Source organism: Schistocerca americana, chromosome 7 (assembly GCF_021461395.2).
Source record: "Schistocerca americana isolate TAMUIC-IGC-003095 chromosome 7, iqSchAmer2.1, whole genome shotgun sequence".
NCBI classification, from domain to species: domain Eukaryota; kingdom Metazoa; phylum Arthropoda; class Insecta; order Orthoptera; family Acrididae; genus Schistocerca; species Schistocerca americana.
This window is the reverse complement of record NC_060125.1, coordinates 592137778-592209866: the sequence shown is the minus strand read 5'-3', so window position 1 is coordinate 592209866 and position 72089 is coordinate 592137778. Positions and strand designations below refer to the sequence as shown.

General features: G+C 42.6%; 2 protein-coding genes and 2 non-coding genes across 4 annotated transcripts; 2 read left to right on the top strand and 2 right to left on the bottom strand.

Moving 5' to 3' along the window:
* Positions 1-10225: 10225 nt before the first annotated feature.
* Trnas-uga lies at positions 10226-10300 on the bottom strand. The gene has a single exon. It is a non-coding gene; the product is annotated as a tRNA-Ser (tRNA).
* Positions 10301-10483: 183 nt separating this feature from the next.
* Trnal-uaa lies at positions 10484-10558 on the top strand. Its single transcript has one exon. It is a non-coding gene; the product is annotated as a tRNA-Leu (tRNA).
* A 10995-nt stretch (positions 10559-21553) lies between these two features.
* On the bottom strand, positions 21554-34230 carry LOC124623122 (prostaglandin reductase 1-like). The gene is made up of 3 exons (XM_047148912.1): positions 34189-34230; positions 29850-30170; positions 21554-21790 (listed from the first exon to the last, which is right to left on the bottom strand). Exons 1-3 carry the CDS (start codon positions 34228-34230, stop codon positions 21554-21556), a joined length of 600 nt encoding a protein of 199 aa, XP_047004868.1.
* A 3416-nt stretch (positions 34231-37646) lies between these two features.
* On the top strand, positions 37647-60304 carry LOC124623121 (prostaglandin reductase 1-like). Its single transcript, XM_047148911.1, has 3 exons — positions 37647-37748; positions 52497-52847; positions 59870-60304. Exons 1-3 carry the CDS (start codon positions 37647-37649, stop codon positions 60302-60304), a joined length of 888 nt encoding a protein of 295 aa, XP_047004867.1.
* Positions 60305-72089: the final 11785 nt, after the last annotated feature.

The following is a 72089-nucleotide window of genomic DNA, read 5'->3' as shown; positions in this document are numbered from 1 at the left end:
AACGGCATACGATGATACTTGTATACTACTGTTGCTATTACAAATGAAGTGCTTTATTGATCATCTGGATGCAATGTTAACTGGTGATAACCACTTGTTAAATCACATACCGAAAAAATTCGACATTTTCCCAAGTAATCCAAGGTTTCCCCTAAACTTGATGAGTGGTAAATGTCGGGTGTGTTCACAGCTTTCGAATATCGGTACTCAACACAAAAACGGAACTGTGGTTCTCCAGAAATTGATTTCTTCTTTACAACAGGTGAACACCACGATGGGTCTGAAGGATTTCTTGGTTTTATAATGCCGGCTTCTAATTGTTCTTTAACCATGTCTTCTACCAACTCTCTTTGACTGAATGGTATTCGGTAAGGTTTCTGTGTGATTGGGGCTGCATTCCCTGTATGAATACGATGCTGAACTAAATGAGTGATACGTAAATTTGCACGTTCTCGGAATAAATCTGCATACTCCAGCTAAACAGGCGCTAAAATCTTATGTTCATCAGCTGTCAAATGTTCTATCTTCTTCCAAATCTTGCGCTTCAGTTCATTATTGACTTCGTCTCCTCGTTGCAATTTTGCGATACTGTTACAAAAATCCGTGTTTATAACTGCAGCACTTGTTACCTCATCTGGAATCTGTATTACGTCACTGTTACTTACGCTCGACACTTCAGGAACTTTCAGTCCTCGTGGCAAAACAACATCCTCATTGCTCATATTCGTTATTGTAACCGAGTCTTCTGCGACATTCTGTCTCACCATTGTAGCGACACCTACATCCAGATGATCAATAAAGCACTTCATTTGTAACAGCAACAGGAGTATACAAGTATCATCATATGCCGTTTGGACTTCGTAATGCTCCAGCTACATTTCAACGCCTGATGGATTCAGTTTTACGAGGGTTCCCCCCAACACAAGCACTTGTCTACCTTGATGATATAATAATTTTTTGTTATATCCAGTAACTCACTTTTCTCGGATCGCTTAGTTAATAACAAACTTCCTTCCTTGCAAACTTAATTTCAATTAGATTGTCTTTCCTGCTCCCTTGGGAATTTGCTGAGGCTGATCAATTTGAACATCGACTCGGATGCATCGTTTGGGCGGTCCATTCCCACGACGTCAGTAATGCTGCTCCTTTGAGTACGATCTGAAGAACGATTACCTATGTTGTAGTTGCTACGGCCTAGTCTGATCTTTCTTTCTGCGAAAAATATCTCTGCCTCGTTAGCAGACAAGAAATCAAATCCAAGTACACCGCCGTAACGCGTTTCGTTATTTGAAACTACTTGCACCCTTGCTGTGTATTTATCTTTATTTTCACCTTCGTCTTGGCCTTGGCCAAGAATTAATTCTACGTCAACTTCTCCACAGTTACGTAGCTTCCCTCCGTTTAATCCTCGCACTTTTAATAGCGGCGGTTTCAGTTTATCCCGATTATCTATGCCACACCACATTAATGAGAATGAGATTTTCACTCTGCAGCGGAGTGTGCGCTGATATGAAACTTCCTGGCAGTATAAAACTGTGTGCCGGGCCGAGACTCGAACTCGGAACCTTTGCCTTTCGCGTGCAAGTGCTCTACCATTTGAGCTACCCAAGCACGACTCACGGCCCGTCCTCACAGCTTTACTTCTGCCAGTACCTCGCCTCCTACCTTCCAAACTTTACAGGAGCTCTCCTGCGAACATTGCAGAACTAGCACTCCTGAAAGAAAGGATATTGCGGAGACATGGCTTAGCCACAGCCTGCGGGATGTTTCCAGAATGAGATTTTCACTCTGCAGCGGAGTGTGCGCTGATATGAAACTTCCTGGCAGTTTAAAACTGTGAGCCGGATTCAAATGGCTCTGAGAACTATGCGACTCAACTTCTGAGGTCATCAGTCGCTTAGAACTTAGAACTAATTAAACCTAAGGGCATCACACACATCCATGCCCGAGGCAGGATTCGAACCTGCGACCGTAGCGGTCGCTCGGTTCCAGACTGTAGCGCCTAGAACCGCACGGCCACTACGGCCGGCTCACTGTGTGCCGGGCCGAGACTCGAACTCGGGACCTTTGCCTTTCGCGGGCAAGTGGTAGAGCACTTGCCCGCGAAAGGCAAAGGTCCCGAGTTCGAGTCTCGGCCCGTCACACAGTTTTAAACTTCCAGGAAGTTTCACATTAATGAGGTCTGTGCTCCTGTGACAATAAGTAGTTTGATGTTTCTCCCACGATACACAGCATCTATCACGAAGTCATTTTCGGTCTGATTTTGACTGGAACTAACAGGAATCACTGTCTCTGGAAAGGGGCGGAGGGAGTGGTGGCCCGTACGTCCCCGTACTCGTTTAAAGATCTGGCAGAATGTCTGATGTTCGCATTACCATTCTTCTTGTTGCAACAATCTCTCAAAACATGACCCTGCACCCACAGTGATAGATTCGATTCTCTTTACAATCCTTACGCTGGTGACCCAGCTTATTGAATCTGTAGCATTGTACTGTTGTGTTGAAAACTCTGCGTTCTTGTTTTTGCATCTCATTCGGTCGTCTTAGTGCTTCAAGGAAACCAACAGCTGATGCTACTACTTCCTGAAACGTTTTACATCGCGCCAATCGAACAGCTTTGCTTACTTCCTCTCCGTGCAACCCATGAACGAATGTGTCCAAGGGTCTCTGGTCGGCTTCGAACAACTGAATGCGATTTTCATTTTCATCTTCTAATAACTCCGTACGTTTGAGCGTTGATGTTTCGAATTCTGTCGGCAAACTGCTCGATAGATTCGTTTCGTCGCATTCGCAAACTGTGAAGCTGCTCTCTGTAAAATCGGATCGTGTTTTTACGTTTAAATCTCTGAACAACAATCGTTCTAAGCTCATTGTAATCTTCTGTTTTCATGCAAGTAGGCTCAGCGCTAATGAAATCTTGTGCTGCTCCCTGAATTCTTAATTTGTCAAACACTAGCTTATCGGAATCTCTCCATGATCCTAGCAGGCCGGCACCTTCAAGTTTACGGAAAAACACTTTCACGTCATCTTCGGGTTTCCCACTAAACACTGGTACTGATGGCAATAATGAAAAATTCTTTATTGTAGTTGTAGTGCATGAACTATTATTTGACAAATCTTTCGGAATGTTACGCTCGCTTCTTTCTGCTTTTAACTGCCGAATCTCTTCTTGCAGTTCATTAATAACAGTTTGTAGATCGACATCGTTACTCTGACTGGATTGCGATATTTCGTCTAATTTAACGCCAATGAGTCACTCAAATGTAAAATAAAAATCCATCACTGCCTTTCATAATCTAGCCAAACTGGAGTAGACGAACCTGAATTCCAGTGTTGGATGTCCCCGCGTAGTCGGAAGATGTTCATGCTGCTGCTGCTCGAAGTTCACGTTGTACTGCTCCTCTTCGGGACTGAAGATTTTCCGTAATTATCCCCATGCTGACATGACTTCCATAACGGGGTAGTTTGTGTTACTGCCCAGGATGATAATTAGGCAAAATATTTGCCAGTATTTGTTAGAGGTGGGTCCTTGAGGTACAGCAATACACGAACATGAGAAGTAAGTTTAAACAGTTTTATTAACAAAGGCGGATTATAAAATACGCACGCTACGCGTACCCACCATCACTGTGTCTGACATCCTAATCACGGTCGTGTCGAAAGGCTCCATGGTGAGGTAACAAGGGAATCTCCCCATCGCACCCCACTCAGATTTAGTTATAAGTTGGCACAGTGGATAGGCCTTGAAAAACTGAATCCAGATCAATCGAGAAAACAGGAAGAAGTTTTGTGGAACTATGAAAAAATAAGCAAAATATACAAACTGAGTAGTCAATGCGCAACATAGCCAACATCAAGGACAACGTGCCCTCTAGAGCGCCGTGGTCCCGTGGTTAGCGTGAGCGGCTGCGGAACGCGAGGTCCTTGGTTCAAGTCGTCCATCGACTGAAAAGTTTAATTTTTTTATTTTCAGACAATTATTATCTGTCAGTCCATCCGATGCGAGGTAACTGCGCCGTAGTATGGGGACGCCACACCTAAACAAACATTGAAACAGACGACGTCAGTCGACTACAGCGCACGGAAGAGAGAGTATTCCTGCTAACGAGGCTCCCTGGCTGGCAGTTGACTGTTCGCTACTTTGGACGAGAGTGCATTAAATACGTGAGATGTATTCCGTGGGCAATATGAATCCAGCAAATATAGCTCGCGACTTCAATAACAATCGCACGGTTTTGCGGTGCGGTCGCAAAACACAGGCACTAAACTTATTACAGTGAACAGAGACGTCAGTGAACGAACGGACAGATCATAACTTTGCGAAAATAAAGAAAGTAAGAGTTTCACTCGAGGGAAGACTTGAACCAAGGACCTCTAGCTCCACAGCGGCTCACGCTAATCACGGGACCACGGCGCTCCTACGCTGACAGTGTCTTTATGTTGCCTGTCTTCCACGTGGACTACTCAGTTTGTATATTTTGCTTACTTTTTTCATAGTTCCACACAACTTCTTCCTGTTTTCTCGATTGATCTGTGTTCAGTTTTTCAAGGCCTATCCACTGTGCCAACTTATAACTAATTCTGAGGGGGGGTGCGATGGGGAGGTTCCCTTGTAAGAAAAGAGACATATTCGCGCCCGAGGCCACGCTAGTTAATACTGCCCGCTGCGGACGGCGGCCAGTCGCGTACTCTGCGCCGCAGTGCGGCTGGACGCTCATCTACTGACGAAGCAAATTGTCAGCATTCCAGACAGGTCGGCTGGCGAGCGCGTGTTACGTACCGTATGGCTGCGCGTAACCCGTAGATCCTTACAATATTATGTATTTTGTATTTTCTACTATGTCCACCATTTCACTCAGCCATCAAAGTATACACTTGAGTTTGTAGTTTTCATAAAAGCAGCCCGTTCTGAAAGCTGTACTTGTAGAACCATACAAGAATAAGACGACGTATAGGAGTGTTTGATTAAAGTGTGACTTGTGTGTGGTTATCAATCAGGACTGACGTGGTACTTGTGTATAGTGTTATACCATAATCTTCCAACGAGAACTGTGTTTCAACAAAGCAGTTGCTTCTACCATAAAGCTATTAACAATTCTGTTCATTCTGCAGATTCAGTAATGTAACTGTGTCGATTTTTCTACCAATTAGAACCTCTTCCTTTTACTTCAAATGCTAAAATAAACACACATATTACAAATTGTTTCATTACAACCAGCATTAAATAGAAAAAAAATGTCTGTTCTACATAAATAAGGAACAGACAGGGTACTCAAGGGTAGAAGAGAAAATGTAATCATTTGCATTGGCTTAAATAAAAGATAAAATCAATCTATTAGAATCATAAAACAGTTGGTCCTATGTTTCTTAGCCAATGTGTGTGAAAGATAATGTTGGAAACTCACATGTTGGTCACGATTTCAGTAATCCTACTTGCGACCAAGATAGTATATGAAAATAAAATCTCAGTAATTTTTTCCTGTGTTCACATAAGGTCGCAAACATTTTTGCGGCTACTTAAAAGGATGTTGTAAATTCCTTGAAAGCAGTCAGCAATTAATTATTACAGCACTGTCACCATGACTTTAACAACAGAACACAAAAGCAGGACAATGCTGATGTCATTCAAATAGAATTACGATGGGTACACGTGCATAAAACGACGCAAAACGCTAGTTTTATGAAATTGTTGTGAAAATTTTAGTACAGGAAGCAATTAACTGTTGATGGTGCACTATAAATGATAACTTCAATTAACGTTTCGAATCCACACGAACCACAATAATTGACATAAATCGAAGATTAGTACACTATTATTGCAGATAAAATTCAATTGCTGAAATCCTTTCATGCATATTTTATGTCTTTGAAAAGTCTTTGTACTCATTACAATAATTTTTAAACTTAATTAAGTTACTGATAGTGATAAAAACAGCATTTAACTGTATGTTTCGTGTCAACGTAAGCCACAGCCCTCCACTGACTCATTTGTCCTAATAGTGCTATTCCGACATACCCTGTCGGACAGAACCTCTGGTAGTGGTGTTCGAAAATCGTTCGTGGAAACGTTAGTGTCAATGAAATTTTGGACCAGGCATGGAGGTGTGCTTAGATAATGTAATGAGTAAACCACCCGCTAACGATAAGTAGGAATTTGCGTTCGAGTCTGTGGCTTTAGATTCACCTGGGATCGATAAAAATGATTTTCAGTGAAATTCGCCAACAGCCATTCAATGTGACATGGCACAAATCCGCTTTGTGGATTTTATCAACGTAATGTGATAATGAATTTAATGGCTGAAGTCGGTTTCAGGTCTCTGGTCCCGAAGATCACTTGTGCTATCACGTTTCTGTAACCATATGCAATGTAAATATTGATAAATCAAAACATGTCTTTACAGCTCAGTATTTATTTCATAAACAACTGCTGCCAACATCCATTTAGTTGGTATCCACAGAACTAGGAAGTATTACAGGTTTGCATGATGTACCACAGCTTGGTTTCTCTCAATAATTCATTTAACGAGAGGGAAGTGAGGTCATAAAAACTAAATATAAAAATATATTTAACAATAGAATTAAGTTGCTTGAAGGCCAGCTCTATTTTCGTTTATACTAGTATTAATGTAAAAGAGATTTTCTAAAGGCTTAGCCTAAACGATTCATTGGGTTTCAAAGCACTGTTTATTTGCAACTATACAACACACAGAGACGGGTGATACATGGAAAGATAGATACATCCACCATGTTTTTGGTACATTCTACAAATATTCAATATGTGCATCCTTGGTCACCTGACAAATATCCCAATGTTCCACACATACTTTCACTAGCATGTCACCGGCAACGTCGGTCGCAGCATCAAAATTTTATTCTTAACATAATCCAAGAGGAAGAAATCACATCGCGTGAAATCCGGCTGAACTGGAACGGTGGGAGGGGGAGGGAGGGGGCATAGCAACGCAGGAACATCACACAGACCAGCGCGCTCTGTCAAGCGATGTGGAAGATCTCTGTTGACAAAGGCATGGACAGTTGTGCTCCACTGAGGTGAAGCTCCGTCCTGTTGACGGATGGAAGTCGAGAAGTCAGCAGTCAGTTGTGGCAACAACCACTACAGCAGCATATCCAGGTGCACGGAACTTGTCGCCATCTGCTCTATGAAGGAAAAGGGGCCACACATCTTTGTCTAAATTGTGGCACAGAGGACATTCACTTCTGGTGAATCCCTTCCCAACTGCACATGGACATGTAACAACACAGCACACCACATTCTAACATTGTGACAACTCACGTTTCCTGACAGATGGAAAGTCGCCTTGACGCTGAACATCGATGTCCTCGCAGTCGCCATCATCTTCCATAGCTTGCTACATTTGGGTACAAAACTGCATTTGGCAGACATAATCATCTAGGGTCAGCTGTTGTAACAGTTGCAAATGGAAGGGTTTGAAAGGCAAACCACCGCAAAACATTCTAAACGGTTTTCGGCGGAATGCCCAGTTCACAGCTTGCATAAGTGGTTGATTTTTGTGGGCTGCACGCAAGGCCCTGTTCACACATTCCATCATTTCCTCTGGAAGTCACAGTCGCCATATGCTTTTTCCTTTACACAGACAACCAGTATCACGAAACTGGCGAAACCTACGCAAAATGCACTGGTGACCAGGTGTAGCTTTGCTACTCGTATATTTGCGTATGAATACACGCTTTTAAACTTGGTGAGTGTTTCTATCTTTTCATGTATCGTCTATCTTTGTATGCCATATACTTGTCAGTAAACAGTGCTTTGAAACCTAATGAATCATTTAGGCTGGCTCCGTATTTAATGTGGTAGTGACCATACCAGAGACGACTACAATTTTTATACAGATGTCTGCCATCTTAGCAAAATAAAATCGGGGAAATTTTTGCGAATCTTAAAACGACTGGGAATTTGTGTATAAAATGTCTCATCTTAAAGGCATATTTACGCTGATTCAAAAAATGGTGATAGATTTTGCGAGGCTGTAATATTTCCGAAGATAATTTAGTATTAAGTTTATATTTTAGTAATATTGACTCAGCTGATGTGTTTCGAATATAGTTGTATTTGTACAGCTGTCCATGCAGCTTCAACGCGATACCACAGTTCATCGAGAGTAGTGACTGGCGTATTGTGACGAGCCAATTGCTCGGCCACCATTGACCAGACGTTTCAAATTGTTGAGAGATCTGGAGAATGTGCTCGCCAGGGCAGCAGTCGAACATTTTCTGTATCCAGAAAGGCCCGTACAGGACCTGCAACATGCGGTGGTGCACTATCCTGCTGAAATGTAGGGTTTCGCAGGGATCGAATGAAGGGTAGAGTCACGGGTCGTAACACATCTGAAATGTAACGTCCACTGTTCAAAGTGCTGTCATTGCGAACAAGAGGTGACCGAGACGTGTAACCAATGGCACCCCATACCATTACGCCAGGTGATACGCCAGTATGGCGATGACGAATACACGCTTCCAATGTGCGTTCACCGCCACGTCACCAACAGGGATGCGACCATCATGATGCTGTAAACAGAACATGGATTCATCCGAAAATATGACGTTTCGCCATTCGTGCACCCAGGTTCGTCTTTGAGTACACCATTGCAGGTGCTCCTGTATGTGATGCAGCGTCAAGGATAACCGCAGCCATGGTCTCCGAGATGATAGTCCATACTGCTGCGAACATCGTCGAACTGTTGGTGCAGATGGTTGTTGTCTTGCAAACTTCCCCATCTGTTGACTCAGACAACAAACTTAATATTCATTTTGTATCTGGGTATATTTCCGTCACCGCCTTCGACGGACACTTCAACGGGGAAAAGAGGTGTAAGAGTATAGTGGCATCAGAAGTAACATCCACTTAACAGTGAAAAGTTGTTCATCGAGTATAAATGTAGAACTAATTGAACATAAACGATGACTAGTTCTTTTCATTCCAATAACTGATTAAAACATCTCCAAAGTCTTTAAAAACAATCTATTGGGCGAACTGTTCCTGATAAATCAAACTTGCAAAAATTCTTACACTTAATTAGAGAACTTTCTACAGGTACACACTTACCTGTACATGAACCAGACTCCAAAAGACTGCCACACTATATTCCGATAAATTTCTTTAAGCCCTTCGGCATGTTTGGCTTCTAGATCTTCATGCTCAGCAATACATCGCACCTGCACCTGAAATAATCCGTCTTCTATGGATGATTCAACTTCTGCTCCTCTAGCTTATATTGTCTGCTACTACAGTCGTCGCTAGCCTTTTGTTACAATGAATCACCATCACTTGAATCCAAACATACAGTCATCTTACACTTTCTCTACCTTTTGTTCTAGCCTACAACCTCAAGAAATAACACTTCTATTATATTCCTTAGTGAGTGAGAATTTGTTTTAATTAAGATCATTTTTAAGATCAGTAAACATGTGGTACACACTTCGAAACAATTGGTTCATACTTCAGAATAACTGCTCTGAGTCTTATTGTAATGCTAGTAAACATTCGGTGCAAAGTTTCCAAGACTGACTGCAACATAATGTTATTACATACTCGCACTGCCTACTCTAAGTACCTAGACATCTGACACTGTTTGTGCATCAGTTTTCAATTACAGCTTAGCACTAAACTCTAATACAGACCCACACTTCCCTTCAAAATTATCGATTATTATACAGAGTCTGCCAGAAAAATGAATACACCCTTTGTCAGGTTCTATCGAGAGATCGATATTGTTGTTCGATTTGAATCATGTGTGTGTTTAGTACGGTCTTTGGCTCAGCAGATGTTAGTACTTTCATCTCGGTATTCAGAAAACACAATGGTTCGGGCACGCTTGACATTCGAGTAACAAAAATGTATTGTGAAGTGGTTTTTCAAATTTGATAATGCCGTTGAAGTGCAACGTCAATGGAGACGGGAGTTTGAAACAGAACTACCAACCTGCTTACCAATTAAACGTGTCACTGTCAAGTTTTAATTGCATAGGACGATTTGCGATATCCACAAAGGAAGATCAGGAAGACAGCATACAGCTACAAGTCCTGCTTCGGCGGCTCTCGTGTTGGAAACGTTTGTTAATTTTTCACAAAAATCTGCTACGCAATGTGCACATGAAGTGGGGGTTAGCAGTACTAGTCCAGAATGAGATTTTCACTCTGCAGCGGAGTGTGCGCTCACATGAAACATCCTGGCAGATTAAAACTGTGTGCCAGGCCGAGACTCGAACTCGGGACCTTTGCCTTTCACGGGCAAGTGCTCTACCAACTGAGCTACCCAAGCACGACTCACGCCCCGTCCTCACAGCTTCACTTCTGCCAGTACTTTTTCTCCCACCTTCCAAACTTTACAGAAGCTCTCCTGCGAACATCGCAGAACTAGCACTCCTGAAAGAAAGGATATTGCGGAGACATGACTTAGCCAGAGCCCGGCAGAAGTGAAGCTGTGAGGATGGGGCGTGAGTCGTGCCTGGGTAGCTCAGTTGGTAGAGCACTTGCCCGTAAAAGGCAAAGGTCCCGAGTTCGAGTCTCGGCCTGGCACACAGTTTTAATCTGCCAGGATGTTTCATGTGAGCGCACACTCCGCTGCAGAGTGAAAATCTCATTCTGGACTAGTACTGCTAACCCCCACTTCATGTGCACATTGTGTAGCAGATTTTTGTGAAAAATTAACAAACGTTTCCAACACGAGAGCCGCCGAAGCAGGTCCCGAGTTCGAGTCTTGGTGCGGCACACAGTTTTAATCTGCCAGGAAGTTTCATAGCAGTACCAATCTACGAAGAATTCTGAAATCTGCAAAGTGGAAAGTTTACATTCCACGATTACTGCACGCGATTAATGATGACGATCCTGATCGCCGAATGCAATATTGCGAAGGGCATCAGCAAATGGTGATTAGTGAGGAACAGTTTGTGACGAAGAAGAGTGGAGTGACAAGGCACAATTTAAACTGAATGGAACCGTGAAACGGCATAACAGTTTGTACTGGGCGACGGAAAATCCCCATGTTTATGTGGATAAAACAGTCTCTCTACCAGGGGTTCACGTGTGGTGTGGACTATCATCTAGAGGCTTAGCAGGACCCTTTTTCTTTTATGCTACTGTCACTGGAAAAGGGTACCTGGAAATGTTATGCACCTCAATTTTGCCGGGTATACGTGCGCTTTATGGAGCTGATGAAGTGGTCTTCTACCAACAGGTCGGTGCGCCACCACACTACCACCTAGCTGTACGAGCTTTCCTAGATGACTATTTTCCGGGGCATTGGATTGGACGAAGAGGGCCCATTGAGTTCCCTTCACGGTCGCCAGATCTAACACCTATGGACTTGTGGGAAACCGTGAAAGATAACGTCTATTGACACAAGCAACGCATGCAGGAGGAACTTCGCCGGGGGATTACAGCGACAAGTGCAGCGGTTTCCACAGTAAAATTGACTGACGTAGTTGCCGCGACCGCTCATCGTTCTGTTATTGCGTATAGCCGCCAGCGGTGAACATTTTGAACATTTAAAGTAACCATGTGCTAAACTAAAGGCTATACAACATGTGCGATCAATTATTATATGTAAAATAAACACATAAGTAATACTTTTCCTTTATTGCAGTGGGTATACATTTTTCTGGCGGTCTCGATATTTTGGGATTTTCCGCAAAGCTCGATAGCAACTCGGTTTTCGAATCATCGTTATATCATAATTCGGCAAATTTTCTTTTTTTGATCAGAGTAAACCATTTGATCAACAATTACATAAAAAGTCTTAGTTTTTACCTTAGACCTTATTCCGGGCGCGATTTTACATCATCCTTACCCGTATCTTCCACGCCGTACTCTGACAGCTTACATACGACTGCAGTGCTATGTACTCTGGCCAGAGAGTTTCGCTTTCTGTTCTGAAGCTGCTAGACTTCTGCGATGCCGCTACTCTTCTCTAAAAATCTTGCGTACAAGTACATTAATACCGTGCTTCCAAAAATCAAGTCACTACTCTGAAACTCCAAACAAACAAAAGCCATTATTACTTTATTTTGCAGGGCGCATGTACTAAAATTATGACATTGCAGGATTTGTCTTTGTTCATGATAGCAGAAGTATTTGTTCATTAACACGCGGACATATAAGAAATTCAAATTCTTAGCAGAAATATTGGCAACTGTCATCGGTTGATGGCTAAACGTTCGTCCGCTTATGATACTTCCATTTTACCGTTAAAAAATACTTTCTCAAATGCGACTGTGTTTCATGTACAGAATACGGTTTCAGACTCTTGCTACAATTCATAATAAAGAAACTAACATTCCAGTCATTCTGCATTTCACTTTTCTCCCCCACTCGAGATACAACGTGAATTCTATTGTAGTTGCTTCCAACTTTACGAATTTCCAGAACATAAGAAAAAAACACGAACCTCATTTTACCAAAATCACGAAAATCACAGATAATTCTGTACAAGGAGTAAACAGCTAATTTACGCAACGGAGAGCTCATCTGAATAAAATTACTTCTATGGTACGTAGACTACAATAAATTGTTGTTTCTTCTCCATTGTTAATGAAATCTAAAAAGGCGCTTAGATTAAATATTTATGAATAATTAAAATTTTCCCATACCAAGCGTTATGGTCTTCGAGCTTTGACTTGAAGAGATGTAATCAGCTAGAAATTATCCTTTCCATTTGTCGTTGGAGCTGATCAAATTTCGGGGAATTTTAGATTCGTGAGCTAAATCATTTCAACCTGGATTACAGTACATTGTGATCTTAGTGTGACTGAACGATCTTGCACAATGATTTATCAAAATAGGTGTAATCTCATGCATCTGTACGACCACTCCAATTTAAGTAGATCGCAGTTTTTCCACATATCATCAAATTAATGACCACAGTTCCGTCATCTACTTCTGAGTTTACAGCTACGTCTACATAACTACTCTGCAGTTCACAGTTAGGTGTCTAGCAGAGGATTCATCGAATCACCTTCAAACTATCTCTCTGCCGTTCCACTCTCGAACAGTGTCCGGGAAAAACGAATACTTAAAACTTTCCAAGCGAGCTCTGATTTCTCTTACTTCATTACAATGATCATTTCTCCGTATGTAGGCGAGCACCAACTTAGCTGGGGACTGAAATTTCATGAGAAGATCATGCCGCAACGAAAAACGCCTTTCTTTTAATGATTTCCAGGTCAACTCGCCTGTTATATCCGTGACACTGTCTCTCCTATTCCGCGATAACGCAAAACGAGCTACCATTCTTTGAACACTTTCAGCGTACACCGTCAATTTAATCTGCTGCGGATTCCACACCGCGTAGCAGAAGGGGATTGACAAGTGTGATGTAGGTAGTCTCTTTAGCAGACCTGTTGCATCTTCTAAATGTTGTGCCAATAAAGCGCAGTCATTGGTTCACTTAACCCACAACATTATCTATGTCATCGTTCTGGTTTAAGTTAGTAGTAAGTGTAATCCCTTAGATCTCATAACTAATGAGGAGGTTGTTGTTGTTGTGGTCTTCAGTCCTGAGACTGGTTTGATGCAGCTCTCCATGCTGCTCTAATCTGTGCAAGCTTCTTCATCTCCCAGTACCTACTGCAGCCTACATCCTTCTGAATCTGCTTAGTGTATTCATCTCTTGGTCTTCCTCTACGATTTTTACCCTCCACTCTGCCCTCCAATACTAAATTGGTGATCCCTCGATGTCTCAGAACATGTCCTACCGAACGATCCCTTCTTCTAGTCAAATTGTGCCACAAACTCCTCTTCTCCCCAATTCTATTCAATACCTCCTCATTAGTTATGTGATCTACCCATCTAATCTTCAGCATTCTTCTGTAGCACCACATTTCGAAAGCTTCTATTCTCTTCTTGTCCACGTTTCACTTCCATACATGGCTACACTCCATACAAATACTTTCAGAAATGACTTCCTGACACTTAAATCTATACTCGACGTTAATAAATTTTTCTTCTTCAGAAACGCTTTCCTTGCCATTGCCAGTCTACATTTTATATCCTATCTACTCCGACCATCATCAGTTATTTTGCTCCCCAAATAGCAAAACTCCTCTAATATATTAAGTGTCTCATTTCCTAATCTAATTCCCTCGGCATCACCCGACTTAATTCGAGGTATTGAATAGAATTGGGGAGAAGAGGAGTTTGTGGCACAACTTAACTCGAAGAAGGGATCGGTTGGTAGGACATGTTCTGAGGCATCAAGAGATCACAAATTTAGCATTGGAGGGCAGCGTGGAGGGTAAAAATCGTAGAGGGAGACCAAGAGATGAATACACTAAGCAGATTCAGAAGGATGTAGACTGCAGCACGTACTGGGAAACGAAGCAGCTTGCACAGGATATAGTAGCTTGGAGAGCTGCATCAAACCAGTCTAAGGACTGAATAACACAACAACAACAATATTTGATTCTCGATGGATTTTACAAAGCACTAATGTATTCTCATTTCTGAAAGAGTTTTGATTATTATCTACGGCTTTGATTGCGCCAAAAGAGGAAAATCCCAGCCTGTTTTGTTTGAGTGGCGTTATCTGTTGTGTCAGCACATATGCGGCACACAGCCGGGGAACGAATTAGCGCGGCTAACAGATGGCACAGGTGCTTCGTCATCGTTCTCTGCACCTGCACGACTTGCAGTAATGGACGCGGTGTACAACTAGAGTACCGTCTGCAAAACCTACTTTTCGATTGCGCAAGAACATGTAACATAATTTGCAATAAGCTAGTATCTTGTCAGTTCGACATAATATAGAGGTGCAGAGGATTTTTAACACCCTCGAAACAAATATCACATATACCGAGTTCATTTGTTTGAGTTGTTTCTAAAATAATGTTACTTTGCACATTAAACCTCTGGAAGTGTTTCGATGCACTACTACGTCTGAAATTGCTGTGCTGTTCGGCTGATGTTTCGTAATGTCCGCTAAAGCTTCGTAACCGTTTAACGCAAATTCGTGGTTGGATCCTTTGCAAACGGCCGACCTCCTTTCCTACTCTCCACCAATATGCGCACCAAAGTGCTCTGTCACCTAACGACCTCGCCGTCTGCCGGACGTTAAAATATAATCACGTTTCTTCTTTAAGTCATGTTCCGATTGCAGATGTTCATCGGGAAACGAGAACGGGTACTCGCTTAGCGAGATCTTGACTACCCGACACCAACACGCTACATGTATCAACAGCTGGACCTAGTGTCAAAGGCACAAGGAGAGTTCTGCCGCCTCCTACCCATAATAAGGCAAGAGAAACCAAACTACATCTACATGATTACTCTGCAGTTCACTGTTGAGTTCCTGTCAGAGGGTTCACAGAACCACATTTAAGCTATTTTTCTACCGTTCCACTCTTGAACGGCGTGCGGGAAAAACGAACATTTAAATCATTCCGTATGAGCTCTGATATTTCTTATTTTATTACGATAATCATTTCTGCCTATTTAGATGGGTACCAACAAAACATTTTCAAACTCTGAGGAGAGAGTTGGAAACTGAAATTTCGTGGGAGGATCCTGCCACAGCGAAAAACGCCTTTGTTTTAATGATTGCTATTTCGATTCGCGTATCATACCCGTGGCACTCTCTCCCCTGTTTCGCGACAGTACGAAACGAGCTGCCATTCTTTGAACTTTTCCGATGTGCTCCGTCCCTGCTACCCGATGCGGATCCCACGCTGCTCAGCAATACTCCAGATGACAAGCGTAGTGTTAAGCAGTCTCTTTGGTAGACCTGTTGCATTTCGTAAGTGTTCTGCCAATAATTTGCAGTCTTTGGTTCGCTTTCCCCACAACGTTATCTACGTGATCGTTTCAATTTAAGTTATTTGTAACTGTACTCGCTAAGTATTTAGTTCAATTTGCAGCCTTTAGATTTAAGTGATTTATAGTGAGACCGGAATTTAACAGATTTCTTTAGCACTCACGTGGATGATTTCACGTTTTCATTATTTAGAGTCAGTAGCCAGTTTCCGCGCTAGCATACATCGTGTTTAAATCATTTTGCAATTAGTTTTGACCATTTGATGGGTTGACAAGACTGCAAATGACAGCATCATCTGCAAACAATCTAAGAGGGCTGCTCAGACTGTCTCCTAAATAGTGTATGTAGATCAGGAACAGCAGACGGCCTATAACACTTCTTTGGAAAACGACAGGTATCACTTCTGTTTCACTGGATGATTTTTCGTCATATACCACGAATTGTAACCTTTCTGAGTGCAAATCACAAATCCTGTCGCGTAACTGAGACGATACTCCATAGGTATGCGGTCTGACAAGAAGTCTTTTCTGAGAAACGGTGTTAAAAGCCCTCTGGAAATCTAAAAATACGAAGTCAATTTGACACCCCATGTCGATAGCACTCATTACATCGTGAGAATAAAGAGCTAGTTGTGTTTCACGTGAACGATGTTTACTGAATCCGTTCTGACTAGCCGGCCGCGATGGTCGAGCGGTTCTAGGCGCTTTAGTCCGGAACCGCGCGACTGCTACGGTCGCAGGTTCGAATCCTGCCTCGGGCATGGATTTGTGTGCTGTCCTTAGGTTAGTTCGGCTTAAGTAGTTCTAAGTTCTAGGGGACAGATGACCTCAGATGTTAAGTTCCATAGTGCTCGGAGCCATTTGAACCATTCGTTCCATTTGTCAATAAACCTCTTTCTTCGAGGTAAGTAATAATGTTCGAACACAGCATATGTTCCAAAATCCTACTGCAAATCAACGCTGGTGATATGGATCTGCAATTCAATGGATTACTTCCTTTTTTGGGTATTGGTGGGACTTGTGCAACTTACCAGTCTGTGGATACGGAACTTCCTACGAGCGAGCGGTCGTGTGTGATTGCTAAGTATGGAGCTCTTGTATCAGCGTACTCTGAAAGGAACCTGATTCGTGTAAAATTTGGTTAGCATGCTTTGCGTTCATTAAGTGACTTGAGCAACTTCGCTACACCGACGACATCTACTAAGTTACTCATGTTGGCAGTTGTAGGATGTTTGACATTAGAGCGGATTATTACAACCGTGATTACTCGCGGTCAGCAACACCCGCTGATCACCGTTATCCAGAAATTATGGTTCGTAGCAGGAGACTGCAGTACAACTGCGCACTGCCTGTTTTAGGAAACGGGATGTGCTGTGCAATGTGTCCATGGTTGATACTATAGCAATGTGTAGTAGCCTAATAACCTGTTATCAGTGTTATTCTACGTGTAACTAATGTTCATAGTGCGTTTTAGCGGCAGAACGCATGTCTTGTACCTTAATTTATACACAGGTTTAGAGTGCAGTATTACGGTAATTCGCCTCCATCTCTTCTGTGGCATCCGCCGAGAGGTCGGATATAGACTTGTCTTCTGTGGGCTCGTGTCTATTTATAGTTTATGTTTTGGGTATTACCAGGATAATACGCCAAATACATGTGCTTAACCCTCAGTAGCAAATGTATTGCAACCCTGGGCAAGCCACTGTGTGGGCTGTCGTATGAATTCCATATTATCATACATACACTGGTTAAATGCTCAGCATTCAGGAAAAGTAAGCACATTGCAGAAAATACCGTTCTTGTGCAACACAACTAGTTCTTTATTCTCATGAAGAAATGGGTGCTATCGACAGGGGATCTCAAATTGATAGCATATTTTTAGATAGGTTTTTGACACCGTGCCTCAGAAGAGAATTCTAATCCAATTGCGTACCTATGGAGTACCGTCTCAGTTGTGCGAGTGGCTTCGTGATTTTCTGTGAGAAAGGTCACGTTTCGCAGTAATCGACGGAATGTGATACAGCAATATCTGACATTCCCCAAGCTAGTGTTATAGGTCCTTTGTTGTTCCTAATCTACATAAATGATTTAAGAGACAATGTGAGTAGCGCTCTTAGATTGTGTGCACATGAAGTACTCATTTACCGTCCAGTAAAGTCATCAGAAGATCAAAACCAATTGCAAAGTGCTTTAGAGAAGGAATTTGTATGGTGTGAAAAGTGGCAATTGACCCTAAATAATGAAAAGTGTGAGGCCACCCTCATGAGTACCTGCTAAAAGGAATTCGTCACTTTTCGGTTGCACGATAAATGACACAAATCTGAAGGCCGTGAATTCAAGTAAATACTTAGGGGGTACAATTACGAACAGCGTAAACTGGAACGATCACATAGACAATGTTGTGGGGAAGGCGAACCAAAGATTGTGATTTACTGATACATCATTTAGAAGGTGCAATAGAAGCCTACGTCTCACTTGTCCGTTCTGTGCTAGAGTACTGCTGTGCGGTGTGGACATCGAAAAAATTCGAAGGGAAGCTCGTTTTTTACTGTCGCGAAATAGGGGAGAGTGTGTTATGGGTAAGATACACGAACCGTGGTGGCAATCATTAAAACGAAGGCATTATTTGTTCCGGCGAGATTTTTTTCACGAAATTTAAATTACCAACTTTCTCCTCCGAATCCAAAAACATCTTGTTGACGCCCACCTACGTAAGGAGATTATCGCAATGAAACAAGAGGAATCAGAGCTCTCACGGCAAGATTTTCGTTTTCTTTTCGCCCACGCGCTGTTCGAGAATGGAACGGCAGAGAAATAGTGTGAAAGTGGTTCGATGTACCCTCTGCCAGGTGCTTAGTTGCCAGTTGCATGGTAGTCACGTGAATATAGACGTAGATTACTATGAGAACCATTTCGGATGAAATTAAGTCCACATCGACTCACTGGTTTTAATCTGTAGATCAACTTACTAGGAGCTGCGAGAAAGCCTCGTTTCTTCTCGTTCGCCTACGGTAGCCGTTAAAAACTGGTTTTTGAATTGAAAAACCCGTCAAATACTAAATCCGTTATAATAATAAATGAAAAGCACCAGTTTGCTTTTGTTCTACAATATTACTTTTATTGATAACCGGTTCTCGGCTTACAAGGCCATCTTCAGACATTTACTTGTAAGCCGAAAACCGGTTAGCAATAAAAGTAATATTGTAGAACAAAAGCAAACTGGTGCTTTTCATTTATTATTATAAAGTTGTTATACCAAGAACCGACGGAAGATTCTGTTAATATGACTAAATCCGTTCTATAATCGTGTTCTTAGTGGCAAAGAATCTCAAAGCTAAAGATACCAATTGCGAAATTTGTACTGTATACTTACGGAATCTCGTCGTCAACGTCTTCCTTAACAAGGCACAGTCTACTGCCTTTACCCAACTGTTTTTCTATTCCGCTTGTAGTTCAGGATCTAGGTGAATTCTACGACTTGTCATTCTCATGAGGTGTTGTCTCCAATTTTCATGATACTTTTGAATCTTTTTAGTGCTGAAAATATATAATTCTGTTCAGATATCTTCATTTATACATAACTATGTCTCTTCACGTGCAGCCCTTCGTCCTCACGAGGCGGAATTCTATTGTATTTTTTCTTAATTTTTTGGTAACGCCGTTTTCGCTTCCGTAGGATAAGACAGGAGCCGCCATCACTTCATAAATTTCTTGGTGATCTCTTATTGTGGTTTATGGCTCATTACTCTGCTAATTGTACCACTGGGAACTTGAAATCTGTTATTTTCAATATTGGAGTCAAAATCAAAACGTAAATTGCAGCCCATGTAAGAGAATCGAGATACTTGTTCTGAAACTGAATTATCTAAAACAGTTTTTGATCTGACTGTATATTTCCCTTGGATTGCCAATACCTTCGTTTTATTACCATAAATTACCATACGCTGTAGGTCTCAGAACACCTGGAGTCTACGGAATACCTTGTGAGTGTGGCCAGAAGTACATCGGACAAACAGTGCGCACTGTGGAACAACGCAGGAAAGAACATGAGAGGTATTATCACCTACGCTATCCAGAGAAATCTGCGTTAGCTGAGCATGCCTTAAAGACGGTCACCACATAAAATTTGGCGATACCTCTGTCGTGGCTCGCACTAACGGCTTCTGGGACAGTTTAATAAAGGAAGCTACTGAAATAAAAATTACCACAAACACCCTGTATAGAGACGGTGGCTTGCAGCTCAGCACTGCGTGGGATCCAGCAATCGCGCTCTTGAAGAGGGCACATCGAACGCTGACTCAAAACATGCCCATATGTGGCAATTTCACGGGCACCAGTGACGTCACAGCCGGCAGCTAGCGTATATAATTGCACACCAACAGCCCACTGGCAGTCATAACACTTGACAATGGCCAAGGAGTGCTTGGCCGAAAGCTCGTGTGGTTTCAAGCAATTGACGCGGTTGGAAACCCGAGAACATCTTATTCAATGTTATCGCCGCGAGACTCTGCATTCATACAGCTTCAAATACCGGTTCTCTAAATTTTTTCAATAGTGTTCCCCGAAAAGAACGTCGCCTTCCCTCCAGGGGTTTCGACTTTAGTTCCCAAAGCACATCCATAGAACTTGAGTGTTGTTCGAGCCCACCAGTAACACATCTAGCGGCCTGATATTGATCCGGCCTGGTGGGAATCCCAAACACGTTGGCAGTACTCAAGAATAGGTCGCATTAACGCTTTACTAAATTTCTCCCAGTGAACTGAAGTCGACCATTATCCTTTCCTACCACAATCCTCATATGTGCATTCAATTTCATATAGCTTTGCAAGTTACGCCCAGGTATTTAAAAGATGTCACAGTGTCAAGATGGACACTGCTAACGCTGCATCCGAACATTACGGGTTTGTTCTTCCTACTCCTTCGTATTAACTTACATTTATCTACATTCAGAGATAGCTGCCATTCATCACACCAAGGAGAAATTTTGTCTAAGTCATCTTGTTTCATTCTATAGTGTTTCGACCACGACAACTTACCTTACACACTGTGTCTTCAGCAAACAACTGTAAATTGCTCCCCACCCTGTCCGCCACATCACTTATGTGTATAGAAAATAATAACGGTCCTATCACACTACCCTGGGGCACTCCTGACGGTACCCTTGTCTCTGACGAACACTCTCTGTCGAGGACTTCATATTTGGGTTCTATTACTTAAGGACACAAACATTAACCAGCTACATGAATATTTTCTATCGTTTCATGCTCTTATAGTTGTTGGTGTGTAGCACTTAAGTTATGTTGTTTTTGCGACAATTACGTGCTGGGACATATAATCTGACTGTGGAGTTAAATAATGGACACAACACACAAAAGGTTTTCTATAAAATTTATTTCTTTTTAGTTTACAAAAATGAAAGCACAAACAAATTCTGAAACAATATTCTGTCTCAGTCATCCAGCCACCTTTTGTAGTTCACTGCACAAAATACTGTAACAAATTGTCTTTGGCCCCGCTCATGCACCCAAATCTAGTACGGAAGTATGCTTCACGCTTCAGACTTTAACAACAGCTTTCCCTAGGTTCTCTCCTTGCAGCATGCCAACAAAGGCTTTGGGAGTGTTCTGGAAGCCGTCGGTAACAGTCTCGTGGTACTTGATTTTCCCCTCCCTGATCCACTGCATCAGCTGTCCGATGCCCTCTCCCCAGCGGTCGTGCCATCGGATGTACATGAATCCCTCCATGCGGAGCTGCTTGAACACTGCAGCATGCTAGATGATGGTAGCCTTCGGGAGATTAGATTCGTTGTATCCAGATATCGCGCCGCACATGGAGATGCGACCGTACTCTCGCATGCTGTTGATGATTGCGCTGCTCATCTCGCCGCCCACGTTGTCGAAGTACACGTCGACGCCGTCAGGTGCCGACTGCTTCAGCGCCTCTGTGACGTCATCCGTCTTGTAGTTAAATGAGTGATGGAATCCCAACTCCTCTTTCAGCCACTTCTCCTGCGGAAGAGAGGCCAGTTATATCGCTGCAAGAGGACGTTTTCACATTGTGTAAATAAGTTACAGCTAATTACTATAATGACATCCACTCCTGATTCGGCTGGCTGGCTCTGAGCACTATGGGACTCAACTGCTGAGGTCATTAGTCCCCTAGAACTTAGAACTAGTTAAACCTAACTAACCTAAGGACATCACAAACATCCATGCCCGAGGCACGATTCGAACCTGCGACCGTAGCGGTCTTGCGGTTCCAGACTGCAGTGCCTTTAACCGCACGGCCACTTCGGCCGGCTCCTGATTCGGATTTTCACTCGTTTTCCCAAATCATTCCAAATGAACGACACAATTTTTGCTACAAATAGGTCATAATTAGCACTTCTCCTCTGCAGCTTTAACAGATATCTGATTATATTGGCATATGTTTATCATACAATAGTTTTTGCCTTGCTTTTCATTTTTACTGGAATGGTAAAACTGCGTTGTTTAGTGTCTTATTATTTCAACTACATTCTTCCTTTATTAACTTCTGAATAGATTAGTTTTCGGAGGGTGTCCAACTTCACAAACACCCAGTTTTACCTTTTCTCCTGTTTACCACATATGTTTCGCTGAATATTGAGAATCATCAGTGGGCCTTTATTTTATTTCTATTAAACAGGAAAAATTGCTCTTTACTATGTACTTGTAAACATATAAATTTGGGTTTTGAAGACAGTATTTACAAATTTGAAACACAAAGTATTGTTTATATGCAGTGGTTTTCCTGGGTTTTTATGTTTTTTTTTATTGCACTTGTTTTCTTTCGCGGCTTGTCTTTTGCCACCATATAGATCTTAATGTGGAAAAGTTATTTACTTCGAAATTTTACGCCTGGGATGTTATGGTCGACCTAACATTAACTAATTCTATTTGGAAGATCTGTTTGCGTGCATGCCATGTATGTGTGTGTGTGTGTGTGTGTGTGTGTGTGTGTGTGTGTGTGTGTGTGTGTGTGTTTGTGTGTGTGAATGGGTGTGTTCTTTATTTATTTACTTACTTTTTTATCTAATTATTTATTTTATTTTCATTTATTTCTATGTATTTTCTTTAAAAAGATGTGTGTGTAAGGGAAAGGTGGGGGGGAGGGGGAGCTTATAGGTCGGTGTTGTCCGATAGTTCTTTGAGGGCGGGGAACACACTTCCATTATAGAGAGCTCTGTATACATCTATTATTTGTTTGTAAACGAACACAGACAGAAGAGCTTCAACCTCAAGATGACAACTTCTGGATTTGTTACTCGACGCTCTATTCAATAGCTAACAACAGATTCCGGTACATCCTTGTAACTAACCACTTTTGTTTATATTACCCCCAAAAATTTCCTATAGGTGGCGATGAGATCAGATCATTAATGTGGAAAAAATATTGCGTCGCTGCATGCTTCCCCGTTCTGTATTACATTTCTATTTTGTATACTTTTGTCGATATTTTAATTTCAAAGAAAGACAGTAATAAACATAAGATCTCCCGTTTACAGTAGACGTTTGCAGTGCAAGAACACACAGACACAGCAGAAGTGCGAGTACTGTGACATAAGTCAAGCCTGCGATGAGTACGTACAATGAACTGTCTGTCGGGGTTTTGAAGCAACCACAGAGTGTAATTTTTCTGAATTTACTTACGTAATTATCGTTAATGAAACATAACTAGTCATTTTTTTCTACTGTCCTTAGCGGGTCAGTGTTACACTGTGGCCTTGAAACAATGACAATGCGCCAAGACTCGACCAGATAGTACGTGGTTAGAATATTCGTGAAGAATGAGATTTCGAGCTTTAAAATTAGCTGTTGTGCTTGAGAGACTGAGTGCAAACGGTTTATGGTTCATCAGTACAGTACGGAGTGAAGACACGTGAGTACTGCTCATCAACATCTATCCTTGAGACGTCTCCAGAGAAGAGTGGAGGCTGTGAACGCACGCCCAGTTTCATTCTCTTTTTCTTATTTTTCATATGTATGTTCACCGATAGTAATACAAATACGACACTTCATCTCTCAAGCTCTCTTTATACCGGCCAACCAAACAATATGCTTTTGTACGAGTGACACATCATACAATTTTTTTAAAATAGCCAACATAATCTCGTTGAATGGAGGTGCGACCTTAAACATCTGATCAAAAGCATCCAGATATCTATTAATGGACATTAATATGGGAGGTGCCCACCCTTCGCCTTTATGACAGCTTGAAACCTCCTAGGGACACTTTTAGTGAGGTGTGTGTTTGTGAAGAAACGCCATCCCATTCTTCCTCAAGAACCGAAACGAAAGAAGATTGATTGATTGATTTTAACAGGAGAGCTAAAACGGCTTAGGTCTAACCCGCCACTGCCCGCACCGAAACTAGGTTTATCGTGCGGTATCGCTCCCTGTATATCTAGTAAAGCCAACCAGTGTCCTTAAATAGTGCAAAGAGTCCCTCTACCAGTTTTTTGTTAGACACAATTTCTTCAGGTCTAGTTGTCCCGAAGATTCTGTATCTTTTACTCTCCAATGCCATGCATTCAAAGATAAGGTGTGATGCAGTTTCTTCACCCTCATCACAGATCCTACATTTAGGGTCCTCTTCCATTATACCCATTGTGTGTAGGTGTTTTTGGAAGTTCCCATGGCCGATCATCAGTCCAGTCATGAGTTTGATCTCTTTCCTGTTCAATCCCAGGATTACAGAGCTTCTTTTAAAACATGGCTTGGGCATCATTACCTTACCATGTTTTTGTTTATGGACCATGGTCCAATATCCTACATGCTGTTTCCTAAGCCAGTTCAGTAGTTCTAATTTGATCATAGCCTTGATGATTGTCAAGACAGGTTCCGGTCCAATAAATGGAGTTGTTGCCCTCATCCTACCCAATCTATCGGCTTGTTCATTGCCACAGGTCCCTGAGTGGCCAGGGACCCACACTAGGTTCACCCTATTGCTTCCCCCTAGCTCCACCAGAGCCCTGTGGCAATCTGCAACAATCTTAGATCTTGTTGCAGGAGCTGCCAATGATTTCAGGGCTGCCTGGCTGTCTGAATAGATGTAGATGCACGGTCATTGTAGCACATACTCATATTCTCCTCCTCACATGCCCTAATTGCAGTAATTTCGGCTTGGAATACAGAGGCCAGTTTCCCTAGAGAGATGCTGCTCTCCAGTCTTGGTTGAACCCCGTATAACCCTGCCCCGATGCCTTGATCTGTTTTCGACCCATCGGTGAACCAAACAATGTCCCTCGTATGGTGTCGAACTGTTTTCTACCACTGCTCCCTACTTCCAATTATTATGTTGTAAGGCTTGTCGAAGCAGTTCGGAGTTATTATATAGTCGGCGGGCATTTCCCTGGAAATACCTATATTTACCTCACTCACTACGTCAGTGTGTGATTCTGGATATCTAAATGAGACCCAGTTTTGGCCAGTTTTAAGTCTGTATGCCCCAGCTGCTACCTCCATCTTAACCCAAAGGTGAAGTGGAGGCATATCCAGCATGGCTTACATTCCAGCGGTTGGTGTGCTGCTAATTCCGCCCGTTATGGCCTCTCCCCGATGTTATTCAATTTGTATATTGAGCAAGCAGTAAAGGAAACAAAAGAAAAAATCGGAGTAGGTATTAAAATCCATGGAGAAGAAATAAAAACTTTAAGGTTCGCCGACGACATTGTAATTCTGTCAGAGACAGCAAAGGACTTGGAAGAGCAGTTGAACGGAATGGACAGTGTCTTGAAGGGAGAATATAAGATGAACATCAACAAAAGCAAAACGAGGATAATGGAATGTAGTCAAATTAAATCGGGTGATGCTGAGTGAATTAGATTAGGAAATGAGACACTTAAAGTAGTAAAGGAGTTTTTCTATTTGCGGAGCAAAGTAACTGATGATGGTCGAAGTAGAGAGGATATAAAATGTAGACTGGCAATGGCAAGGAAAGCGTTTCTGAAGAAGAGAAATTTGTTAACATCGAGTATAGATTTCAATGTCAGGAAGTTGTTTCTGAAAGTATTTGTATGGAGTGTAGCCATGCATGGAAGTGAAACATGGACGATAAATAGTTTGGACAAGATGAGCATAGAAGCTTTCGAAATGTTGTGCTACAGAAGAATGATGAAGATTAGATGGGTAGATCACATAACTAAAGAGGAGGTATTGAACAGAATTGGGGAGAAGAGGAGTTTGTGGCTCAACTTGACTAGAAGACGGGATCGGTTGGTAGGACATGTTCTGAGGCATCGAGGGATCACCAATTTAGTATTGAAGGGTAGCGTGGAGGGAAAAAATCGTAGAGGGAGACCAAGAGATGAATATACTAAGCAGATTCAGAAGGATGTAGGCTGCAGTAGGTACTGGGAGATGAAGAAGCTTGCACAGGATAGAGTAGCATGGAGAGCTGCATAAAACCAGTCTCAGGACTGAAGACCACAACAACAACAACAACATGGTTCATATACATGAGTATTTTCTTCTTAACAAATAACATAGACCACAACAACAACATGGCTAAGCAGGTCAATCTCTGCACCTTAGCAAGCTCTTTAGCAGCAACCCGCTGTTCTACCTTCTTTCACCACACTATGGCCCCATAGGAAATCCTAGGTCTAACCACTGTGGTGTATATCCAGTGCATACCCCTGGGGCTTACGCCCCAGTTTTTGCCACAAGACCTCCTAGTAACGAAAGAAGATAGTGAAATTGGACACTGGGATCTGGTGCGAAGTCGACGTCCTAACGGTGGTTCACTAAGCTCAGATAGGGGCTCTGGGTAGGCTAGTCAATTTTAAGAACGTTATTATACACAAACCATGGGCTCACGGACGCTGCTTTGTGGCAGAGTGTAGTGTCACGCTGATACAACATTCATCGTCTCTAAACTGTACCTCTTCTGTACACAGTATGCAATATTGCAGAATGTGTCGTATCCTTCCGCATTTAGTGTTTTCTTAAACCCAATAAGGGGACCACTCCATAACCATGACAAACACCCCAGTAGCATAAAATCACTTCCTCCGCATTTTACTGTTGGTAATAACTGATCACAGGAACGTTCTCCAGGCATCCAGCAAACCGGAAACTTCCCACGCAATTGTCACAAGGTATAGTGTGATTCATTACTCCAAATCATCAGTTTCATCCACTATCCACTGATGTTGTTGTTTACAGCTCTCCAAGCGTCGCTTTGCACTGACTGCAGAAACGTGTGGCCTATAAGCAGCTGCTCGATGACTGTACCCCATGTTTGTTAACTACCTGTGCACAACCAATGCGCTGGCCGTACTGCTGGTAGCACTTTGGAACTGACGAGTGAAATCTATCGCTGATTTCACGCGATTTTTATAACCACATTCCGCAATATTCGATGGTACCTGTCCCTCAGTGTGTGAGCCCTGCCTGATCTCGGTTTACTGTGGCTGTTCCATCGCTTTTCGACTTCAAATTCGAAGTAACAGAGCTCTGATAAATCCTGCTGTCGCTCTCTCCCCACTTCCTTTTATACTGGCACGTCTGCCTCCAGCGACATTTAGTCGTCAATTTCCCATAACATAGAGGTGTCCGAATACTTTTGACCAGGTAACGCACATGTCTTTATTTACACTTTGTATGAGGGTTGCCAAACATTAATGCACCGCATTTTTTTTCTTCAATAATTCTTTATTGGACATAATGAGAATTACACGCACGAATGAATGGTGTTTTATCTACATACCCTATTTTTTCACGTAATCTCCATCCCGTTCTATGGTCTTCCTCCAGCGCAAAACGTCCTGTCGGTACCAGTCCTTGTCCTGGTGACGGAGCCAGTGCTTCCCTGTGTGAATCACCTCCTCATTGTCCTCAAAGTGTCTTCCACGAATGGCATCTTTTATTGGCCCAAGCAAGTGTTAAGCCCGAGGGGGTAGGTCAGGGCTGTAGGTTTGATGGAGTATCACTGTCCAACCCTGTTCTGCGATGCGTTCAGCAGTCCTCATACTTGTGTGGGGCCGAGCGTTATCGTGTTGCAGCAAAACATTTGCTGGACTGTTGTGGCGCCTAAGTCGCCGGAAGCGCGTCTTCAGTTTTGTTAATGTGTTGACATATGCTCCTGAATTAATGGTACCGCCTCTTGGTATCATATCAGCGAGAATCACACCTTAACAGCCCCAGAAGATGATGATCATGGTCTTAGTGGCGGAAGCAGGTGCTTCGAATTTTTTCTTCTGCGGGGAAAGAGAACGCCGCCATTCCATCGACGGTCGTTTTGTTTTGGGCTCAAGATGGTGAACCCAGGTTTCATCACCTGTCACAATCTGGGACAATAAGGCCTCCCCCTCAGCTTCAAAACGTTGCAGCAAATCAAGACAAATGTTTTTTTCTGTGCGATTTGTGATCCACCGTTATACACCGCATGACCCATCTTGCACACGCTTTTGAATATTCAAAAATGCGGATAATTGCATCCACACTTCCTTTGCTGATTGACAGACGCAGCGCCAACTGCCGAGTCGTAATGCGTCTGTGTTCGTGAAGCCGGCCAGTGTGGCCGAGCGGTTCTAGGCGCTTCGGTCTGGAACCGCGCGACTGCTACGGTCGCAGGTTCGAATCCTGCCTCGGGCATGGATGTGTGTAGTGTCCTTAGGTTAGTTAGGTTTAAGTAGTTCTAGGTTCTATGGGACTGATGACCTCAGATGTTGAGTCCCATAGTGGTCAGAGCCATTTGAACCATTTGTCCATTTGTCCTCGTGAATGACTACATCAGCTCGCTGCAACATGTCAGGTGTGACAGCCGTGGATGGTCTCCCCGACCGCTGCAAATCGTCGAGCTCCACCGAACCACCTTCTGATGACCTCACCCTCCGTGCCCAGCTACTAACTGTACTCCTGTCGACAGCAGATGCTGCATAGACTTTGCACAAATGTTTGTGAGTATTCCCCCCCCCCCCCCGTTTCTCCTCTACATTGAGAAATTCAAAGGCGGCACGTTGCTTGTAACGTGTGTCACCCTCAGACGCCACTTTGAAACTGTCCTGCAGCTACGCTATCTGTCGGAAGTGACAGATACTTGGCACGCTCACTCAGGAGACTTCAAATAATACATACGTAACGTTTCCCATTCGTAGCATTGTTTTCAGCTGAGATAAAAATGGGATGCATTACTTTCTGGGCAGCCTTCCTATGTCTGAAGAATGTAAGGATTTTGAGGAAAACTCAGCAGTACTTACGAACAAGTGTCACTGATCTGATGAGATTATGCTGCACTGACCTCACCTGCGTCTGTTGTGTACATAGTTCCACGTAGTCAGCGCATACACAACTTTCCCACTAGAGCGCGCCCCACTAAGCACAACAGCGCAGGCGCAGCGCTCGTCCATCTCCGCACTTCGAGATGGCGCTGCCATAGAGACGGACCAAATTCTGCTTCCACAGATCCGTGTATTAATATGTAACACAGCCAATGAGATTGCTGCTAAGGTAGAACTTTTCCTCCTCGCGGATCTCACTCGCGCAGTGATACATGAATGCGCGTGGTATTATAACGAGTGTACAGACCTCTGATTAGTCAGTCTGCATTTGTCTGCACCAATCTGTACCAGTCTGCATTAGTCTGTACCAGTCTACATCTGTCTGTACCAGTCTATAGTCAAGTTTCAGTCTGCGCCTAGTGAGATTACCATATTCCTGTACATAGCCATGAAGATAAATGTATACGCACTTTTGTCAAGTATCAGAGATATATGTGCGAACAAGACTAACGTACCAATACCAAAGGAACTTCAGATTGTCAATTGCAAATAGCATCCAGAACCAAGTTAAGTAATTTTTATGTTTGTTATTATTTTAATAAATGTGTGTGAAAATTAATCAAGTTCTGTTTTTGGTTGGTCACCGTCAATCTGCTACTCTAAGCATGCAAGTGGCATTTCTATCGTCCGACCTAATGGCAGAAGATAAACACGCCACGATAAGACCACGAGACATATTGCTGACACTCAACTACTTCGTTAGAGCGACAGGTCAAATAATCTGATGGTGTGTGTACTGAAGGTCATCCTGAGAAGCCAATTACTTTGCACCTTTTGAGGCGCGCTATCTGCCCGACTATGGACCCCACAGCACCTGCTGCCCCACTGACCACGGCGATCTCTCCCGGTTTGGGCTCGCAGATCTCCAGCAGTCCAAAGTAGGCCGTGATTCCGGGCATGCCCAGCACCCCCAGAGAGAGGGAGAGGGGCAGCTCCCCCAGGTCTGGCACCAGCATGGCCGGAGACATGAAGTAGGGCGCATGCAGCCCCACGTCGGCCACAGTGCGGTCGCGCCACCCCCAGTAGCCGACCACGTACCGCCGCACGGGGAAGCCCGCCGCATGGCTCTCCACGATGCGGGCCACCTGTGGGCAGAGATTAGCACACTTCTCTTTAGAGACAGCGTAAACTGTGACTTCCTGGCAACAGTGATTTCTGTTAATTGCAATAACTGGTATTTTTAGTAGTGTTTTGTTACGGTTTTGCGAATTCACAACCTGTATCCCTCCACAATGGAAGTGAAACGTGGACGACAAATAGTTTAGACAAGAAGAGAATAGAAGATTTCGAAATGTGTTGCTACAGAAGAATGCTGAAGATTAGATGGGTAGATTACATAACTAATGAGGAGGTATTGAACAGAATTGGGGAGAAGAGAAGTTTGTGGCACAACTTGACTAGAAGAAGGGATCAGTTGGCAGGACATGTTCTGATCACCAATTTAGCATTGGAGGGTAGCGTGGAGGGTAAAAATCGTAGAGTGACAACAAGAGATGAATACACTAAGCAGATTCAGGAGGATGTAGGTTGCAGTAGGTACTGGGAGACGAAGAAGCTTGCAAAGGATAGAGTAGCATGGTGAGCTGCATCAAACCAGTCTCAGGACTGAAGACCAAAACACATCCCTCCACAATCCACCAACATTAAAATATTCCTGCTGCTATCGTCTCACCTATTACATTGTGATTAGTAACTTGTAAGGACTAACAGTCACTGACAAGTGCGTTGCTAACTGGTATACCTAGCCAGGTGGATTGTAACAACGTGACGGAAGCCATATGTTCTCGCTTGTAAAGGCGATTACTTGTTTAGACCTAACGTTAGCGTTTTCGATAACCGAGGAGACAAAATGTTAGGTGAGATGATATTGTTAATACTCGTATTTAGAACCATTCATCCTCAGTTGTTGCTGACAGGCTAGAGTGTGATATTAGAACTCCACAAAATCTTGGTTGTAATGACAGACTGAGACAGACTGATCTCTAGCGTAGACTGATGTTTGAATTTGGTTGGAAGGCGATAGTTTGCTTGTGAATTGGCGGAGCTAACGAATGAAAATGGCAAATAAAAGTTGTGGTAAAAGATTGACCTGCTGCGTAGCCTGATGTTTACGTTCACCCAATTTGCTACGTTTATCGCACTTTTCATCACAAAATCTAAAACTGCAAGGTAAAGTCAGGAAACGTTTCTCAGATAATGGACAGGACTACTACATAACTTTTACTACATGATAAACAAAAGTTACTTGAGAACTTGACACGACTGTGCACAGAGAAAATTTTGCCCCAACGAAACAGTTTATAGTAAGTATGGATTAAATGTATTCTTCCTCAGGCTTTAAATTTTTTAGTATTGAAACAAGTGTGAATATATTAATGGTGGATGTTGAGAATAACACAATTTGCCATACACTACAGTTCGAGTTTGTGTTTAGAATACGTGGACCACTTCTTCGACCATAGACAGTTTATACATCGACAGCCTGAGACACAAGACTCTCAGAACGAAGTACGAACGTCGGTCAACAGATGGCGTATGACGTTGAAAGTTATAATGCCTCTTTTAGTAGAATAACCTTGCTTTTAGTTGTTACTTGTGACTTATATAATAACCTGTGAGTTCCATGATAGTGTGGATGCTATAAAACAGGTGGCATGCAGTCTGAATGTAACTGAAATCGCAGCCAAATACTGATAATTTGTTACTTTCTTAGCCGTGACTTATTGATCATTTTATATGTTCCGGACATTATATCAGCTTTACTAGCGATCTTGGCGTTTGAAAGTTTCTTCAGAGTTCTCAATCACTTGTTGATTTCTTGCCACCCAAGTTCTCTACAAAGCGCTCGAGAAAGATCTACTGCAGACTGCATAACAGAAAGGAATTACAGCGTGAGAATTATTGAACTATATGAAAAAAACGTAAATTAGTTACAAACTACAGCGTGCACACACCTTATTCAACATTTAAACGTTACTACATATATTCGGATATAGGTTATGACATGTTCGATAAGACTGCCTTCATTGGCGTTGATGTGGCACAGACGAATAGCGAAATTCTCCATGACCTGCTGAAGTGTCTGAACGTTGATCTTGTCGATGGCCTCTGGAATAGCTGTTTTCAGCTCAGCAATAGTTTTGGGGTTATTGCTATACACCTTGTCTTTAATATATCCCCACAAAAAGGAATCGCATGTATTCAGATCCGGAGAATATGGCGGCCAATCGAGGCTCATGCCAGTGGCCCCCAGACACCCCAAAGCCAGAATGCGGTCCCCAAACTGCTCCTCGAGGACGTCAAACACTCTCCTTCTTCGATGGGATCGAGCTCTGTCTTGCATGACCCACATCTTGTCTAAATCAGGGTCACGTTGGGTAATGGGGACGAAATCATCTCCAAAGCCTTCACGTACTGTTCGGTAGCCACCTTGCCATCAAGGAATATCGCACAGATTATTCCATGGCTGGACATTGCACGCCACACAGTCACCTGTTGAGGGTGAAGAGACTTCTCGATCGCGCATTGTGGATTCTCAGTTCCCCAAATGCGCCAATTTTCCTTATTGACGAACCCATCCAAATGAAAGTGGGTTTCTTCGCTAAACCAAACCATGCATCTGAGTACTAATTCCCACCGTGCCCTGCGGCCAACCGTACCGTTTGAACGTGCTAACGCAAACCGTTCAGAAGTAATGACGATTTCATTTCATACAGTTCAATAGTTATCACACAGTACTTTCCATCGATTTACATTCGTAATATTAACGTCACACTGTAGTGTATGGTAAAATATAGTTTGCCAGCACAGTAATATTTAATGATATGCTGTTTCGTGGTCTTCATTCCAAAGACTGATTTGATGCGTCTGTATCTGCTAGACCTTCTGATTAAGTCTCATCACCTCTGCATACCTAATGCAAGCTTTGTCCGTATGAAACTCCATAGCCGAACACTGGCCGCCCTCTACTATTTGTAGCCCCACACTTCTCCGAATTACCAAACTGACTATTGCTTGATGCCTCATGATCCAATCTTACAGTTAAGTTGTGCTCATGCACTTTTTTCTGCTCAACACGATTCAGTTTCTCTTCATCAGTTATCCAGTCTACTCATCTAATGTTAAGCATTCTCCGTAACATCTGACATAAAAGCTTCTATTCTGTTCATGTCTACTCTGTTTATTCTACACGAATCGATTACAGATAAGGCTACTACAATCCAGCAAATACTATTGTCTAAGACATATTACCGTTTGTCTTGCGTTGCTTGAGGCTTCTACGTTTCTACAGCGAATATTATAATAATGTTAATGATGTTTAAAAAATACATGAAAGAGTCATTTTAATGCAAAGAACATTTTTATACGGTCAAACATTTGTTTTGTGTTATATTGTTGTTTGTTTGAGGCCCTTCTTGAGCGGGGCGCGGCGCTTGGATTTAAGGGGAGCCTCGGAGTAGATGAAGTCACGAGTCATCGGATGTTTAAACATGTTTGGAAAAAGATTGAGTGTGAATTAAATCTGCGCTCAGAATGCACAACTGTAGACAGTTACACAATAAATCTTCATGCTCATACGAATTAGTTAGCTACTTCAAGAGTGTAAACAGAAGAACGATTATTAAGTGACACATCAACATTTAAACCTATACCAATGTTTTCATGGTTTTACCATCCGAAACCTTTCCGGCCTACAGGTGAATAGGAGGGGAAGGGAAGCAGCGTGGAGTGGCCGCGCGGTTTGAGGCGCCATGCCACGGATTGCGCGGCCCCTACCGCGGAAGTTCGGGTCCTCCCGCATGGGTGTGTGTGGTGTAAGATATTTTAAGCAATGTGTAAGTCTAGGGACCGATGACCTCAGCAGTTTGGTCCCTTAGGAATTCACATACGTTTCAATTTCTTATTTATTTATTTTTTTGTCGGGAAGGGAAGGAATTAGTGGGGATTTACTATAGATGTTTGCATTACTTCTCTACATAATCACCAGTCAGATTTAAGCATTTATCATCTCTCTTCATGAGTTACTTAACTCCCTCTGAATATAATTCTACCACATGACTGTTAACCCAACGAGCACAGAACTATTGGTACCAAATTACTTACAATCCGAGAAACATGCAAGTAGTTGCCCAACAAATGATACATCCTGAAAAGACGGATACCACAAATTGTTTGGATAGTTTTCCTCATCATTTCGTTGGTCACGGGAAACGGACGATCACCTTTGGAAGCAACTTATTTTTTCAACCTCGTGTTCGTCAATGTGAAGTTCGTAACTATGTGAAAATTTATTTTTAAAGGGAAATTTGAGGATCTCGCTACACGATGCAAGATACACACTAGCCCGTACACCAAAGAAAAAGCAAGAAGAAAGAGATGGAAAAATCTATGGCTTTTCTGCCGTTTGTGGGAAATGTTCTTACCCAAACTGCCAGAATAAAGATAAAGTACATAAAGTACGTGTGATCTTCTTGCCACGGGCCAAGACGGCATCTCTTCTGAGATCTGTGAAAAATGGTGTACTTTCAATAAGTATAAATAAAATGCCTTGTCGTTGTGGTAAGAGGTACGTAGGACAAACAATACGCATCACGCGAGAGCGGTGCACAGGTCAACAGCGACACACCAGCGTTCTGCAGCGGCTCAACGTTGTACTCGCACTGGCCATTCAGTGGACTACGGGGACGTAGAGGTACAGGCCACAGCCTCATCCTATCGGTACTCAGTAGTTCAGGAAGCTGCGCAAACACGTTTAGCAGACAGCCTACTCAACCGAGAGGAGAGTTCCCAATTCGACAAATCATGGAAACCCTTTATTTCACGTCTGCGCCACTGGAGGAATATTGTTCTGAGTCTTCACTGCCAGGCATTCCAACAAATGCAGTCCATTTTAATAATCATGCTCATAATTAGTGAGCTCTGTGGATTTGCTGGCTCTGCTTTATGTCACTCTTACTAGGGTACCGCGCCAATTCGTCACCACCGATTTCTACCGAATTCGGTGCACATTCAGGGCTCGGCTAGGAATGAAAGTGACTGAAGTGGACGTTCCAGGTGGTAACGCGTTTGGAAAAAATATAATTTTTACGCGGGTCGGGCGAGACATGAGCCCTTTGTGTTAGCGTAGTTTTCAGGGGGTAGTTAGAGCAGCGGGAAGAGTACAGAACGGCAATCTGAGGATCTTGGCATCGATTCCCTGTCCGGTAACTACTTTTTATTTTCAATTTCTACGTTACTTACACCGGAAGCAAATCGAGATAACGCTCAGTATAGTGTATTTGATGTGATGAAACCCTACGCGCAGGAGAACAAATTTCTTCTATTGAATGACTCGTGGGGAGGGCATCAAACTCACAATTATACGACAAGGATTGTCGAAAAGTAATTCCCCACCCCCCTTCTCCTCCAAATGGACTCCGCTAGAGCCACACTGCGATGTCCAATTTTATCGTCCGCTAAAACATTTGACCAAAGAGCATCAAAACTGCTCTTATCTCGTCCAGAGAAAAAAAAAATCACGTTCTGAGCAGACTGCTTCAAAATACATTCCGCTGTACGTCACTAGCTATTCTCAAGAATATTTGGCGAAATGATGCGCTACGTGTGGTTTGCCGCCAAACTACGCGATGAGAGACAACCTTTTATGAATGTAAGCCGAGTATTTTTTTATAGCAACTGTAAAAGAACAATGCAACGGCTTTACAAGGAGTGCAAGACGCCGAGAAAATTTCTGATTTCCCTGTTTTTACGATGAACATTAATCCAGCATGTGTAAATCATCAACTGCAAAAAATAAGTGTCTAATTTTATACACGAAGTTTTCGTGCACGCCTTACAACCCCCTTCTGGAAATTTAATTGCAATCCCACATTTTCCTTTGCCCTTTGTTCTATGAAAATATCAACAAATACAATACAGTGAGCATTATTTAGGTTGATGAGTTCTTCTCGTACGACACAAAATTAATCATAGATCATTTTATTGCGAAGACAGTGAAGGAGGAAGCATTCCGGCCTACAATTGGGTAAGAAAGTTTGCATAACATTTCGAATGATAATGGCACAAGAGTGGTTAATTTTGCTGTTTCAAAAGACGTGATTGTTTCGAGCACATCTTTCAAAAGGAAGTACATTCATAAAGCAATTTGGGTCTCTCTGGATGGACACACCCGAAACCAAATTGATCATGTTCTTGTAGATCGGAGTTGGCACACTAGTTAAGAAAATGTTGGGACTTTCAGGGCAGCAGACTGCGATTCTGATCATTTTCTTGTAGGCACCAAAGTTCACCAACGGCTATCTACAGCAACATCAAGGTGTCACAATGCAGAACTTGTTAGGTTCGACACTGACAAGCTAATTGATGAAAACTTTAGAAGAAGGTACATGGTAGAAATTTCAAATAGGTTTGATGCTCTCAGGACACACGAAGATCAAGACGAGGATGTAAATAAACAGTGGATCTCTGTGAGGAATAATATCAAAGAGGCACCGAAGGTCACAATAGGTACAATTAAGAACAGGGGGAAATCGTGGTTTGGTGAGGAATGCAAGAAATTGGTAGAGGAAAGGAGAAAAGCGCGATTAGATTGGAATAGAATGGGAGACAAAAAACGAGAGGAGTTCTTGAACATGAGAAGAGAAGTTGGTCGTAGGCTACGGGCAAATAAGAGGGATTATTTGAACAATCAAGTTAAAAAAATGGAAACAAACAGTGAAACAAAAAACATTAGGGAACTTTACCTAGACATAAATGGTTATAGGAAGGGGTTCAAGGCACTTCAAGAGGATGCCGGGGGAATACTGACAGACCCCAGTGCTATATTAAGTAAATGGAAGGCGTATTTTGAGCATGTATTAAATGTACACCAGGAAGCAGGAAATGAGCAGGCGTACGAAATACATACAGCAGAGATGCAATCAACAAATTGAAAAACCGTAAGACACCAGGATCAGATTGCATAACTGCAGAATTAGCAAAAATGTGGGACAGAAATTGGTGGAAGTAGTTCACAAAGTGATAACTAATGTATGGAACTTAGAGATGATACCTGAAGAGTGGCAGGAGTTGATTCTGATCCCAATTTTTAAGAAGGGCGACAAAACGGATTGTAGTAATTATAGAGGGATTCCGCTATTACTATTATGTTCCACAATTTTCTCGAATATTCTGCTAAGCAGGCTTACACCACATGCAGATGAAATTGTGGGGGATTACCAAGCTGGCTTTCGGAGGAACAGATCAACTATAGACCAAATATTCACCCTGCATCAAATTTTTGGAAAAGAAATGGGAATACAATTAACCATTTCATAATCTTTTCATAGCTTTTACAAAAGCTTATGATTCAGCATTGCAATCAAAATTGTATAGAATTCTTTTGGAACTTGGAATACCAAAGAAGTAAGTTAGACTTATAGAAGGGAGTTTGAAAAACACAAAAGGTAGAGTACGCGTGGGGAAATTGGAGTCAGAAGAATTTTGTAATAAAGAACGGACTTAAGCAAGGAGATGCCCTGTCTCCGCCACTTTTTAATTTAGTCCTAGAATATATTGTACGAATGGTAGCAGATAATTCAGAGGGTGTGGAGTTAAATGGAAATAGCGATAAGAAAGAATTTGTTACAGCAAATGCGAATGCGTTAATCAAGGCTAGTGAAGATGTACGTCTAAGGATAAGTGAAGACAAAACTAAATACCTGGTTACTACTAGAATGCCAACAGCAGTAGACCAGGAAATGTTAAGAGTTGGAGACATGCAGCTTGAAAAAGTGAACACATTTAAGTATCTAGCCGTGGCTTCGAGAAATGAGATTGAATCCGAACTGAAGAAGAGATTACGGGCGGGAAATGCGTGCTACTTCTCACTGAATAGATTACTTTCATCACGGATACTGTCTAGGAATTTAGAATATACAAAACTATTATTCTATCAGTTATGTTGTATGGGTGTGAGACTTGGTCTCTCACTGTGCAAAATGAAAAGCCGTTTCGGGTATCTGAAAACAAAATTTTGAGGAAAATTTTCGGAGCAAAAAGGGATGACATTAACGGAGCGTGGCGAAAACTGCGTAACTAAGAGGTTTACGAACTCTATTCAAGCCCTGACATAATCAGTATTATTAAATCACGTAGGCTGCGATGGGCGGGTCACGTAGCTCGAATGGATGAGGGCAGGGCAGCGCGCAGAGTACTGGTAGGGCACTTAGAGGGAAAACGTCCAGTGGGGAGACCGAGGCGTAGATGGGAGGACAATGCGAAGGATGATTTCATGAGCCTAGGTATTGAAGGTGAATGGAAGGAAATAGCCCAAGACAGGGACAGATGGCGAAAATACGTTGCTGCGGTAATGGACTCTCGAGTCCGGTATGATCAGTGAGTGAGTGTGTGAGTGATTGATTATTTAGGTTTATTTGCAGTGTAAGGAACATAAAAACTAAAAATAAAAATAAGTTCCTACACAGAGAAACGATCCCACGGCCCTCGGCTGACTGTTCAGTACTCTTTTCCGCTGCGCCAACTGCTGCGGAGAAAGTACGATAACATAAACAGCTCGTGTTTCACCCGATCCGCGCCAGAAATGCTACTCTTTTCTAAGCGTTTGGGCATCTGTAGCACCCACATCTGTCACTTCCATTTTTGGCCAAGCCCTGCATGTACCATAAATTTAAGCGAAAACGGTGATGACGAAGAGGCGCGGTCCCTTTCTGAGACTCATGAAGTTTTATCTATGACTTGACACTCTTGTTGTTAGCATAGTCATCTCAGTCGTACTCGTGATCCTACTCCACGTGTTAAGTCAAGTGGTTTATATTCTGCCAGCGACTCACCTTGAAGATGGCTATCAATCATGGCTATCAGCTACGGTTATCAGCCTCGATATCAGGCGGTGAATTAACACTATTCCGAATACGCCCGAAAGGTGGTGGAATAAGACGTACGGAACGCTTTACACACTAGCAAAAAATGTAATTACTATTTCTATCAGTTTTGCCTATTGATTGTTGTTTTCGGGGCAACTTATACATTGCCAGTCTTCGATATAAAAGCTTGATAAAGCTGGAAAATACCCAGAAGAATGCTGTAAACAGAATGTTTTGCAAGCTAAACTTAAGATATTCTAAAAAAACACGTTTTTGATAACATACACATTTATTTAGCTTTTGAGCTATTGGAACACAGTCTCAATGACATTAGGTAACAGATACATCAAAATACATCCAGATACAGTGAAAAGATAATAGTTATAAACATAAAGCTGTGGGACACAACTAATTCTACTTTCATATTCCAGTATGAAAATAATAAAAAAAAAGTTTAGCTTTTGGGTCATCGGAACAGCGTGTCAATAACAATAGATACCAGATACCTCAGAGTACATTCAGACATTATTAAAAACAATAGTTATAAATATAAAACTATGGGTCACACTAATTCTACTTTCATATTCCAGCACGAAAATCATAAAGAACACTTTAGTAGCATATACTGGTAGATGTAAAGCTATGGACGTGGGTCGTGAGTCGTGCCTGGATGTCTCAGTCTGAAGCGCATTCGCCGGCAAGACACTTAGGTTCGCCACGCGGAGTGGCCGCGCGGTTTGAGGCGCCATGTCACGGACTGTGCGGCCCCTCCCGCAAGAGGTTCGAGCGTTCCCTCGGGCATGGGTGTGTGTATTGTTATTAGCGTAAGTTAGTTTAAGTAGTGTGTAAGTCTAGGGACCGATGACCTCAGTAGTTTCGTCTCTTAGGAATACACACACACATTTGTACATTTGAACGCTTAGGTTAACCCAATCTGGCACACAGTTTTAATCTGCCGGGATGTTTCAATAGTAATAGTAATAATAATAATAATACACTACTGGCCATTAAAATTGCTACACCAGGAAGATGACGTGCTAAGACGCGAAATTTAACCGACAGGAAGAAGATGCTGTGATATGCAAATGATTAGCTTTTCAGAGCATTCTCACAAGGTTGGTGGCGGTGGCGACATCTACAACGGGCTGACATGAGGAAAGTTTCCAACCGATTTCTCATACACAAACAGCAGTTGACCGGCGTTGCCTCGTGAAACGTTGTTGTGATGCCTCGTGTAAGGAGGAGAAATGCGAACAAACACGTTTACGACTTTGATAAAGGTCGGATTGTAGCCTATCGAGATTCCGGTTTATCGTATCTCGACATATCTGCTCGCGTTGATCGAGATCCAATGACTGTTAGCAGAATATGGAATCGGTGGGTTCAGGAGGGTAATACGGAACGCCTTGCTGGATCCCAACGGCCTCGTATCACTAGCAGTCGAGATGACAGGCATCTTATCCGCACGGCTGCAACGGATCGTGCAGCCACGTCTCGATCCCTGAGTCAACAGATGGGGACGTTTGCAAGAGAACAAACATCTGCACGAACAGTTCGACAACGTTTGCAGCAGCATGGACTATCAGCTCGGAGACCATGGGTGCGGTGTGACAGGTGATGAAACATGGCTCCATCATTTTTCACCAGCGACGAAGAGGCAATCAATGGAGTGGCATCATGCAAATTCACCCAAGAAAAAAAATTCAAAACCACAACTGCTGGAAAAGTTATCGCTACGGCGTTTTTCGATTCCGAAGGACTCTTGCTTGTGGACGTCATGCCAAATGGAACCACCATAAATTCTGATGCATATGTGACGATACTGAAGAAACTTCAAGCTCGACTGAGTCATGTTCGACCACATGGGCAAAAGAGCCCGAAGTGACAGTAACAACATTTCGTTTTGTTTTGAACATTGTCCAACCTTCTCGATTTATGGGAAGATATCAAATTGTATTATGTGATTTTCGCAAACAGTGTTCGTATTAAAAACTAAACGGTGACAGTTCTGTAAAAACAAGGAGCTATGGACAATATGCAGAACTGTCAGACAAGAGTGTGACTAGTGTTTTATTCCACAATCTCCCGATGTCAATGATATTTCATATCGAGCAGCTGTTCCTATCGTAATTCACGTAAAGAGTATAGTCTTGGTTCAAATGGCTCTGAGCACTATGGGACTTAACTTCTCAGGTCATCAGTCCCCTAGAGCTTAGAACTACTTAAACCTAACTAACCTAAGGACATCACACACACCCATGCCCGAGGCAGGATTCGAACTTGGTACCATACGGTCGCGCTGTTCCAGACTGTAGCGCCTAGAACCACTCGGCCACTCCGGCCGGCTGAGTATAGTCTGTTGTGCAAATTCCATAACAGTCTTCTAACTTGGAAAACGTCGCACTCACTGCTCGAATATTCATCATTCTTTAAAGAAAATTAGTGCAAATTAATAAAAGCAAAAGTTACTTCCCAACACATGCACAACGAAATTATTTAATTTGAAGTCACTGCACTACAGTATACTCTTTTCGTAGATCTTGCTGAGTTTACAAATGTTTATGTTTAGCAGCGAAACTGGGTATAAATCACTATGCAGAATCGACTGTAACATAAGTAGTTGTTGTTGCCTTCAGTTCGAAGACTGGCTTCATGCAGCTCTCGTCTCTAGTCTATCCTGTGCAAAGCTTTCCATCTTTGAATAACAATTGTAACTTACATCGATTTGATCCTGGTTACTGTATTCGTCTCTTGGTCAAACTCTACAATGTTTACTCCGCCACCCCACACACACACACACTTCCCTCCAACAGCAAGTTGACAATTCCTTGAGGCTTAAGAATGTGACCTATCAGCCGATCCCTTCTTTTAGTGGTGTTGTGCCATAAAGTTCTTTTCTCTCCTGTTCGATTCAGTATTTCTCATTAATTACATGGTGCAACTATCTCTTTTCGAGCATTCTTCTTTAGCACTACATTTCAAAAGTAGTCTGAAGTGCTTAATGTCCACGTTCCGCTTCTCTCCAAGGCTACACTCAAGACAAGTACCTTATGAAAAAACTTCCGAAAACTAACATTTGTGTTTGACGTTAACAAATTCCTCTTCTTTTAGAAATGCTTTCTCTGCTGTAGCCAGTTGGTATTTCATATTCCCTCTACTTCGACCATCGGCAGTTCCTTTACTGCCCAAATATCAACAATTAAGTACTACTTTCAGTGTCTCATTTCCCAACCTAAATCCCTCACGTCCTCCTGATTTAGTCCAAATGCATTCCATTACTCTTGTTTCACTTATGTTGATGCTCATCATGTAATCTATTTTCAAGACAATATCCACTCCTTTCAGCTGCTCCTCGAAGTCCTTTGGTATCTCTGACAGAATTACAATGTCATCGCCAAAGTTCAAAGTTTAGATTTCTTCTTCCTGAATTGTAATTCCCTTTTCAAACTTCTCCTAGGCTCCCTGTGCTGCTTGCGCAATGAACGGATTGAATAACACCGGAGATACGCTACAACCCTGCCCCACTCCCTTTTCAACCATTGCTCCCCTTTCATGTCCTTAGGCTCAAATAACCACAATCTGGTTTCTGTAAAAGCTGTATATGATCTTTAGTTCCCTGTATTTAGTTGCTGCTACCTTTAGAACTTAAAAGAATGTATTCAAGCCAAGACTTCTGTAAAACTACAAATAATATAAACGTAGGTTTGCGTTTCTTTAAGCTATTTCCTAAGATAAATCTTAAGCCATCGTCCCACGGGATGTGAAAATGCATGCGGCCGAGGAGCTGGTGACGTCACGGTATGGAATTCTACGTCCCACTACACTGCGTAGCGTGAAATAACGTATGTGGCATGTCGGATTTTTGCTCGGTGGAGGAGAATGTGGCCAGTGAGATGCGACCTAGTTTTATGTTACAAGCTCAGCATTGGAGGTGCCATACTGTATGGCAGTAAACATGGTATTTGGTCGGTTCTCTCTCTCGTAGACTACGTAGTATGAATATAAGCTGTTCCAAAGCCTCAGCGAATTGAGGATCCCTCAAAAGTGCGTCGTTTTAGCTACGATTTGTTATAATAAAATGACAGGAAACTACATATCGGTAGGTAAAGCCTGTCTGTAGTAGATTTTTTATTGTTATAACTTGCGTGCTACGAATGTATACCATTTCAATGATACGGCAGAATGATGATTTATCAAAATCGCGTCTTTTTGGTATGATTTCCATATTAAGTTTCAAATAATGACATTTATAGATACAGTGTTTAGATAGTGTGTATCGTATATGCTTGCTAAGTCGGGGCTGTAGCATAGTTGATAGCATCGTGCTCTCAGAGTGATGATGGCTGATGTTGCAGGTTCTAGTTGTCCACCACCTTCTACTAAAATATTTTTCGCCTTATGTTTCCTTAAAGGTTCTATGTCTTTAGGTCTTTTTCTTTCGTTTGACAGATAAATTATCTCAAAAGCGATGTTATTTGGTATAAATGATCTATTTTCTGCAATTATTATTGGAAAGGCCAACGACTGGAATGATTCCCTGGTGAACAGAAATCTGAACGTGACTGCCGGTATATGTCTGAAAGCAAACACAAGTTACACACTGGAAGTTTTTAACGTTAAGAAACTTTCTGTAAAATATATATACCAATATCTAGGCTTATGACAGGGTAATTTTTGTATTTCACCGATAAATATCTTTTTACGGTAGTGAGCAGCTTCTCAAAGAGTCTCTTCTCCCATTTCAATGAAATTAAGTAACGAATCGTGATCTTGAAACCTATGTGATGACATTTGTTAGTTCAGGGTGTTAGTGGTCACTGCAGCATAAAAAATATGGATATTATGTATGCGCAAACTGAAATTTCTTTTTTCTTTATTGTGGTTTCATTCCCCTGCCCCGTATGGGCACAATGCACTGCTCTTCAGCCGAGTGACGTTACAATGAAATAAAAATAGGAAACTATACAGAAAAAAATGCGGCAAAAGGGGGATATAAAAACATCATAAGTGGAGACAGTTGGAGGTGAAGGATACACTGACACGGGAACGTTCATTTAGGGGGGGGGGGGGGGGGGGCAGCTCAAAAAAGTACACATAAAATTAAAAGAACACAGTTGGTGAGTCGGGGAGCACTTAAAATACACTGGAGTCACATGCACAAGTTAAGAGTCAGCCACAGTATAAAAACACACAGAATGAGAGACACTTAAAAGATCACTGTAAGCGATGGGGCACACATGAAGAATAAAAACTACCGGGAGGGACCTGAAGAGGGAGAGGAGACCAGAGAGGAGGGAAAAAGAGGGGAGATGGAGGTACAGTGGAGGAGGGGGCTGAAGGGGGGGGGGGAGGAAAAGAAAAAAGGGGGGATCGGGGAGCGCACCAAGAGGCAGGAGACGGTCGGGGTAGGAGATGGAGTGGGAAGGTAAATGAGGAGGGAGTGCAGAGACACAGAAGGGGCACGGGAAAGGGAGGGGGGTGCAGGAGGGAGTAAAACCGCTCAAGGGAAGGGAAGAGGAGGGGAGAGGGAGCATTGAGGAGTAGGAGGGGGGAAGGTGGGGCTTTGGCAGGAGGGGTAGACGTCAGTGTGAAGTTCGTCATGCAGTAGGAGTAGGCGCTGAGAAAGGAGGTGGAGGGTGTGGAGATGGAGAGAGGCTGGGACACAACAGTAAAGGCGCGGCAACAGGCTGGGGGTAGAGAGGACAGAAGACACCAGACAGTGGGGGATCGAGTCAGCAAACGATGTACAGGGTGCGAATATGTTCGAGGAAAAGAAGAAGATGTGGGAAGGGGATGAGGTCATAGAGGATCCACATGGGGAACGGAATGACAATACAGAAGGTGAATTGGAGTGTGTGGCGTTCTAGGGGTTGAGGGCTTTATAGAATCTTGGAGGAGCGGAAATCCAAGTGATACTGGCATATAAACTGACATTAGACACTGTGCCTTCACTGTGTTCAACATAAAAACGAAAATGGTCTGAAAATTCAATTGAGTTAACGAATAACTTCTACTGTGAGTATCTCAGATCGTTGTACAGCGCTATGTAGTAATCCTCTTTCAGAAATTTGCCGTTCAAGCCACCGACGAAACCAGAATTGTCTTTGCGATTTTCCCCACTCTTCGTTGCCAGTCGCTAACAGAGTTTATGCAGTTATTTTAATCGCATCCATTTTCGCACAGAAAGTGTGTGGTCTGCGAGCCAGATAAAGCCGACAGCGGCCGCTAGACAGTGCTGAGGGATCAAAACACGTCTACCAGCTCGTCCCGTGTGCCGATGGCGCCGTCTTTCGTGAGGTCGGATGTCCTGTCCGCATCCACATCAATGTTAGTTATCTTGCCACTTGCGAGGGCAGTTTTAAGGGCAGTGTTGCCTCGCATGGTCCAAAATTTCCCAGGAACAGTCCGCCTGCTTAACTGGGTGGTTATGTGCTTGCCTCCCATGCAGTGAGCACAGGTTCGATTCCGGGCCTGGTTGGGGATTTTCTCCATTCGTGGACTTGGTGTTGTGTTGTCCTCATCATCATTTGATCCTCATTACTGACCCGCAAGTCGCCCAGTGTGGCGTCGACTGAAATAAGACTTGAACTTGGCGACCGAACTTCTCCAGATGGGGCCTCCCAGCCAATGCTGCCGTATGCTCATTTCCATTTTTCCGTGGCACAAGAAGAACTGACCTTCCCCGAGGATGGCTTCTACAACGTATCCCAATCTTCTGTAAATAGACTGAGATGACAAGAGTCACGGTTTACCTCCTAACGTTGTGCCACACCTACTTTTGCCTGGAGTAGTGCAGAAGCTGGACCTGGCATCCACTCAACAAGTCGTTGAAAGCCCTTTTCAGAAACAATGAGGAACACTGCCTCTGTAGCCGTCTGTAATTGCCAAAGTGTTGCCAGCCCAAGATTTTGTGCACGAACTGACCTCTGGACTATGTCCGATTAATATCCGTGGGATTCATGTTGTGTGATCTGGGCGGTCAAATCATAGGCTCGAATTGGCCATGATGTTCTTCAAACCAATTGTGAACAGTTGTGATTCTGTGACCGGGTGCAGTGTCATCTACAAAAATTTCGTCGTTCTTTGGGGACATGAAGTCCACAGATGACTACAAATGGTCTCCAAGTAGCCGAACATAACCATTTCCAGTCAGTGATCACGTAAACGCACCGCACACCATTATGGTCACGAGCTCAGGAGAGATGCCGCAGGTGATGTCACACCGTTAGAAAAGACACTCGTCTCGGATGTCTGCTGCCATAGCCCATTAACCCCAAATTACACCCCACTGTCCTTACGGATATGTTTTTCGGTTATTGCACGCAGTGTTGCTTGTCTATTAGCACTGACGACTCTATGCAAAAGTCGCTGTTCTCGGTCGTTAAGTGCAGGCAGTGGGCCAACGCGTTGTCTTCGTTGAGATATAATGCCTGAAATTTGGTATCCTCAGCAGGCTCTCGACGCTGTGGGTCTCGGAATACTGAATTCCTGAACGGTTTCCGAAATGGAATGTTCCAAGCGTCTAGCTCCAACTGCCATTTCGCGTTTTATAGTCTCTTAATTCCCGTCGTCCATCCATAATCAGGTCGCAAATCTTCTCACGGGGATCACCTGACTACAAGTGACGGCACCGCCAACGCACTGTCCTTTTATACCTGGAGTACGCCACATTACCTCCATCTGTATATGTGCATATTCCTATCCCACGACTTTCATCACTTCCGTGTAATTCGGTCGGTATTAAGCAACTCTGACCTTCAACGCTGGTAGTTCGATAATATTCACACCTGTCAGCGTGTGCTTCATGTGGAATTGGAAATGTAACATTCCTCCTGAAGCCTGAGGGTATTTCGCCAGTCTCATATATTTCGTACACAAGATGGAATAGTTTCGTAAAGGCTGCGTCTCCCACGGATCCCAATAATTCGGAGCAAATGTCTAATCCAGGAGCCTTGTTTGGACTTACACGTTCCAGTGTTCTGTCAAAGTTTTCTCGCAGTATAATGTCTCCTATCTCAGATCCATCTACTTCCTCTTCCCTTTCTGTAATATTGTTTCCAAGTTAATTTCTCCCGAAGAACTCCTCTACGCGCTCCTTCCATGTTTCAGCTGCCCTTTCTCTGCCTACCACTAGCTTGCTCTGCAACCTTCATACAGCTGCTTCCCTTTTCTACAAAGGTATCTTAATTCTTCCTATAGGTGGTATCTATCTTTGCTCTATTTGTTCATGCTTCTGCAGCTTTGCATTTCTTCTCTAGTCTTTCCTGCTTAACCATTTAGCACATTCTGCATGTCTCATTTTTAGACGTCTACATTCCTTTTCGCCTGCGTTAATTGCTACAGTTTATTATTTTCTTCTTTCGTAAATTAAATTCGGAATCTCCTGTGTTTTCGCAGGATTTCTACTAAGTCTTGTCGCTTTACATATCAGTTATTCTTTTGCCTTCACTGTTTAATTTTTCATTTGGTACACATTCGGCTTCCACTGTATTTCCTCTCCCTGGTTTAGTCAAACGTTGGCTAATGCTCCATCTGAAACTCTCAATAATCTCTGTTTCTTTTAACTTATCCAGATTCCACATCCGTAGTTTCCTACCTTTCTACAATTTTCATTGACTGTTCATAACCAATAAAGAGGGCGGAGAAGCAGACAGAGGTTCCAGGCACTCTCTTGCCCTTGGGGTGTGAAACTGCCCCAAAAGGGCGGAAGAATCAACAATGAGGATGCAGAAGGCAATGAAAACCTCTTCATAAAAAGCAAATAAGATATGATCACGCTGAAAAATTGTCACGATGGTCTCTTCGTTGGCAAATGATTTCGGTCCAGTCCCCCATTCCGATCTCCGGGAGGGGACTGCCAAGGTGGAGGTGACCTTGAGGACACATGGAATATCCAACAATGGGATAACATTCTGCGAGTCGGAGCATGGAATGCCAGAAGTCTGAACGTTACAGGAAAGATAGAAAATGTGAAAAGGAAAATGCAGAGGCTAAATCAGGATATAGTGGGAGGTCAGGGAAGTGAAATGGGAAGACGATGGAGATATCTGGTTAGACGAATATATGGTAATATCAACAGCAGCGGAGATTTATATAACGGGAGTAGGATTCGTTGTGAACAGGAAACGAGGGCAGAAAGTTAGCTGCTGTGGGCAGTTACGCGATACGGTTGTTCTTATCAGATTCGCCAGCATACCAACAGCAACAAATAAAGAAGTACTTACGCGGTGTTATGGGCTTGGCAGAAGGAACGGGAGAGGAGAAAGACTAATTGAGTTTTGCAGTACATTTCACACTGTAATAGCGAATACTCTGTTCAAGAATCACGAGAGAACTTGCCTTGTAAGACTTGTACTGTGCAGCGTTCTCATATTATCCTTCAATCTGTACATATTTTATAAAGATGACTACGTTATACGCCACAAAGGATCAGTCTTGTGTAAGCCAGGCTACGGAACAGTTGATCGTTTTTGGAACCGCCGGATATGTTGCTCTCACGATAATACCCGTTATATACTACTGCAAGTAATGAGCTTTTTGACCCAACTACTACTCACGCAACTGGACAATTTTCTATATGACGGTCAACTTGCGAAATTACCGTCCCTACAACCTGCCTTGCTCACGGTGACGTTTTCAACTATGTGCAAGTATTGTTTTGGTACTTCCGAATGTATGTCGTTGCATGGCTACAGCTGACGATGCTTTCCAATGCTTATTCACCGCCTTTTCATATTTTGAACGATCTGAAGACGGCTGCAGATAGCAATCGAAAACAGTTATCGAACTTTAATTGTGATAGGAAAATTTCCTAAGGATACTTGGAGGTATGAAACGGTATATTACAGGACAGTTTACTTACGATTTTCTTGTAACGTTCGGATATTTACTGAATAATGTCGTTCTCCTGTTATAACAAAAAAATTGATAATAAACTCTAGACGTCATAAGTATACCAAACAAAGCGGAGTTTTGCTCCCTACATTCTCATCCAAATCAGTGAATATGGAACCTGGGTCACCTGTATAGAATGTAATACCTACATTATTTAACGCACCAAATAAGCCACCACGGACTGTAGCTTAAGAGAAAGCTCGACAGGTATGATAATAAATCGTCAAAAGCAATAACACTGTTTCCCAAGAATGAAGAAATCAATTCCATACTTGATAAATCTGAGCCACGAACGGCAAGAATCTTCAGCACATTCGCTTTTGAAGCAAAAGTAATAACATTTACAAAAATACTCGTGTATTAGGAAGTCGACCGAAGTGTAAAAATGGACGAATCATTAGACTCCACGAAAAATTTTAAGTATCAAGGAGAGTGCGTATGATAATAACAAACATCAATAGAAATAGATGCTTCTCTTGCATGAAATACGTGTTTAATTTCTCTCGCTTAAAGTGGGGTAAGCTCCAAGTATACTCATATTCGAAAGTATTTCTTCATGAGTAAGCTATAGCTTATGTCAATAAAGCAGTGTTATTGGCTGTTTATACATGTATTTCATGATAATTCATGTCTCTTGGTACACAAAAATATGTTCTTTTCGTTAATTAAGTAGAAAATAATTACAACCAAACATTATGCTTACGACGCATGTGACTGCTTTCTCACCGACTGAGCGCTAGCGCTGCTACAACCGTCAAACGATAACGATTTTCGCACCAGAGTGTGTGGTGACGGTGCGTATGTATTAGACTGTGCTATGTCTTTCTTAATAGCAAAGACCTTGCAGTACAAGAGAAGTCTTTCACAGCAGCGACGATTAACAAATGCTTAGAGCACCTAAGGTATGTGTTTAGAGCCTATGTTTACTGGACATTTTTTTGTGATTTGGTCGCTACTGCCACCTCTCAAAATACGGAATATTTTTTTTTTAAATTCGCAATGTGTTATATAGGAGAATGGCGGTGACGCAACATTGTGAAATATTAACGATTTTAGTTCGGTAACCTCAAGCGCTGTCCCTTGCCGCCAGAATGTGTCACACGTTACGCCAGTCACTAAGCTCTTAACGATCAGCGTAGCCTCGACAATGACCGTGCAGAGCAAAACCGGAGTTGCGCAAAGGTCTCTTCTGGAATATTATAGTTTCATATGACACTTGTTTTGGTCACCAAAATATACATTTTCTTTATTTTTCACTTCTCATGATGTGTTTCAGATCTTATTCGATACAAGGTATCTTGTCATTTTATAAACATTTCTTCATGATGTAAGTGAAGTCATATGAAGGAATGTTCACAAAGTGAGAAGATAATATCTATCGAAGTAAGATCTGATGATGCTGACACCAAAACGCGTCATGAGAAGTGAAAAATAAAGAAACTATGCTTTTGGGAAGTAAGACAAGCGCAATAATTTGTACAAGTTATATTTTTCTCGATTTTCGTCGAAACATGATCCTTAAGTGTTGGCTATCCTTTAGCCTGAAGTAGGCATAAGTTTTAACGTTTAAGGTTATTCTAGGCCTGGACAGTCCAATATCTGTGCTAATGAAAGTCTATCTATTGCAGCGATATTATTTAAGGCCGTGAATCTCTAACAGAAGAGCATCACAATATATCTTCTGCTAGTGGTGTGACTATTCCAGATATACAAATTAGCACCTAAGAACAATAAAGGATAGGTATGTTACAAATAAACAAAGGAGAGAGAGAAATAAATGTTATTATATCATTAAGTCAGAGAGCGCACAAATAACGACAAGCAAAGGTTAGTAGAGATTCGTGCGTCTGTGAAAAGATAATGCGCGAAGCATGCAACAACTGCCAGTGTCATACCTTTGCAAAAGGTCTGGCAGAGAACCTGACAAATTTCTGGCTCCATGTAAAATCGCGAAGCATATCTAAGGCTTTCATTTATTCCCTTGTTGACCAGTTTTTTCTGTGGCAGTTGAAGATAGCAAAACGAAAGCCGAAGCTTCAAATTTCGCATTCGAGAAATCGATCACGCAGCCGAATCGCACAAACGTAGCGTCATTTGAGCACTGGACAGATGCCTGCGTGGACGACACAGTAATACGTATCTGTGGCGTGTTGGGGAACAGCTGAAAGATTTGAAAGTAAATAAGTCACCAGGTCCGGATGGAATCACAATTCGGATTTACAGCGAGTACTCTAAGGCACTGGCCCCCTACCTAGCTTGCATTTATTGCGATCTCTCGCCAAGAGACTGGAAAAAAGCGCAGGTGACTACTGCACATAAGAAGGTAAAAGAACGGATCCGCAAAATTAAAGACCAATATCCCTAACTGCCGTTTGCTGCAGAATTGTTGAGTATATTCTCATCTCGAATATAACACATTTTCTTGAGGCTGAGAAGATAATGCCCACAAATCAGCATAGTTTTAGAAGCATCGCTTGTCCTTTTCTCACGTAATATACTGCGAACTACGGATGAACGCCAAAAGACAGATTCCGTATTTTTAGATTTCCGGAAAGCATTTGACATGGCGTCCCAGTGCAGGCTATTAACGCAGATATGAGCATATACATTAAATTCATAGATGCGTGAGTGGCTCGAAGGTTTCTTAACTAACAGACAGCGAGTTTTCATCATACCGTTAGCAGTGCCCCAGGGACGTGTGATAAGACCGCTATTGTTCTCAGTACACATAAATGATTTGGCGGACGCAGTGGGCAGCAATCTGGTGTTGTTTACTGAAGATTGCTGTGGTGTACCGTATGGTGTCGAAACTGAGTGACTGTAGGAGGTTACAAGATAACTTAGGCAAGATTTCTAGTTGGTGTGATGAATGGTAACTAGCTCTAAATGTGAGAAAATGTAAGTTAATGCGGATGAATAGAAAATCCTAACCCGTAATATTCGGATGCAGCATAAATCCTGCTTGACACAGTCACCTCGTTTAAATATCTGGGTGTACCGTTGCAGAGCAATATGAAATGGAACGAGCTGTGAGGACTTGGTAAGGAAGGCGAATAATAGCCTCTGGTTCATTGGGTGAATTCTAGGAAAGTATGGCTCATCTGTAAAGGAGGTCGCAAACAGTTTGCTGGTGCAACCTGTTCTTGAATAGCGCTCGAGTATTTGGGATCCACATTACGTCAGATAGAACGAGGACATTGAAGCAATTCAGAGGCGAGGTGCTATATTTGTTACCAGTATGTTCGAACAACAGGTAAATGTTACGCAGATGCTTGGGGAAATCAAATGGGAATCCCTGGCAGGAGGGAGACGTTCTTCTTGAAGAGCACTATTGAGAAAATTTAGAGAACTGTCATTTGATGCTGACTGCAGAACGATCCTCCTGCCGCCAGCATACACTTCACGTAGGGACCATAATGATTAGATACAAGAAATTAGGGCTCATACGGTAGCATGTAGAGAACCGTTTTTCCCTCGCTCTGTATGCGAGTGGCACAGGAAATGAAACGATTTGTGGTGGTACAACGTACACTCCACCACGTACTGTACAGTGGCTTGTGTAGTATCTGTGTAGATGTAGATGTTTGTGGTGAGGTGTTTATTCGTTGTTATGCAGTGACATGCAGGTAACAGAATATTATCCTCTGCCCACAGGTGGCCCGCATCGTGGAGAGCCGTGCTGCGGGCTTCCCCGTGGGGCGGTACGTGGTCGGCTACTGGGGATGGCGCGACCGCACCGTGGCCGATGTGGGGCCGGACGCGCCCTACTTCATGTCTCCGGCCATGCTGGTGCCAGACCTGGGGGAGCTGCCCCTCTCCCTCTCTCTGGGGGTGCTGGGCATGCCTGGAATCACGGCCTACTTTGGACTGCTTGAGGTCTGCAAGCCAAAGAAGGGAGAGGTCGCCGTAGTCAGTGGGGCAGCAGGTGCTGTGGGGTCCATAGTCGGGCATATAGCGCGCCTCAAGGGGTGCAAAGTAATTGGCTTCGCGGGATCAGACGCTAAGGTAAGACACTATCCCATTTTGGTTTCGCTACACTGTATTGCAAAGAACGTAACTTCGAGGAGGAGAACATTTACATGAATTCAGACATGGTACCTGATATTCTGTTTAGTTGAATCGAGAATGCCACCAAGCAGACTGGCGAATGGCTAAAAATAGACTGCATCTGTTCTTCCTGCAGTCTCAGATTTCTGCAGAACAAGCACGTCCTGTCACAAGTAAAACTACTAGAGACAAGCCTGAATTTGAGGCAGGTAACTGGAAAATGTCGTGAATTTTGTGCCCTGTTCAAATTTTTTTTTAGATTATAAAAAAGACCTTTGATTGTGTCATGTGGGACGAGTAGAGGCATGTGCTCAATGATTTTGGGGTTTCGAAGTACCTAGTATCATTATTGAAAGATCTTCGTACCAGTCATACCGCAACCATAAAGGTGGATGGTGAATACTCTAAATGCTTAGACGTGACAAATGGAGTCAGTCAAGGTTCTATACCAGGGCCGGGCCGGCCGCAGCCTGCCACACTTCGTGCTGGCTGCTTTGCAGTCCAAGGCTTGGTCCGGTCCACCTTGCATTTGATCATTCCTTTCTGGAAGTACCCGGTACAGCACGACATTTCATTTACACCACTGGCCATTAAAATTGCTACACCAAGAAGAAATGCAGATGATAAACGGGTATTCATTGGACAAATATTTTATACTAGAAGTGACATGTGATTACAGTTTCACGCAATTTGTGTGCATAGATCCTGAGAAATCAGTACCCAGAACAACCACCTCTGGCCGCAATAACGGCCTTGATACGCCTGGGCATTGAATCAAAAAGAGCTTCGATGGCGTGTACAGGTACAGCTGCCCATGCAAATTCAACACGATACCACAGTTCATCGAGAGTAGTGACTGGCGTATTGTGACGAGCATGTATCCAGAAACATGCGGTCGTGCATTATCCTGCTGAAACGTAGGGTTTCGCAGGGATCGAATGAGGGGTAGAGCCATGGGTCGTAACACATCTGAAATGTAACGTCCACTGTTCAAAGTGCCGTTAATGCGAACAAGAGGTGACCGAGACGTGTAACCAGTGGCACCCAATACCATCACGCCGGGTGATACGCCAGTATGGCGATGACGATTACACGCTTGCAATGTGCGTTCACCGCGATGTCGCCAAACACGGATGCGACAATCATGATGATGTAAACAGAACCTCGATTCGTCCGAAAAATGACGTTTTGCCATTTGTGCACCCAGGTTCGTCATTGAGTACACCGTCGCAGGCGGTCCTGTCTGTCATGCAGCGTCAAGGGTAACCGCAGTGACGGTCTCCGAGCTGATAGTCCATGCTGCTGCAAACGTCGTCGAACTGTTGGTGCAGATGGTTGTTGTCTTGCAAACGTCCCCATCTGTTGACTCAGGAATCGAGACGTTGCTGCACGATCTGTTACAGCCATGCGGATAAGATGCCTGTCATGTCGACTGCTAGTGATATGAGGCCGTTTGGATCCAGCACTGCGGTCCGTATTTCCCTCCTGAACCCACCGATTCCATATTCTGCTAACAGTCATTGGATCTCGACCAATGCGAGCAGCAACGTCGCGATACGATAAACCTTAATCGCGATAGGCTACAATCCGACCTTTATCAAAGTCGGAAACGTGATGGTACGCATTTCTCCTCCTTACACGGGGCATCACAACAAAGTTTCACCAGGCAACACCGGCCAACTGCTGTTTGTACATGAGAAATCGGTCCTCATGTCATCACGTTGTAGGTGTCGCCACCGGCGCCAACCTTGTGTGAATGCTCTGAAAAGCTAATCATTTGCATATCACAGCATCTTCTTCCTGTCGGATAAATTTCGCGTCTGTAGCACGTCATCTTGGTGGTGTAGCAATTTTAATGGCCAGTAGTGTAGTATTGCAGTGTGTCATAAGCTGGTAGGCACGGCTCTTTACAGCTGGGCAGAATCATGGTGTCAGCGCTGTCTACCGTCCGCTATTTGTTTGTGGTATGACAGACGTTCACAGGTCCAGTGGCTGTTAGCACAAAAAAAGCAGTCTAGCAATCCATCGTCACAAGCCTCTAAAAAGGAATGGGGATGACAGAAGATAGGGATTATTATTCCCAATATGTCTTATGCATTTGCATAAGTGATGGGTACAGCAAATTTTTCTGTGAAACTAAACTGAAGGGCCAAAGAAACTGGTACACCTGACTAATATCATGTAGGGCGCCCGCAACCACGCAGAAGTGCCGCTAAACGACGTGGCATGGACTCGATTAATGTGTGAGGTAGTGGTGGAGGGAACTGACACTATTAATCCTGCAGGGCTGTCCATAAATCCGTAAGAGTACGAGGGGGTGGAGACCTCTTCTGAACAGCATGCTTCAAGGCATCCCAGAAATGCTCATTAATGTTCACGTGTGGGGAGTTTGGTGGCCAGCGGAAATGTTTAAACTCAGAAGAGTGTTCCTGGAGTCACTCTGTTGGACACGTGGTGTATCGCATTGTCCTGCTGGAATTGCCCAAGTCTGTCAGAATGCACAATGGGAATAAATGGATGCAGGTGATCAGACAGGATGCTTACGTACGTGTCACCTGTCAGTGTTGTATATAGACGTATCAGTAGTCCCATATCACTCCAGCTGCAACCACCCCCACCATTACAGAACCTCCACCAGCTTGAAGAGTCCCCTGCTGAAATGCAGCGTTCATGGATTCATGAGGTTGTTTGCATACCCGTACACGTCCATCCGCTCGATACAGTTTGAAACGAGATTCGTCCGACCAGGTAACATGTTTCCAGTCATCGATAGTCCAATGCCGGTATTGACAGGCCCAGGCGAGGCGTAAAGCTCCGTGTCACGCAGTTATCAAAGGTACACGAGTGGGCCTTCGGCGCCGAAAGCCCATATTGATGATGTTCCTTTGAATGATTCGCACGCTAACACTTGTTGATGGCCTAGCACTGAAACCTGCAGCAGTTTGGGGAAGGATTGCACTTCTGTCACGTCGAACAGTTCTGTACAGTCGTCGTTGGTCCCGTTCTTGCAGGATCTTTTTCCGGCCGAAAATATGTCGGAGATTTGATTTTTTACAGAATTCCTGATATCCACGATAGACTTTTGAAATGATCGTAAGGGAATATTCCCTCTTCATCGCTGCCTCAGAGAGGCCGTGTCCCATCGCTCGTGCGGCGACTATAACACCAGTCTCAAATCTTGATAACCTACCATTGTAGCAGCAGTAACCGATCTAAAAGCTGCACCATACACTTCTGCCGTATGTAGCCATTGGCGACCGCAGCGCCGTATTCTGCCTGTTTACATATCTCCCTATTTGAATACGCATGCCTATATCAGTTTCTTGTATATTACAATACCACGCAGAAGCAATTTAAAGAATTAGCGAACAATGAAAGAGCGAAAAATTACAACAATCGACAGACGGAATTCACTGTTCTGCAGATCAAGAAGCTTTTTGTGCTACATGAACAGGCGTGCCACACTGGTAGAAATGAATGGTACGAGTAGTAAAATTGCTGAAGTCGCTCACATTATTCCACTCTCAGTTGTAGCAGTTTTCGATGGAACTGATCGAAGGTATGGAGACTTTATATATCACTACAAAGTACGTCGATTAAGTCAATACGCTATTGCTGAATTTATGAAAAAGAGGAGGACGGGGGTGTTTGGAGAGGAGGCTTGAAACGTAGATCATCCAGAAAGGACTGGAGACCTAGTATTTTAAGTGGACTTGACTGCACACTGCCCACAATAAGACATTGCAAGGGAGAAACATCTTTTTTCTGATTTTATGGGAATGCATTCAAAAAGAAGATCGGATTATAGAAGGGACACATTCAGACAAACACAGTCCAATTCCCTAAGCTCGCTGCTGTTAAGGAAAACGCGAGGTTTGAAGAATTCATTGTGCCCATGAAAGAATTACAAGGATAGTGTCCTACGACAGTCTGTCTGTCTTACAGGTGTTCTCGAGAACGTTTGCCGTCTCAGTTGAAAGCGCCCCTGTACATGTGCAATTAACTGTAACTGACTGACCTGAAAGGTAGTTCCCGTTCTAATGAGAAATATTTTTGCGTTAAAACTGTCTAGGACGTCTACATTGCTTTCCTCTCGTAGAATTTCCAAGTCTCCATAATGAGGTTCGAAAAGTGCTACAATATTTCGACCGCCATAATTGTGGGAAACACATTTTTTCTATTATGAAACTAAGCGAATCATGATTTACAGCAACCTGAGTGCGAAAATCTGTGAATCTGTCGGTGTCTGCCCTTACGCCGAGAATTTGTACCGCACAAAAATTATATTATATTTTCAGCGCGTCAAAAATAATTGCAAAGCACAAAAAATTGTTTCGTTCGTGATCTTTGTTGTAGGGAAACGTGAAATATAAAAGCAAGTCGTATACATTGCGACTGCACTACCATTTAAATGGTCTGTGTTCGCAGTTTCCTCCTCTTCCCCATTCACATACAGACAGCTTGCTGTGGTCACGACGGTTATGTGCAGCGATGCTGAGTGCAGGAAAATGTAACATCTACTCTTTGCAGATGATAGTGCTCTTATTGTTGGAAGTGGGGAGGAACTTATTGATCTGTTCTCCAGAGTGAAGACTACTTGCTTAAATTTAGGTCTCTAGATAATCACAAAAAAGCCCAAACTAATACTTATAATACACCAAGATATAGATCAAATGCAACTAGCAGGCTGCTTAACAGATCTGAATGTACTGAATGACTATATCTGTTTACGGTCTCTGACAAATGACACAGGACAGTGTGATAAAGAATTTAAGTGAGGAACCGGATTTCCTGGTCCCGACGGTTAAACTCACTAAGGTCTGGCAGAACCGGGAAATATCCAAAACAATGATGATGCGTCTGGTGGAATCATTCTTGTACAGTCGTGAGACGTGGGCCGTGAACGCTAGTGGCAATACTCGAACTGACACCTTCGATATCCGGTCGCGGAAGACGTTATACGTATCATGGACAGAAAGAGATGGTTGGATCATGTGAGGAAGATTATCACTCTACCTCTCTACATTATTTTAGAAAGAGTTAAAGATCGAGGTGGATGGAGACGTCTGGTCGAAGATTCAGTTACTTAAGAAATAAATGACGAAATGAGGTGACGATAATCAGTAATGAGTGAACCAACTAATGATGATGATGAAAAGGTCCAGATGGCGTTAGCTTAACATACAGTGTCACTACCAATTCTGCTGGGTGTTATTTATCCAGATTTCATTAGAAGAGAAACAAAAAATAATGAAACGAGTGTATGTACTGACTGAGAATATGGTAGATCTACGAACGCATTGTGCTCAATGTAGGGCCCTACATTCACAGTGGATTATACATGTACATGCAGATGTAGAAGCTGCGTGTATGGTATAGCATCTGATCTGCACTTAATTGAATAGTGTGGCTGAGAGCTGTAATGAATATCTGAGGCACATAGTATTGGACATGTATTGTTATCAATGAAGACATGAAAGAAAGTAAGGACAAACTTGAAACTCAGCGTCTACATGAGTATGGAGGTTTTTTAACTGATGAATTAGCTATGATGAAGAGTGTTTTGTTTCCTCACTGTATACTGTATTAATAACACATTTTTTTAATCATTTTCAAGCGATTGACTATTTATTGGGCGGAAATTTCACATACCCGAAATTCCTTTTTCTCTCGATCTAGTTACAGAGTTATAAATGTCTTTGATCTTGGAGAGTACAGCCAACTACAGCTACTCGAATGTCACCGCCATATCGGCTTTTTAGGAACAACGATCTATGCTGATCCTATGGAACAGAATACATCATAACATATCCGGAAGTTATTAAAAGAAAATAGTCAAAATAGAGAACACTACTACATTAATAATATCACTTTTATAAGTGCTAGTCAAATGAAAATGATTCTGATGGAAAAAAGTAAAAATGATTCCAATGGAAAAAAGCAAGTATACTTCATAACTTAAAAAGTAATCGGAGTAACTGCCAATACGTGTAGACCACTGTGGGAAAAGATGGTCACTACCTTCAGCGAAATAAGGAGCAGTCAAATGGAAATGAGACAGGGGGGAAAAATAAGTCAGCTGTTTATTATTTCAAAATTAATTGACGTAACTATTAACACATTTATTCCACAGTGAGACAAGACAGTCGTTGCCTTTATGGAGACACGTTTGCGGTTGCCTACAGAATCTTGGTTGTAACCAGACGTGCACCTCTCCGTCCGAAGAAAAGCAACGGCTACGAATGTCTTTCTTCAGTGCTCCAAAAATGTGGAAATCGCGTGGGGAGAGATTGAGACTGTATGGAGGATGTGTGAGGACTTCCCAGAGAAACTTCTGCAGCCCATTGGAAAAAAAAAACTTGGCAACTTGCCAAGGGTCAGGCCCACATATTGCTTCGATTTCGCTGCAGAAGTTTCGCTAGGAGACCCTCACACATCCTGTATAGAGTCTAAATCTCTCCCCATGCGATTTCCACCTTTTCGGAGCCCTGAAGAAAGACATTCTTGACTGTCAATTTGCTTCAGATGGAGAGATGCACACCTCAGTATAACCAAGATTCTGTAGGCAATCGCAAACGCTTATCCACGAAAGGAACGACGATTTTGTCTCACTGTGGAGTAAATGTGTTAACAGTTACGTTGATTGATTTTGAAATAATAAACAGTTGATCTACTTTTTCCCATCTGTCTCATTTCTATTTGACTGCTCCTTATTATTCCAGAATGAAAAATAAAGCGCAATTGGAAATAATAATAATAATGTAGTACAAAAATCTACCACACTTTAGACGTATTATTTATGGAGATAGAAAGGGGAAGGTGTTGACTGTGGACCTATTAGTAAGAACAGTCCAAACATTCGCCTTGAACGATTTTGAACGGTCACCTACAAAGCAAGAAGAGTTAGTACTATTTCAATAACCATTTACGAAAATTCAGAACTCACGCTTCTAGCTGCGAAACTGGACTCTCTTTCGCAGGTGAAGTGGCTGAAAGAGGAGTTGGGATTCCATCACGCATTTAACTACAAGACAAATGACGTCACAGAGGCGCTGAAGCAGGCGGCACCTGACGGCGTCGACGTGTACTTCGACAACGTGGGCGGCGAGCTGAGCAGCGCAGTCATCAACAGCATGCGAGAGTGGGGCCGCATATCTGGATACAACGAATCTAACCTCCCGAAGGCTACCATCATCCAGCCCGCAGCCATATTCAAGCAGCTCCGCATGGAGGGGTTCCTGTATTCACGGTGGCACAACCGCTGGGAAGAGGGCATTACCCAGCTGACGCAGTGGGTCCGAGAGGGAAAAATCAAATACCGTGAGACTGTAACAGAAGGGTTTCAAAACACCCCCAAAGCCTTCGCCGGTATGCTGCAGGGTGACAACTTGGGGAAGGCTGTTGTTAAAGTGTGAAGAACCGTAGTGTATCGGAAACAATTTCACAAGCAGGACAAGGACAATTTCTTTCAGTATTTTGTACACAGTACATCAAGAGAAAGGTGCATGGTTGCAATGGAATGTTCTTCAAAACTTATGTTTGTGGTTTCAGTTTTTCAATATCATTCCACATCATTATAAAAATTGAATAAATACATGAAAATAAATATTGTAAGTGGATAGTTTGTGTTGTTGCCCCAGATGATAATTATACTAATGTTTTTACAGGATTTGTAAGTAAGAAGTAAGTTTAAACAGTTTATTAACAGAGGCGGATTATAAAACATGCATGCTACAGGTACCCATCATCACTGTGTCTGACATCCTAATTATGGTCGTATTGAAAGGCTCCATGACGAGCTAAGAAAAGAGACATATTTGCGCCCGAGGCCACGCTAGTTAATACTGTATGCTGCGGACAGTGGCCAGTGGCGTAATCTGCATCGCAGTGTGGCCGGACGCGCATCTACTGACCAAGCAAATTGTCAGCATTCCAGACAGGTTGGCTGGCGAGCGCGTGTATCGTACTGTACGCCTGCGCACAACCCTTAAACCCTTACATCACTTTACCCAGAGAAAAAGAGCAACCATAGGTGGCTTCAAACGACCCCCTGGGCGTTACGAATCTATTTCGCCATTTGCGGCATCAGAAGGCACTGCAACACGTATTTCGTTTGCAAATACAGTAACGTTTGGTGCAAAGAAATGAGCCTTCAGGATGGCAAATGGTTCAAATGGCTCTGAGCACTATGTGAATTAACATCTGAGGTCATCAGTCGCCTAGAACTTAGAACTAATTAAACCTAACTAACCTAAGGACATCGCACACATCTATGACTGAGGCAGGATTCGAACCTGCGACCGTAGCAGTCGCTCGGTTCCAGACTGTAGCGCCTAGAACCGCACGGCCACTCCGGCCGGCTCGGGATGACAGTTTCATACATGACCAATGCTGTTGACAAAAGACAAATTAATAAAAACAATAAAAACACAATACTGATAATCAAGTATGCATTAACATTGCTGGATGAATCGAAGGACTTAATTCTATTCGCTGCTACAATGAAGTTTAACTCATTATTGCAAGAGATTACATTTTCAGGGATGTCCTTAACTAAATTATTGTCTTCAGGAAAACTTGATATGGAATGCTTTCCATATTTTAATATGTATGAATCATTGTAATAAACAGATAACATTCTTGTTAATGGCAAATGTCCAGTGGCATGTAGTTGGCAATACACTAGGCATATCAAATAGTTCACACGATAAATCACAATGTGTGGCATTCAAGATTAATCCGCTATTATTCAATTTGAGTGTAAAGGGTACCTCAGGTGCATCATAATTTTTACATGTAAATGTGACATCAAGCGTGGAGTTAAATGAGAAAATTATACCCTCAGAACATCGTTTAAGAAATGGATGATAAAGATGTGTTAAAATTCTACAGCAATCATCTCTTGGGGAATGATTCATAAACAATTCTTTCTCACGGCTGTACACTCTACTGTCTAAGAATACTGCCGATTCAGGGCGTTTAACTTATGACTACATTTACACATATGCAAATCACTTTCATTTAGGGACACAAAATATCTTCAGTCCCTGCTGATCAGTAGGTAATCATTCAGTACATACTTTACATGAGTACCTGCCTGTGTCCATTTCATGAGGTAAGTATAAATCTTACACATTTCAAAATTATGCTTTGATCTAGCAATGAGAATAGAAACAATAACAGTTAATTCATCTTCAATAATTAAAGAGTGTGTGGAGGTTAACTTATAGTAATCGTATAAATTGTAAGAGTTAAAACAGGGTAAATCATAGTATAGGTGGCATCTAGCTTTCGCTCAATTGATTTTAGGATCTGAAAAAATTGTTCTGGATGTAGTAGTACACAGCTCAAACAATCATTTGAACTACTTTCTACGGCTGTTCTTAAGTTAAGGGCATCAATGATAGCATTTGGTGAACTGTCAGTAATCCTTAACAAAAGTGTGTTTAAATCAAAGTGTGCACTGACAGCATTTAATCCTTGCAATAATTCTTGGATATTTGCGTTAGTTTCATTACGAATTACGTGGAAATGTAAATAATTTGCTTTACAATCTGTTCAATGAAAACTGTGTGGTTAGTAATGGTTCTTTGCATATTCATTAATACGATAATTTTGATTAGAGAGGTTAGTTGAATTTGTACTGGACTGTTCTTCAAGAGCTAATATTTTGCCTTTAACTTCCAGCAGATCTCGACTAGTTAAAGTACCAAATACAGACAAAGGATACTCCCTCCAAAATCAAACCAGGCACGTTTATGCCTAATTAAAGTTTTGTGTGACAAAAGCTTTAAAAAACGGTAAATCTCTTGCTCATAATTAGCAAATGTAGACTCTACCTGCATTTTAACTGTGATCCAGTTATTATACCAAGATTTACCCAATTCCAAAGTTGTATTGTTACCCTTAACAGAACGGATTAGATCAACTTGCTTCTTTACAGAACTGAACTGTTACTGGATTTCTCTCAGATTGTACTTGAGGACAAATTTTGAATTAGTTGTTGAAACTACCATGTCTGATCGTGGTTCAAACAAAACACCTGTACTCTGTAGTACTGTTACTGCAGCATTAGTAGAATACCCTATCACAGCAAACATTAGAATAAAAATGAACATGGTTAATTAGTTCTAAATACTAGAGCTAACAATAAACGTAAAATAAATGAGTTTCTTGTGGTAACCTGTGGAATAAAAGATTTAGTTTCACTTTGCACTCGTGCAATAGCTTCAATACTAAATTTTCACAACACATTCACATACTCACATGGCTGAAATAAACATACGCATTGCACTCTCACACACTACACACGTTTACACAGATTGTAAGGGTGTCTGGAACAGGATCGCTCGGAACGTGGCGATGCCTCGGCCTCGAAGTCTGGACTGCGACCTCGCCACTCTCGCTTCCTGGGTTTGAGAACAGCAGGTCTCCCTCTCGGTCGGTCCTCGTCGTCTTGCGATACTACAGGAAACCTACCCAGAAATGGCTTTACACGATTGACATGAAAGACAATCGAACGAAAGGGCAATTTGAGCTTAAGAGTGACTGTCGACAACACCTCCAATATTGGATATGGTCCTTTCCAAAACTTCTTAAATTTTTCACTTGACTCTTCTTTAACTCCACGTTGCTCAGATACACAAGATCTCCAACTCGATACTATGGCACTGCTGCTTGGCTGTCGTGTTGTCTTGCTTGCTGAAGAAAGGATTGATGATTTCGCTGTTTCACTCCCCTCCGTGCTTCCTTTAGCTTGCGTGCTAGATCCCTTACATGTTCATTGCTGATTCCGGCAGTCGATGGTGCCAAGTCCAAGGGTGAGTGCATTCTTCTTCCGTAGACGATTTCATATGGACTTAGGCCAGTTGAGCTGTGCATTTTGGCATTCTAACAACTTATCAAATATGGTAAACAGACATCCCAATTGTCGTGTTTGCTGCTCACATAATGGCTAACCATTTTAATAATTGTTCTGTGGACTCGTTCGACTCTTCCATTTCCTCCAGGGTGTGCTGATGTAGTCCTTAACTGAGTTATTTGCATGAGCTTACAAGTCTGTTTAAGTAATTCACTCATAAAATTCGTTCCTTGATCACTAATTATACTTAATGGTGATCCAAACTTAAGAATCGATTCTTTTACAAAAACTTTAGCTATAGTCTCAGCGCTCTGATCAGGTACTGGTATCATAAGAAGGTATATAGAGAAATTGTCTAACATTGTCAATATGTATTTGTTTCCATCTTTAGTCTTAGGCAACGGCCCTGTAACATCTAGTCCTACTCATTCAAATGGTTCACTTGTCTCTGGTAGTTCTTGCAATGGTGATCTACTTTTCCCTACAGTGTGCCGTCTGTTACAGGAATCACTTTGTGAAACAAACTCGAAAACGTCAGCTTTGCGACTCGAGCACCAAAACAGTTGAGCTGTTTTTATGTTTGTTGCTTTTTTACCACAATGTCCTGATAATAAAGAATCGTGTTGTTCTCTCATGATTTGCTCTTTCATGCTTTCTGGAATAACTAGGCGGTTTCCTTTACTAGTGATTTTGTACAATAATCCATCTATTTCGACATAACTATGATCATTTTTCCATAATTTGCATTGTGGATCTTCTTCTTGAGCTGCCTTTAACTCTTCTTCTCGACTTATTGTAAGACAAACACTGACTTCTAGACTCATTGCATCAGCGTTCAAATGTTATTTACCAGGTCGGTGAATAACCTTAAACTGGTATTCACTCAGGCTTAATAGCCATCTTGTTAATCTGGAACTTGGATCCTCTAAGCTCAATTACCATTTATGTGCAGCGTGATCTATAATAACTGTGAATTCTCTTCCTGATAAGAAATATATGTTATGTGTTATACCAAAAACCAAAGCACAAAGCACAAAACTCCTCCTCAGTAGTAGTATAATTACATTCTGCTTTGTTTAATTGTATGGAAGCAAATGAGATTGGATGTTCATGACCATCCACTTCTTGAGACAAGATTGCACCTATAGCAAAATTGGATGCATCTGTTAAAAGAATAAAAGGTCTACTGAAATCCGGATAGGCTAACGTTGGGGCTGTGGTTAGAGCAGTTTTAAGTTGTTCCATTGCCTTTTTGCACTCTGTTGACCAATTGAATGTGGTTCCTTTCTTCAGTAGCTGCGTCAATGGAAGAGCTATACTCGCATAACGGGCTATAAATCGTCTGTAGAAATTTTACAGTCCCAAGAATGATTGTAGTTCCTTCAAATTCTGTGGTCCAGGAAAATTCTTTACATCCTCAATTAATTTTTTTATCAGGTCGAACACCTTGACTGGTGACCAAGGTAGTTAACTTTACTTTGTGCAAAATGGTATTTATCTATTGATAAAGACAGGTTTGCGCTTCTTATATGCTCAAAAACAGCCTGTATTCTCTCAGTATGCTGCTCCGTGTTCTCACTAAAAATTATTACATTCTCTAGGTAAACAAGTGCTTGTGTTGGGTTGAGCCCTCGTAAAACTGAATCCATCAGGCGTTGAAATGTAGCTGGAGCATTACGAAGTCCAAATGGCATATGATGATACTTGTATACTCCTGTTGCTGTTACAAATGAATTGTTTGATTGATCATCTGAATGCACTGCTAACTGGAGATAACCACTCGTTAAATCACATACTGAAAAAAATCGACATCTACTCAAGTAATCCAAGGTTTCCACTGAATTTGGTAAGGGGTAAGTGTCGGGTGTGTTCACAGCATTCAAAGATCGCTAATCAACACAAAAACGGAACTGTGGTTCTCCAGAAATTGATTTCTTCTTTACAACAGGCGAACACCACGGTGGGTCTAAAGGGTCTCTTGGTTTTATAATTCCGGCTTCTAATTGTTCTTTAACCATGTTTTCTACCAACTCTCTTTGACTGAATGGTATTCGGTAAGGTTTCTGTGTGATTGGGGCTGCATTCCCTGTATGAATACGATGCTGAACTAAATGAGTGACAGGTAAATTTGCACGTTCTCGGAATAAATCTGCGTACTCCAACTAAACAGGCGTAAAATCTTCTGTTCATCAGCTGTCAAATTTTCTATCTTCTTCCAAATCTTGCGCTTCAGTTCATTATTAACTTCGTCTCCTCGTTGCAATTTTGCGGTACTGTTACAAAAATCCGTGTTTATAACTGCAGCATTTCTTACCTAATCTGGAATCTCTATTACGTCACTGTAACTCACGCTCGACATTTCAACAACTTTCGTTCCTCGTGGCAAAACATCATCCTCATTGCTCATATTCGTTATTGTAACAGGGACTTCTGCGACATTCTGTCTCACCATTGTAGCGACACCTACACTTCTAGCAACATAACAATGCATTATATCCAGTAACTCACTTTTCTCGGATCGCTCAATTAATAACAGACTTCCTTCCTTGCATCGGTGTGACTTAATTTCAACGTAGATTGCTGTGTATTTATCTTTATTTTCACCCTCATCTTGGCCTTGGCCAAGAATTAATTCTACGTCAACTTCTCCATAGTTGCGTAGCTTCCCTCCGTTTAATCCTCGCACTTTTAATAGCGGCGGTTTCAGTTTATCCCGTTTATCTATGCCACACCACATTAATGAGATTTGTGCTCCTCTGTGAATAAGTAGTTTGATGTTTCTCCCACGATATACAGCACCTATCACGAAGTCATTTTCGGTCTGATTTTCACTGGAACTAACAGGAACCACTGTCTCTGGCAAGGGGCGGAAGGAGTGGTGGCCCGTACGTCCCCGTACTCGTTTAAAGATCTGGCAGAATGTCTGTTGTTCGCATTACCTTTATTCTTGTTGCGACAATTTCTCGAAACATGACCCTGCATCCAGCAATGATAGCAGATTTGATTCTCTTTACAATCCTTACGCTTGTGACCCAGCTTATTGCATCTGTAGCAGTGTACTGTCGTGTTGAAAACTCTGCGTTCTTGCTTCTACATCTCGTTCGGTCGTCTTAGTGCTTCAACGAAAACAACAGCTGATTCTACTGCTTCCTGAAACGTTTTACATCGCGCCAGTCTACCAGCTTTGCTTACTTCCTCTCTGTGCAATGAATGTGTCCAAGGCTCTCTGGTCGGCTTCGAACAACTGAATGCATTTTCATTTTCATCTTCTACTAATTCGTACGTTTGAGCGTTGATGTTTCGAATTCTTTCGGCAAACTGCTAGATAGATTCGTTTCGTCGCATTCGCAAACTGTAAAGCGGCTCTCTGTAAAATCTGATCGCGTTTTTACGTTTAAATCTCTGAACAACAATCGTTCTAAGCTCATTGTAATCTTCTGTTTCCACGCAAGTAGGCTCCGCGCTAATGAAATCTTGTGCTGCTCCCTGAATTCTTAATTTGGCAAACCCTAGCTTATCGGAATCTGTCCATGGTCCTAACAGGGCAGCACCTTCAAGTTTACGAAAAAACACTTTCACGTCATCTTTGGTTTTCCCGCTAAACACTGGCACTGATGGCAATAATGAAAAATTCTTTATTGTAGTTGTACTGCATGAACTATCATTTGACAAGTCTTTCGGAATGTTACGCTCGCTTCTTTCTGCTTTTAACTGCCGAATCTCTTCTTGCAGTTCATTAATAACAGTTTGTAGGTCGACAACATTACTCTGACTGGATTGCAACATTTTGGCTAATTTAACGCCAATGAGTCACTCAATGTAAAATAAAAATCCATCACTGCGTTTCATATTCTAGCCAAACTGGAGTAGACGAACCTGAATTCCAGTGTTGGATGTCCCCGCGCAGTCGGAAGATGTTCACGCTGCTGCTGCTCGAAGTTCACGTTGTACTGCTCCTCTTCAGGACTGAAGATTTTCCATAATTATCCCCATGCTGACACGACTTCCATAAGGGGGTAGTTTGTGTTACTGCCCAGGATGATAATTAGGCAAAATATTTGTCAGTATTTGTTAGAGGTGGGTCCTTGAGGTACAGCAATACGAGAAACCGAGAAGTAAGTTTAATCTGATTTATTAACAAAGACGGATTATAAAACACGCGCGCTACGCGTACCCATCATCACTGTTGAGCCGTGGAAAAATTGCTGTTTTGAAGAGCGCGCCGCAGCGCGTAGTGTGAAGCAGTCGCCCTCCGATTCTGGCGGTGGCGCCGCTGTGGCAGTCGCAGCTTTGGTGTCTCCCCCTGGTGGGAAAGGGGAAAAGTTGCCTGTTCACGTGCATTTAAGGGGCGCTATGAGCCCGACAAAGAGGTTAGTCTGCCAGTCTCGGTGAGTCTGGTCAGGGGGTCAGTCGGAGTGAGGCTGGGTCAGTCTCGCGTCACCAGTTGCTGGTCTGTCTCTCGTTTGCATTTGTGCGGCAGTTAGTGTCTGTCTGTCGTCGGAGTGCTAGTATGTCTATCCTTTGGATCAACTTTAAAGCCAGAAAATAAGTCTTGCCACACCGCCAGTGACAGAACTTAGCTAGTGGTCGCCCTGTAGGGGCTGAGTTACTGCATCTGAGTCTGCGCGTTAGGCCGCCAGTCTGCTCGAGTTGCTCGGCCAACGGTCATTGGCGGTTGGATCGGTCGGATGGTCGGTCGCGCACTGAGACACGAGATGACTTGTCCGCCTTGAGCGTCGGCGCGTGTGAGGTCCCCACGTCAGTCCAGTGGGCAGCGCCGTATAGAAGGGGTAGTGGCTTCGCGGTTCACAAGAAACCAACAGGAGCGAAACCACAACATCGGTCGGGCTGGTGCGAGCTGCGACGCCGTGAGACGGGAGATCGGCGCGCCTTCCTGCGTCCGTTGAAGCGGCTGGCAGCGGACGGTTCGGGAGAGCGTTGTGGGTGCTGCGCCAGGTCTTCGACAGAAATCGCAGTTTATTAGAAGTTAAGTGGTTGGAGATATGTTGTTTCATTTACTTGTTAAATTCTACTTGTTTTCTTGGTGAGGTCACCAGCCGCTTTGTTTGGGGGTCGTCCCACCATTCTTCTCCGTTTGCCCACCCGCGTGAAGGTGGTTATTTATGAATTGGGTGGTCCGTTTTTCCCTTGTGAAATTGGGGAGGTTTACAGCAATCTGCGGTTCGGGTTGTTTAGTAATTCCCCCCCCCCCTCCCCCCCCCCCCTGGTCAATCTGCCGTATGTTAATAGCTGCCTCTGTCATGTTTGTCGGATTCGGTGTTAACGAATTTATAGAATTAAGGTAAAGGCCGAATTCCTGAAATATGTTTTTATCTTGCCTATCATCTTGCGAGTCGTTATATGTGTAATGTAGAGCATGTTGTACATTTCATGTAAGTCTGAATTTCATGGGTTTTATAAAGTTGCCACCCTTCAACCGTAAGAGCCCTTTTAAAAACAAATTGCACTTTTGTGGCAAATAATTTCGTAGTGTCAGTGTTTGTACCATTTCCATCCCTCTTACGGGGTGCATAGTTAATGTGTTTGTGTGAATTGTTACAATTTTTGGTTTAAAGTAATCTGGTGTGCTGCAGATTTGCACCAGTGTAGTTTTTCAGAGGTCGTTCGTGACTATGGCCGTGTTGAAAGGGAGCGGAAGCTTCTCAGCCCGAAGGCTCCTACTGTAAAAAAAATTTTTTTGTTATTCTGCCTCTGAATAATTGTAACTTGATATTTCGAGGTTGGTTTCTGATTGTAATTTTAAATCTGTTTTTGAAAAGGCTTTTAGGAATAAAATTCACATTTGTTAAAGGTAATTTTATTTTCCATCAGTTACTTCCTGGCAACTACTTCCACGTTCACCTAGTGTGATTAAATATGTTAATGTCCTTGGTGAATCGCTAGTGAATAAAGTAAATTCCTTAAGAAAAGATTTTGAAAGTCTGGCATCCTAATCACGGTCGTATCGAAAAGCTCCATGGTGAGCTAAGAAGAGAGACATTCGCGCCCGAGGCCGCGCTAGTTAGTACTGCCCGCTGCGGACGGCGGCCAGTCACTTACCGCTGCGTCGCACTGCGGTCGACGCGCGTCTTCTGACCAAGCGAATCGTCAGCATTCCAGACAGGTCGGCTGGCGAGCGCGTGTTACATATTGTATGGCTGCGCGCAACCCGTAGACCGTTACAATATTATATATTTAGTATTTTCTACTATGTCCACCATTTCACTCAGCCATCGAAGTATACACTTGAGTTTATATTATTCATAAAAGCAGCCCATTCTGAAAGCTATACTTGTAGAACCATACAAGAATAAGACGATGTATAGGAGTGTTTGATGAAAGTGTGACTTGTGTGGTTATCTATCAGGACTGATGTGGTACTTGCGTATAGTGTTATACCATAATCTTCCAACGAGAACAGTGTTTCAACAAAGCAGTGGCTTCTACCATACAGCTATTAACAAATATGTTCATTCTGCGGATTCAGTAATGTGTTTGTTAATGTAACTGTGTCGATTTTCCGACCAATTAGAACCTCTTCCTTTTACTTCAAATGCTGAAATAGACATACATATTACAAATTTTTTGATTACAACCAGCTTTAAATAGAAAAAATGTCTTTCTACATAATTACAGAACAGACAGGATACTCAATGGTAGCCACAGCCTGGGGGATGTTTCTAGAATGAAATTTTCACTCTACAGCAGTGTGTGCGCTGATATGAAACTTACTGGCAGATTAAAACTGTGTCCCGGCTGTAGCAAAGCCATGTCTCCGCAATATCCTTTCTTCCAGGACGGCTAGTTCTGCAAGGTTCGCAGGAGAGCTTCTGTGAAGTTTGGAAGGTAGGAGACGAGGTACTGGCGGAATTAAAGCTGTGAGGACGTGGCGTGCGTCGTGCTTGGGTAGCTCAGTCAGTAGACACTTGCCCGTGGAAGGCAAAGGTCCCGAGTTCGAGTCTCGGTCCGGCACACAGTTTTAATCTGCCAGGAAGTTTCATATCAGCGCACACTCCGCTGTAGAGTGAAAATTTCATTCTAAAATCAGACTGTTAGAATCATAAAACAGGTGGTCCTGTGTGTCTTAGCCAATGTGTGTAAAAGACAATGATGGAAACTCACATGTTGGTCACGATTGCAGTAAACCTACTTGCGAGCAAGATAGTATACGAAAATAAAATCTCAGTAATTGTTTCCTGTGCTCACATAAGGTCGCAAACATATTTGCGACTACTTAAAAAGATGTTGTAAATTCCTTGAAAGCAGTCAGCAATGAATTATTACAGCACTGTTACCATGATTTTAACAACAGAACACAAAAGCAAGACAATGCTGATGTCATTAAAATAGAATTACGACGGGTACATGTGTATAAAACGACAAAAACGCTAGTTTTATGAAATTGTTGTGAAAATTTTAGTACAGGAAGCAATTAACTGTTGCTGGCGCACTATAAATGATAACTTCAATTAACGTTTCGAATTTACACGAACTACAATAATTGACGTAAATCGAAAATTAGTCTTTGCACTCATTACAATAATTTGTGAACTGAATTAAGTTACAGATAGTGATAAAAACATTTAACTGCATATGTTTCGTGCCAACGTAAGCCACAGTCCTCCACTGACTCAGTTGCCCTAATGGTGCTATTCCGACATACCCGTCGGACAAAACCTCTGGCAGTAGGGTTCGAAAATCGTTCGTGGAAACGTTAGTGTCAATGAAATTTTGGACCAGACATGGAGGTGTGCTCAGGTATTCTAACGAGTAAACCACCAGCTAACGGTAAGTAGGAATTTGCGTACGGGTCTGTAGCTTTAGCTACACCTTGGATCGATAAAAATGATTGTCAATGAAATTCGCCAACAGCCATTCAATATGACATGGCACAAATCCGGCTTGTGGATTGTATCAACGTAATGTGATAATGAATTTAATGGATGAAGTCGGTTTCAGGTCTCTGGTCCCGAAGATCACTTGTGCTATCATGTTTCTGTAACCATGAGGAATGTAAATATTGATAAATCAAAACATGTCTTTACAGCTCAGTATTTATTTCATAAACAACTTGCGAAGTCGCCCCCAACAGACATCGGACATGTTTATGCACTGCTGCCGATATCCATTTAGTTGGTATCCACAGAACTAGGTTTGCATGATGTACCACATCATCAACTCATTTCCAAGTAGCGCTTGGTTTCTCTCTATAATTCATTTAACGAGAGCGAAGTGATGTCACAAAAACTAAATATAAGAATGTATTTAACAATAGAATTAAGTTTCCTGAAGGCCAGCTCTATTTTCGTTTGTACTAGAATTAATGCAAAAGACTTTTT

Coding starts and splice junctions, on each gene's coding strand:
- LOC124623122 (XM_047148912.1), bottom strand. CDS start 34,230: ATGTATCATTTGTTGGGCAACTACTTGCATGTTTCTCGGATT. Junction 30,171..34,188: donor ACTTGCATGTTTCTCGGATT/GTAAGTAATTTG, acceptor CTCTGCCCACAG/GTGGCCCGCATCGTGGAGAG. Junction 21,791..29,849: donor CGCGCCTCAAAAGGTGCAAA/GTAATTGGCTTC, acceptor TCTCTTCCGCAG/GAGAAGTGGCTGAAAGAGGA.
- LOC124623121 (XM_047148911.1), top strand. CDS start 37,647: ATGGTAGCAGATAATTCAGAGGGTGTGGAGTTAAATGGAAATAGCGAT. Junction 37,749..52,496: donor TAATCAAGGCTAGTGAAGAT/GTACGTCTAAGG, acceptor CTCTGCCCACAG/GTGGCCCGCATCGTGGAGAG. Junction 52,848..59,869: donor TCGCGGGATCAGACGCTAAG/GTAAGACACTAT, acceptor TCTCTTTCGCAG/GTGAAGTGGCTGAAAGAGGA.